The 72,089-nt window shown below is 35.3% G+C and overlaps 4 protein-coding genes and 1 pseudogene across 4 annotated transcripts; 3 read left to right on the top strand and 2 right to left on the bottom strand.

Moving 5' to 3' along the window:
- The first annotated feature begins 15,481 nt into the window (after positions 1 to 15,481).
- LOC112025172 (WAT1-related protein At2g39510-like) lies at positions 15,482 to 17,634 on the top strand (annotated as a pseudogene).
- Positions 17,635 to 17,736: 102 nt separating this feature from the next.
- LOC112025171 (CDT1-like protein b) lies at positions 17,737 to 23,580 on the bottom strand. The gene is given in 10 exon segments (XM_024057832.2): positions 17,737 to 18,068; positions 18,521 to 18,759; positions 19,206 to 19,335; positions 19,727 to 19,817; positions 19,982 to 20,072; positions 20,150 to 20,351; positions 20,485 to 21,378; positions 22,103 to 22,337; positions 22,873 to 22,992; positions 23,087 to 23,580. Coding segments are annotated over 7 exon segments (1,827 nt in total). The 5' UTR covers positions 23,314 to 23,580; the 3' UTR covers positions 17,737 to 18,068; positions 18,521 to 18,759; positions 19,206 to 19,335; positions 19,727 to 19,759.
- Positions 23,581 to 24,762: 1,182 nt separating this feature from the next.
- On the bottom strand, positions 24,763 to 32,346 carry LOC112012772 (CDT1-like protein b). Its single transcript, XM_065765213.1, has 14 exons — positions 31,862 to 32,346; positions 31,648 to 31,767; positions 30,878 to 31,112; positions 29,296 to 30,189; positions 28,757 to 28,958; positions 28,589 to 28,679; positions 27,759 to 28,433; positions 26,966 to 27,065; positions 26,774 to 26,873; positions 26,382 to 26,486; positions 25,937 to 25,999; positions 25,610 to 25,730; positions 25,140 to 25,295; positions 24,763 to 25,047 (listed from the first exon to the last, which is right to left on the bottom strand). Exons 1-7 carry the CDS (start codon positions 32,086 to 32,088, stop codon positions 28,376 to 28,378), a joined length of 1,827 nt encoding a protein of 608 aa, XP_065621285.1. The 5' UTR covers positions 32,089 to 32,346; the 3' UTR covers positions 24,763 to 25,047; positions 25,140 to 25,295; positions 25,610 to 25,730; positions 25,937 to 25,999; positions 26,382 to 26,486; positions 26,774 to 26,873; positions 26,966 to 27,065; positions 27,759 to 28,375.
- Positions 32,347 to 46,726: 14,380 nt separating this feature from the next.
- On the top strand, positions 46,727 to 50,985 carry LOC112025174 (eukaryotic translation initiation factor 2 subunit alpha homolog). Its single transcript, XM_024057838.2, has 7 exons — positions 46,727 to 47,332; positions 49,468 to 49,524; positions 49,605 to 49,691; positions 49,770 to 49,916; positions 50,040 to 50,144; positions 50,397 to 50,495; positions 50,623 to 50,985. Exons 1-7 carry the CDS (start codon positions 46,949 to 46,951, stop codon positions 50,770 to 50,772), a joined length of 1,029 nt encoding a protein of 342 aa, XP_023913606.1. The 5' UTR covers positions 46,727 to 46,948; the 3' UTR covers positions 50,773 to 50,985.
- Positions 50,986 to 63,396: 12,411 nt separating this feature from the next.
- LOC112025173 (autophagy-related protein 9) lies at positions 63,397 to 70,223 on the top strand. The gene is made up of 9 exons (XM_024057836.2): positions 63,397 to 63,418; positions 63,566 to 63,886; positions 64,242 to 64,464; positions 65,890 to 66,072; positions 66,193 to 66,399; positions 68,138 to 68,215; positions 68,299 to 68,369; positions 68,495 to 68,605; positions 69,142 to 70,223. Exons 2-9 carry the CDS (start codon positions 63,597 to 63,599, stop codon positions 69,950 to 69,952), a joined length of 1,974 nt encoding a protein of 657 aa, XP_023913604.2. The 5' UTR covers positions 63,397 to 63,418; positions 63,566 to 63,596; the 3' UTR covers positions 69,953 to 70,223.
- The last annotated feature ends 1,866 nt before the right edge of the window (positions 70,224 to 72,089 follow it).

Genomic DNA, 72,089 nt, shown 5'->3' with positions numbered 1-72,089 from the left:
CCAGGTACTAATACACCACAGAATTATGTAAACGGCCTGACCTAGGGCAACTACACACCACCCTGACTTCCCCAAAAAAATACTCAGTATTATACTTGCAAGAAAGGGGGATATATATATATATATATTATATTTAAATTAGTATGTTTTGTCAATCTTAAAAAAATATTGACCAACCAAACTTGATAATTTCAAGAATTTGGGTTTAATAAAAATAAGAGTACCGCTAGGGGCATAATAAAATGCCACAACAATTTCATAACATTCTAAAATTGATATGTCAATTCAGACATGAACTTCTGAAAAGAGATAAAGTCACCACTGATCATTTGTGTTAGTTGTAGCCTCTCCTCTCAAAAGCCATAAATTTTTTTGCTTCAAATACCCTAGAAACACCTTGAAATAATGATCAACCACCTACTAATCTCATAAACACAAACCCAAGTTGGTGGGATCCTCAAACCAACCCCTAGCCTTCAACGATCGATCAACCAACAATAACCCATTACCTTGCCCAAATTTCTATGGAGCAAGAGGGAGATTTTAAAAGACATTCGAAGAAAGGAGATGCTCACTATCCCAACTATCCTTTGACCCTGATTTGGAAAAATCAACTATGCATGTCAGATATATGCCCTAAACACTTTCCCACTTCATAATTTAATATTTGATCATATAGATTACTATTTATGGACCAACTTTGTCCATGCAATTTTCATATTATTTATTTAATTTATAATGCAAATAAGAATTAAAGTCCAATAATTTTCATATTCGTAACCAGGAGACAGTGCAATATAATTTATTGTATATTTTATTATGGCAAATCCTTTCAATGAAATAAAAAAATATTATACTTCATTATTAGTTTTCCCTCAATCGGTCCAAGCGAAGTTTTTTTTTTTTGATACAAAGCTTGCCATTACAAACAGACAAGCAGAGAAAAGGAAAACAACAGAGCTCACAGAGAAGAAACAACAGGAGCTAATTAGTACAATCAGCTTGAACAATATCCTACACTACCCTAGGGAGAACTCCTCTCCACGCCTGCGTGTCTTCACTTCGCCTGGCCAAATGAGCTAACTCATGAGCAACTCTGTTATAATCCCGATTCACATGATTGACCTTCCAACTGGTACAAGAGCTCAGCAAGGCACGGATGCCTTGAAACAGATGGCCAATGGTCCAAACGAAGTTAGCGAACCTGCATACAGTTTGGTGGTCATCTTATTGGGTTTGTTTCATACACTTTCTAAGAGTTAGGCTTGGAATGTCTTGCCATGTAACTATTTAACAAAAAATACACTTTAACAAAAAATACACTAATATTCTGTGAGAAAAAGAAGTCACAAAAATCCTGTACTTAAATTTTGTGGTAAAAAGTTTCGTAACCCCGCATGCGCGAGAGGGGGGAGGGAATAAATGTGAAAAATATTGTAGGGCAAGGATAAAGTCGCTGGGTACCGGTTCCACCAGTAAAAGCTACGGGATGATAATTACAGATTAAAACTTCAAATTTTCAACAAGTAACCCGTACCCAACGCCATCAGAAACTAATAAGTAGTAGTTGTGGAGTATTATTCAGTTATTCCGCAGCAACTAGCTGTCTTAGGAATTCAGATATTCCGCAGCAAAGTAGATTTAATGTTCAAAATCTCCATGGTGTTTATATATGGATAATCTTCCTTTACTTATCGATGTTTTTCCTGTTAGTTCACATTTAATAAATATTAAATGTGCTGAGTATTGCAAATACAGTCTGTTAAAAGTCTTTATATCCCCCCCTCCCTTTTTTACAACCACATATAATACTTTGCAAGTATATTTCCAGTATTTATTCTACCACTTCAAAGAGGCATGGTTGTCTTTGAGGATTTCAATAGCATTTCCAGAAATTCATTTCCGTTGACCGTGAGTCAAAGCTGAAATTGTTTTCCCCTTTTATTTTCACTTCAAATGAAATTTTCCGGAAAAGAGACAGATACATGAAGAGAGAGAGAGAGAGAGAGAGACCCAGACCGGCGACCAAGCCCCACGAACCGCCGGTGAGAGAGACCAAGCCAGCACAAGCAACCGCCGACCCACGAACTGACGAACCCAGACCCACGAGCAACCCAGAGCAACCCATCGCTTCGACCCACGAACCGACGAACCCAGACCCATCGCCTCCTCGATCTCGCTGATCCACGAACCAGACCCATCGCCTTCGACCGCCGACCCATTGCCTCCACGATCTCGCCTTTCCACAAACCTCGATCTCGTCGTCGACCCAGACCCGTCGCTCTCTCTTCCTCGATCTCTTAGTTTTTTTTTTTTTTTTTTTTTTTTTTTTTTTAAAATTTGATTGTTGTTGTTGTTGGGTGGTGTGGTGGTGATGTTTTGGTGGTTGTGGCTTTTGATTGCCAGAATTTGTTGTTGAATTGACTGTGATTTTGAAATTTTTTTTCATAAAATTTGTTTGGATGATGAGAAAATAACTGAGAAAATGTGAAAAATAGTAGGAAAATAGTATTTTTCATAATAGAACCAAACACATGAAAATATTTTCTACACACAATTTTCATAATACAACCAAATACTTGAAAATATTTCCTTCTCCGAAAATAGCATTTCCGGAAAATAAGCTATTTTTCGGAAATTATTTTACACGAACCAAACGGACCCTAAACTTGTAAATGACCAAAATACCCCCGAAACCCTCAACAATTACCAGAATACTCTTAGAACCTAAAAAATAATCAAAATACCTTTAGAACCCAAAAAAATGATCGAATGACCCTAAAACCTTTAAAAAAAAAAATCTAAAATTACCCTAAAACATAAAAAAGATTGAAATAACCAAAAAACCTAAAACAATGACTAAAAATACCCCTAACACTTGAAAATGACCAAAATACCTTTGAAACCCTTAAAAACTACCAGAAGACCCTTTAAACCTAAAAAATAACTTAATGACATTGAAACCTAAAAAATGACTGAAATGACCCCGTAACCTAAAAAATTACTTAATATGTTTAGAACCTAAAAAAATGACCGTACTTTTGTCACATTTGGTGGTACTCTAAAAATCACATTTGGTGGGAATTCATTCTTGGAGTTGCACCCCGCCCCATGTATATGTGATGTGTGTCATGTGTGTGGGTTAGGCCCGAGCTGTACATTGAAACAAAATGTTTTATCTCTTATTCTTTTGATTCCATTAGCGAAGCTCACGAATCAAAAGAGGGGGAATTTGTAGACATTGCATTTTGTACCCTTTATGACTTGGCCCCCGTTCCTTAATGATGCTGAAATTCTGAGACTCAAGGTTGGTTTAGGGCTCAATCAGATGTTAAATTGACTTGAGAAATGTTAAAATGAAAAATATAACTTTTAATGAGCAAATAATCTATTTTGGAAAAGTAAAGCCAAGGAAGCCCTCGACATGTGCACGTAGGAATCAGCCTGAGTGCGTAGCCATGATGCATGCGCACGCAGACCCGATCCTGCACGCGCATGTAAGGTTCTAGAAATATAAAAAAAACAAGTTTTCTGCATTAATGCTGAGGTTGGAACGAATTCCATATCGTCTAGGAGCCGTTCCAAACCCCCATTTTCACAATATAAATAGCCATACATGGTCCATTTTCAAAACACACAGAAATCCTAAGGTTTTTTCAATAGAAATAGTGAATCAAAGAGGAAATTTTCTCAAAACATCCTTAAGTCAATTTTCTTTTGATTAGGGTCTTTTCTGGCCTTAATCTTTGAGTTTTAAGATTACTAATCACATTTCTTATTTATTGTGGATAATTTGACTGAGGGAACAGTAAAAATTAAGTTTAGAAAGCTTTGTGTTGAGGTATTAGTCTAAACTTTCTTTTCCTTTTCTTTCTTTTATGCTTTAATCTTTCTATTTGCTTTAATTTTTTGTTATTATATGTTTAATATGTCTATGCAATTTAGGTTTATGTAGTTTTATGTTTTAAAAGCATGTTAGGACGTTAGATTTATCGTTTTTGAAGCCTTGCTCTATTTACTGTGTTGCTAGGGTTGGGAGGATTCCATGTCACATAATCCTGCCTGCACTAAATAGGCCTTGTTCATGCGTGCGCATGATCCTGCCTAGAAACCTAAACCCTAACCCTAGTTTATTTGATTCTGTCTCTTGTTTCCTTGCATAAAGATTCTGTTTAGATCCTTTTTTTTTAATTTTTTTAATATATATTTGTGATTTTGACTCTTTGTTTCACATGTTTGTTGTTTATTTGCCTTTCACATGTTTAAATTAGGATTTGTTTTTCATTTTCCGCTTTAATGCCATAACATGCATTCATATGTTCATCCATTGATGCCATAGGTGCTGAATTGCTGCAAGGTAAGTGAGATGAGCTATGCATTCACATAAACATGCATCTTTGAATATGATCTTGTTTAATGATAAGAAGGAACAGGGAGTTTCGGTAAGAGGAGGAACAAGACCCACACACTGTGTGTGAGGTGAGGTTGCCACAGTTTCCATCTTCAAAAGAGTCACTACTCGCAAAAGGACTTGTATGCCTCCTCCTTTTTCTCTCTCTCTTGCATTAATTTATGTAAATATATATATTTGTTTAGTGAATGTATTAGTGTTACTCGTTTGTGCTTCTGGGTTTGCTTCTATTTCAGTTTTTAGGAACTGGGTTTTGTTATTGCTTGTGGGTTTGCTAAAATCAAAGTCATTTTTAAATATGTTTTTGATTTATGATCATGTTTCTTGATCTGGGTCGTTCTTAATTTCTTATAATTTTAATGGGTTTTCGTTGTTTTTAAATTTTTTTTAATTGTGTTTTGTATTCAGTTTGAGCTCTGATCTGATGGGGTATATGGGTTTTTGTTGTTGTTTATCATTGGTTAGTTGCTTGATCATCTATGAACTTTGTTATTCATCTGTTACTTGTTTGATCCAGCCTTTATGTGTTATTGTCCTCACTTGAATTTATGTTGTAACTTGAATGGTTATTTGTAAAAGTTTGATGGGATGGCTTTTGTATTTGTGATATAGATGGTTGATTATGAAACTGAGTCAAAAAAAAATCAAGGGAGATCCAAACATATTGAGCTTTTTGCATTGGAGTAAATCCAATGATTTATAATTGTTTTGAGTTTTTATTATGATTAGAGTTCAAAGCCTTGGTGCGATAGAGAATTGGTTATTTTAATTTAGTCAGAAAGTAGATAAGAGTGTCAAATTCTCTATTTCTTCTTCTAGCTTAAATTCTTTATATTCCATCAATTGGTCATTGAGATGTAATCTATGAAGCACAGGTGCGTTTCGAGACTCGGGTGCGGGTGTGGGACTCAACAATTTTTGAAAAAGGTGAGTGTGGGTGCGGCGGGACTCAGCAATTAAAAAATATTAAAAAATTTTTATTTATATTTTCTATTTATTTTCACTATTAAAATATTCCTAAAAAAACACATTAGATTCACAAAACAAAGAAAGAAGAAGGCAAAAAACAAAAAAACAAAAGAAAAATACAAAACAAAAAAAAAAATGTCCTACCTTCTCACCTAATCATGCCAATCAGATCATGCACTGTAGCCATCTCAGCCAACACGTGTACATCAAGGTAAAATGACCAAACAGCCATGCATGACTTTGGCAACTAGGGGGTCTAATAGAATACAAAGCAAAGGGCATTTTGGGGTAATCAAAGTCTTTTTATATTGCAACTCTTGTCACGAGCCAATAGAGTAGCAGTTGTGTTGTGTTGTGTGAGTCAGCACACCCGACCGTAGAGAGCACGGAAAAGAGAGAGTGAGAGACAAGTGACGGAGAGAATAGAGTGTTTAGGCGAAGTGAATGTGTTAGAGAGTTTTAGGGTTTCTACTTTAGTCAAACGGTGCGTTTTGCACCTTTTTTTTTTTTTTTTTTTGAATTTCAGCCTGAATCGGCCGTTTCGACTTGAACCAACCATTTCAGCAGTTTCGGCCTGAGTCGGCGCCGAATCAGCCTGATTCAGCATGAATCAGGCTGAGTCCGAGCTGCGTGGACACGAGTTGGGGAAAAGAAAAAAAAACAAACCCATGGCAGACGCGGCCCGACGCGGCACTAAAGCACGGTCTATAGCGTCCCTCGCGCGTCACCGCGTCGTGCCGCGTTCGACGCGGGTGCAGCACCTCCAGCGCCGCATCCGTGCATCCTAGATGTAATCATGTTTGTAATGTTTGGTAGAACTCTTATTTATCAATCAGCAACAAACTTTGACACCGCTGCTAGAAGCAATCATGGTTGCTACCAGAATTGACTCTAAGCAACGTTTAGGCTTCTAGATGCTTGGTTATTTACATGCTATCTGAAAATGGCAGGACTTATTTATCTATATTGCTACCAATCTCAATAAAGAGAAGTATTTCTAAATTTTATCATAATTAGTGCTCTATTTTTCATCATAGTTGCGGTTGTTTACACTACTGTCTACTGATTTCTGGTAGAAATTTTGGTACTGTAGCTCTTTTCTACAAATTTCTCCTTTTTAATAGGTTTATCAGTTTGTGTTATGACTTATGAACTTAACACGGGTGCGTATGCAATGCACTTGTGAAGATACATACACACTCAGAGAGAGAGAGAGAGAGAGAGAGAGACCATTCTTTTAAGTCTCTTGGACTTGAATATGTTAAAGAGCAATGATCCTTCAAGGTGTGCCAGTGCCATTGCAAGTTTAGAGAATGGGTTCCAATTAATGAAATTTTTTTCATTGGAGAGAAAAGAAAAAGACTTTTTAAAATACTACTTTCCCAGACCCCACGAAAGTGAGAGTTTTGTGTATTAGATACGATAGTTTTATTAATGTATTGTGATCAAGGCCCCTCTCTGACTCTAACTCTATAGATTCCCAGACCTTCTTCTCTTTCTCTCCCTCATTCCATTCTCAACACACAAACCAACACAACACACAAAAGTCTTCACCTTATCTCTTCTCTCTCTCTCTCTCTCTCTCTCTCTCTGATCAGAGCTCGATCTCTTCTCTCTTATCTTCTCTCTTTCTCTGTTTTGATCAGAGAATCGTAAACCTCTCTCCATCGAGGTAAGCTTCATTGCATGCACAATTCCCTTTCCTTTTCGAAGCTCTTATCTCTCAAAATCGTTGATTTTTTGGGTTCTAGGGTTTTGTTTTCCGATTTTACTGTGAATTTGTGTTTAGGAAATGAAATTGGAGATAATAAAAAAAGGATTTTTTTAATTTTATTTAGGGTTATGTGAATTTTGATGTTTCGGTATTTTCTAGGAGTTTTGACTTTTTGTATGTGCATCTTTGTGTAGGTGGGGATTTTGTACCCATGCTGGCGAGACCCACGCAAGACCCACTTGCTGTCGCCCACACGAGACCCACTTGCCGCTGTCGCCGGTTGCTTGAGACCCACTTGCCACCACCGCTCACATCACAGGTATTTACTCTTATCTTTTCCTTCAAAACCTAATAAATATATAATGTTTGTGATCTAATCTGAGAATCTGAGATTCACAAAAACTATGCTTATGCCTTGTGGATTTATAATGTTTCATGTTTGTGTTTTTATTGATGAGTGATGAACTAAACTGATGTTGGTGATTGACTGATTGTGAATTGAATTTGTGTTGCCCGTGGTGTTTTTTTTTTTTTTTTTTTTTTGGCTTTGTGACTCTGTCACCCTGTGTTGTGACTCTCTATCTTGTATTATATAGAATAAGAGAGATAGAGAGAGAGAGATAGTAGAGTTTGTAGCAGTAAAGATTGTTTTTTCTTTGTTGACTGGTAGTTGGGCATAAATAGGGACAAGTGGAGTTGGGCAACGGACTAAGTGACAAAAAAAAAAAAAAAAAGGTAATGTTAAAGAAAAGTTTTTAGTGTCAGTAGTGGGATTCATTGGGTTAGTGGGTCAATGTTAGAAAGATGGAGACAACACAAAGACATAATAAGGAAGACCAAACACAAAGACATAAATAAAGGTAGACTAAAGACAAAAAGAAAAAAACAAATCGTATAATATAGAAAATTGTCATACAAATTTATGAAAATAATTGTGATTCTTATATGATTCTTATTTTATTTGTAGATCATGAAAAAATTAACTACAATGCTTGATTTTTTCAAAAGAAACAGTCCAACTTCAAATTCTTTTGAAGTCAACGTGGAATTGCCAACAACTAATGTTGCTATTCCAATTCTAGAAAATGTGGATGTTCCAATTCTAGAAAATATGAATTTTCCAATTCCGGAAAATGTTGATGTTCCAATCTCTCAAACACAATTTCAAAGAATTGACCTTGATTCTTTGGATTATGATCCCGGAACATGCAAACAAATATTGGAATATCATGTTAATCAACGTGATGAAATTCGACGGGATTATGAAATTTTTTTTTTTGCTTACCTCCGACCCCCCCAGCTTAAAATCCTGGGTCTGTCCCTGTTTTGCAGCTCAGACTCTCTCAAACCCTAGAACTCTCTCTAACCCTAAACTCTCTCAAACTCTCGAACTCTCTCAAGCTAATAGCAACGGTAGCATTGACATCATTGTATTTGTCTCTCTCTGTGTTTTGTTTCAAAAAAAAAAAAAATTAAACAAAACAAACGCGCCCGTCAATCTCTTGCAATCTCTCTGGTTTTGGAGATGGAGAATTCGGAAGTAAGGAGTTCACAACGCGTCCGATTCACAGTTATTATCAGGCCTCTGACTACGTCCGAGCTTCTAGTTGGCTGTATAGATTGCATTTCAGTGGTTCATGGTGAACCTCTGCCTCAGGTACTTGATTTTTAAAAAATTAGTTTTAATCAAATTTGATGTTATCTGTATGATTGAGTCGCTAGAATTTTGAAATTTGGTGTTCAAAATTAGGTGCAAGTTGATTCGCAGTACTTCGCCTTCGATTATGTTTATGGTGGTAGTACTAGCTCGCCTTCTTCTGCATTATATGATGATTGTGTTTCTCCTCTGGCGGATGCACTATTCGATGGTCATAATGCCACTGTTCTTGCATATGGCCAGGTATAACTTTTTATTTTATCTGATAGAGTTAGAACACTCGAAAATATGTTTTGATACATTGCTGAAAATATGTTTTGATACATTGTTGAGTTTACTTTTAAAAAAAAAAAAAAAAAACAAACAAACAAACAAACGTGCTCGTCGGTCTCTTGCAATCTCTCTAGTTTTGGAGATGGAGAATTCAGAAGCGAGGAGTTCACAACGCGTCCAAGTCACGGTTATTATCAAGCCTCTGACTACATCCGAGCTTCTAGTTGGCTATACAGATTGCATTTCAGTGGTTCATGGTGAACCTCTGCCTTAGGTACTTGATTTTTAAAAATTAGTTTTAATTGAATTTGATGTAATGTGTATGATTGAGGTGCTAGAATTTTGAAATTTGGTGTTCAAAATTGGTTGCAAGTTGATTCACAGTACTTCGCCTTCGATTATGTTTATGGTGGTAGTACTAGCTCGCCTTCTTCTACATTATATGATGATTGTGTTTCTCCTCTAGTGGATGCACTATTCGATGGTCATAATGCCACTATTCTTGCATATGGCCGGGTATAACTTTTTATTTTATCTTATATAGTTAGAACACTCGAAAATATGTTTTGATACATTGCTGAAAATATGTTTTGATACATTGCTGAGTTTACTCTATTTGTGTTTTTTAAGACGGGGTCGGGGAAGTCATACACCATGGGGCTAACTATTCAAGGGAGGGAAGTAATGTAGGAGTCATACCTAAAATAATTGAAGACATATTCCAGAGAGTCGAAGTGATGAAAGATTCAGCAGAATTTGTTATTAAAGTCTCATTTATTGAGGTAAAAGAAATACTTCTAGTTAGCTTGTTTCGTTTTGTTTCCTTCGCCTCACTACTTGAGTTTATTTGCTTGATGTTATATGATGTGATGACAGGTACTCTTGGATGAAGTTAATGATTTGCTAGTTCCAAATTTGCCTAAAGGGGCAGCTCTATTAAAGCCTGCAAGGGTTCCCATACAAATTAGAAAAACGATGAATGGAATAACAGTTGCTGGAGTCACCGAGACAGAAGTTAGGACAAAAGAAGAAATGGCAAAACATCTATCTTGCAGTTCCCACTCGTGCCACTGGGAGTACTGATATGAATAGCCAATCAAGGTGAAAATTTCATAATGATACATATTTTTGAAAAGTGTTGCCAATGAAAATCTCTAGCTTTGTAGTTTTGAATGATCATTTCATAATTTGAACTGTTGCTAGTGTTAAGTTTAGGGTGAAGTCTTGGGTTCAGGGTATGTCTACTTAGAAGAATGGCAGGAAGTGCATTAAGTTTATGATATGTTGCCCTTCAGTCTAAGCAATTCTCTATAAATTAACTTTAATTGCTTTGTGTGAAACATCAAGGCAGTAAAATATAGAAATTAAGTACAAAACATGACATGTTTGTAGTCCATAATTTTTGTAGAATAATATATGGAAATTTTACAAATAATTTATACCAAATGTGGTATTGCCATTTTACATTTTTTGACAGAATATGTACACAATTAAAGCGTTACGTGCTTATCCACGTAAATACTCTATCTTTGTTGCATTTTATTAAGATGCCAGCTGAATTGCTGTTTAGTTTTTCGTGGTATCACCAGTCTTCAATTCTAGTCTCTTTTAGGCAAAAGCTCTGTCTTCACCTTTTAACCTTTAGAATAACAACTAACTTATGCTGGCTTCTAGAGAGAGTGGTTTGACATTTTAGTTCCTGATCCTTTAATGGGGTTAGGTAATGCACAAACCAAAAAGAATCAAGATCTATTGAGTGTGTGTGAAGCCATACTTCATTATGTTGAAAGTTATATAATTTATAATGTTGAACTTCATGTTAACTTTTTGTACCGTTTTCCAATCACTCACATGCTATCTTTACAATTACTATGGAGCAAAAGAAAGTTGCACACTTTGTAGCCAAAGTAACTAATGAAGACGTTAGTGATGACAACTTATGTGCAAAACTGCTTCTAGTGGATCTCGTTGGTTCTGAATCTGCAAATCGAACGGATGCAGATGGCCAGCGTTTTGAAGAAGGTAATACGGTAGAGACTTGGTCTAGGGGTTTCAATCTGTTACAATATGGTTAATAAAATAGTGGCAAGATGAACATCTATAGCTTTGTAGTTTTAAATTCTAAAATAGTCATCTATTGTGAATGTGATATATGGAATGATAAGTATGTTACATCATTTAAATTGGAGTTTTTCCTATTTGTGTTTGTTTTAATAGTTTATTTGATGTAGGAAAACATATCAATAAGGGTTTATTGGCACTTGGCAATGTGATAAATGCCTTGGGAGATGAAAAGAGACGTCACGTTCCGTATCGTGACAGCAAGTTAACCCGCTTGTTTCAGGCAAGTGAATAAATATTTATTTTTCTTACTTAAATTGTAAGTCTTGATCTTCATTGTGTGGATGAACTGAAGAACTTTGCAGCCAACAACCTTCTCTAGTTGGTGATTGAAGTCGCATACTGGGATCTGCGCAATTGATTAGTCACGTAGTGGGAGCCGTGCATTACAATGAGAGATTGTCACTATAGAACAACTCCAATTAGGTATTGGGGTAAGGGTTCAACTATAGGTTGGTAGAAGGTACTGTGATTCCTTTACTTGTAACCGCTTGTTTTGATAATAGTGGATTCTCGGGAGTGGTGACCTTAAAATCACCCGGTGGGGTTTTTGCCGTATTTTTTTTCCCCATTCGAAAATAAATCACTGTGTCAATTTAATTTTTGTTGCACTTAGTTTAATTGGTGATTTGTTTGTGCTACCACGCGCTTTGCATGTTAATTTAATTAATTAATTAACTTGGCTAATTAATCAATTAATTCATCACAAGGGGGTCAATACATTTTTTGGCCTATCACTTTTTAAGTAAAATTCCAACAGTCACAAGTATGTAGGCTCTGTGATATTGTTGTGTTATAAGTTAAGAATATAATAAATAGTTATTGATAAATGGTTGCAACAAATGCAACATAACGTTGATAATAGTATTATATAAGTATCATTTATACCACCGCGCACTTTTGGCATGATGGTTACTCTACAAGTACAAAGGTTTTGTGAACTGTGGGGGGAAAGGGTCGGGTTCAAAAAGATAAGTATCATTCCTCATTTTATTTATTTTTAAGTTTTGTGGTGGGAGTTAGATTTCCTTATATCTAATGTTAGAAGTTAATACATCTTTCATAATTCCAAAGCTCAAACATGCCCCATCGGTTAATCGCATGGAAGAGTTAGGATTTGGAAAGCAAGTTAATAAATTTAAAAAAATAATAATAATAATAATAAAAAGGAGGGACTATGTTCCAAAGCTCAAACATGATGACACTCCTCGGTTAATCACATGGATAAGGTAGGAATATGAAAACAATTTAAAAAATAATGTTATAAAGCTCAAACATACTAACACCTCCCTCGATTAATCACATAAATGAGATGAGACTTTGAAAACAAAAATAAAAAATAAACATTATGTCTCCACACCCCACAGATAGGCATTGTTTTTAATAAAGAAATTAAAACGATAAATCCTAATTGATTAAAATCTTTCTTACACCCCAATGGATACGGGATGAATTTAATTGATTAAAAGATTTGTATATTATTAAATTCTTGAATGCTATTAGAATAAGAATTAATGGCAAAGAATCGGATTTTAATGCACATATTATATGTCTTGCATTTATTCTTTTAAATTAGGGTACGTTTGGTACACTGAATGTAGATTACATTAGGAATAGTAATCTTTATTATTGGGAATAAAAGACATTGTAATGGAATAATTATTACTATTCATAAGTTTGGTTGTTATATATGGAAAACTTGTAAAAGAAGATGTATAAGGAAACTTTACATTTCTGGAAATATATTAATTTTAAAACCTATTATATACACTAAGGAATAGCTATTACATCAATTTTAAAGAGGAATAGCTATTCTTCAATTTAAAGAATAGTTATTCCAATGTAATAATTAATCCATGTAATAAAGATACAACCAAATAACCGAATTGATATTATATATGAATAGCTATTCTATTACATGAGCTATTACAGCGTACCAAACATACTCTTAGTGTGTACATGGGCTTTATTCTTTTAAATTAGTGTGTACATGGGCTTTATTCTTTTAAATTAGTGCGTCCACCAATTCCCAATGAGGAATCCGTTGAGTTTGATAAAATCTCCTATAATAAATGGATTGAGGCAAATAACAAAAATGAAGATGAATTTAATTGATTAAAAGATTTGTCATAAATTATATTATTAAATTCTTGAATGCTATTAGAATAAGAATTAATGCCCAAAGAATCGGATTTTAATGCACATATTATATGTCTTGCATTTATTCTTTTAAATCAGTGTGTACAAGGCCTTTATTCTTTTAAATTAGTGTGTCCACCAATGCCCAATGAGGAATTTGTTGAGTTTGATAAAATCTCCTATAATAAATGGATTGAGGCAAATAACAAAAATGAAAATTTTCATGGTGGGATACATGATTAATTCATTGATAGTTAGCTATATGAACTACCCTAGTGCTAAATCCATAATTGATAGCTTGGAAGTAAAGTTTGGAAAAAAGTCTAGTGCTTAATTAGGAAAAATTCATTACATCTAAATTATTAAAATGAGAAGATGTTTGTCAACATGTGATTAATATCAATGAATTATCCCTTCAAGGACGACCGATAGATTATAAAACAAAAATTTCTACACTAGATGACCTCTTATCTAAGGTTATAACTTAAGTGGATGCAAAATTGAGAGTTAATAGTTTTTCAGCTAACACTGTTGAACAAAAGGAGCTCGTTCCTAAAATTGTTGGACCATAATGGAAAGGAGGTGTGAGTTAAAATTGCTCAGACTATGAAAGACGACAATAAGGGCTAGACTTTCGATGGTTAGTACATAATAATCTCGGCAGTTCTTCCATAATGAGATCCGTGAACATTGAGCATTGGCCTTAATAAATCTATTGTATCATTACCATTAACTTGACCTCTTATTAGAGGCGTTGACATTATAGTGATTTTGGTTATGAACTATAGATAAATCCATGCGCTAGAATGGAGTTACAAAAGTAATGACACATTAATGAATTTAATTAATGACGTTAATTATTAACGAATGTAACATATATGTTACATTATTGTTTTTACGATAGAAAAGATTTTATGACTAGTCATGTCCTTTCTGAATGTTATAAATATTGTCAGTGCCCTACTTGTAAGGGGTGGAGAAGAGGAAAAAAGCTCATGTTAATCCTAATTAGCTGGGGAGAGCAACAGAGAGCCTTGAAAGCATCTCACATGAAGGACCCTAATGTTTCTCAAATTGACTAGAGGCTCGAGAATGGAGTGACGAAAGAAAAGACTGAAAGAGAGCAGAAGACTAGCTTAGCAGGAACCAATCATTGAACTAATTTTAATCCTTGAGCTAATTGGAATGGTGGACTTCGATTTGGCTTTGTTTTGTCCATTCAATTGGCATCCTAATTGCTTGTGATAGAGACGAAGCCAGAATTTAGAGTTAAGGGGGACGGCTTTGCTGATGGTTGTATGCAGTGACTTTGACCTCTAACTCTACTATTACTTAGCCATTGATTTTTATTTTTATTTTTTGTGTGTCTTTGAAATGTTTGCTACTCGGTAAAAACAAAATTATTTTGTTTAAAATTTTTTAAAGGGTCAAGATGTTTGTTTTTGGTGAAATTTTTTTTCAGATTTACTATTGGTAATTTTTGTTGTTGAACTAATTTTTTGGGCTTGTATATTTTGTTATAGATTTTAAATCTATAAATTTTTTAATGGTCTTTAAAATGAGGAAAATTCTAGAGTTACAAACTTTTTTACAAATTGCTGATGTGATGAGTAATTATTAATAAGTAAAAAAACAACTTAAATGGTGGGCCCAAATGCAAATCAAAAAGAATTTGCTACCTTAACTGTTAGTAAAAATATTTTAGAAAAATATTGACTATAATAACACTTAAAAGAATCATTGATATTGTTAAGGATGTAAAAATGCACTTTTACAAAACAAAATTGCTAAAATTAGTACCCATATATATATATATATATAATAATATTTTTTAGAAAAAAATTGGGGGTTGGGGGGGGGAACCATTGGCCCCAAGTCCAGCCATGGCTCCGTCCATGGCTTGTGAGGTCCTTGAATAATAAATTTTAATAAGAAATTTCTCACATCTTATTATTGATTTTTGTTACAAATGCACGTGATATAATTTTTAATTGATAGATGTATTATATTTTGGTTCTCTTGAATTACTTTTTAAATAAAATTCCAATACATACAAGTAACAAGTACAACTGGTGCATACGTCTCAACTGTATTTTAAAGTATAACACCCAACTCTTTCTATTCCATTCGCATTTGGACCTTGCATCAAGTCAATAATTTAGTTTGGAATTTTTCAAGAACATGATGCTATCAACTTGTAAGCATAATCAGTAAAAGACAAGTCCTCATCCATGAGTATAGATGCATTTGTGCTTCAAGCCTTCAACTATAAACAAGCAAAGGGTGACAAAAAAAATAAGGGTGGCACATATATTCAAGAGCTATGGCGCCGATGGTAGGTGAGATGGGCATGATCTGTAGGAGATTTAAGCCACACATTCTCATGGTTCTGATTCATGTAGGTTATATGATTATGTACCTCATTATAGATGCTGCCTTCAGCCATGGGATGAATCCTCATATCTTTGTAACTTATCGACATGTTCTAGGTGGTTTAGTGATGTTTCCTTTTGCCTATTTTCTTGAAAGGTACAGTTCTAATCTACATCCAATACACATCCATATACACTCACACACCGGTTGCATGAATAATTATCTTCAAGTATGTACATATTCTGCATCTAAACAATTAAAACACTTTTGCAAATAGTCATAACAACGAAATAATAACATTTAATTGGAAATTATTCAATATTTGATTTTTCGTTTTCTTTCATGCAGAAAAGTAAGGCCAAAAATGACATTAGCATTGTTTTTTGAGATGTTTCTGCTTTCTCTGGTAGGGTACGTAGGTTGCCAAGTACCACTCTTCAGTATTACAGGAATGATACTTAGAGATTTGTGTTTACTCAAATAAAAAGCACTTACAGTTTTCTTTTCCCTGATGTTAAACAGGGTTAGCTTAACCCTTAACATGTACTTTGCAAGTTTGGAATACACTTCTCCAACCTTTGGCACATCCATGATCAATGCTGTTGCATCATTGACTTTTGTAATTGCAGTTGCATTCAGGTGGGGCTTTACACTTCGTGAACATGTCTCTCTTCGTTTGATGAGAAAACGTAGACTACATGAACACCATTTAATCAGTATTTTATGCAGGTTGGAGGCCTTTGATGTTAGGAATGCTCGTGGAATAGCCAAAGTCGTGGGAACCTTAAAATCGTTGGCTGGGGTCATGACCATGACTTTGTATAAAGGACCTGAAGTTCAAAGTTAGAAGGGTGCTCCCATCCACTTAAACAGAAGCAATTCTGTTCATGAGAACTGGATTAAAGGACCAATTCTAGCTGGTGCAAGTTGCATATCATGGTCTTTATGGTACATTAGGCAGGTACATAACTCTACGTACAAAAAAACCTTCCCTCCTGACTGTTGCAAGTTGTGCTATATATGTCCCACTGCTCAACAGTACAGTCATGAGAAAATAATCATAATAAGAGATTACATGATCTAATTTACAAGCAAATATTAAGATCACCAAAATCTGCTATGCATGAACTGATATATAACAGAAAAGTGAGGTAGCCAAAAAAAAAGGAAGTATTTTTCCCCAGGAAATAAAAGATGATAGTGTATCCATGTGAACCATGCAGGCATTTACTCTGAAGAAGTATCCTGCGCAACTGTCATTAACTGCATGGATAAACTTAATCGGTGGAGCACAATCAGCTGCCTTCACAGTACTCATACAACACAAACCGGCTTCAAGGTCCATTGCATTCAACAACATTGAATTCTGGTCCATCGTATATGCAGTAATTAAAGAATGTGAAAGAATTTCAAATTATTACTTTGTTTCAAATGATGTTTTAAACGTTTTATATGTCAAATGGCAGGGAGTTGTATGCTCAGGTATAACAATCTTCATTCAACTATGGTGCACTGAACAAAGAGGACCAGTTTTTGTGACCATTTTTAATCCCCTTGGAGCAGTGTTGACAGCGCTGCAATCATACTTTCTTCTTGGTGAAAGACTGCACATGGGAAGGTATAATCATCACAGTGTTATATCCACTTTCAGGAGCCACACACACACACAAGGGTTTAGATGGCTCTAAGTTGATATTTGACCCATTCAGAATACTGGGAGCAGTCGTTGTTATCATTGGTCTATACTTGGTGTTATGGGGCAAAGAAGGTGATCAAAATCACATCAAGTTCCAAGAGAAATCTGATCTGACAAATGAAGAGCTGCAGGGATGCCAGTTACAACAAAGAAATTCAAAAAGGGATGTCCCTTGAAGAGTGGACAGCAGCATTGGGTGTTTTCACTTTTACTTCTTTACCTGCTTTGCTTGATAGTTGTACTTTTCATTCATTTTAGTTCTGTTGTTTTCATGTTTAACTCAGCACACTTCCTGTGTGCTTTGGATCTTTGTTTTTGTTTTTGTTTTTGTTTTTGTTTGTTTGTTTGTTTTTTTTTTTTTTTTTTAATGAATCATGATGATGATGATGATGATGATGATGATATATAGAGAAAATATAAACAGTGAATAGTTCCAATCCATCTCAAACTTCTAGGGAGAAAACCCAAGAGGGAAGAGAGGAGATGGTCATGGACCTATCCCAGTTACAACTAGCAGCCCAATGGGCACAATTATGGGCAAAAAAATTTACATCTCTCGGAATAAAATAAAATTTCCACTAAGACGGAATTAAGGGCAGCCTTTACCTCTAGAAGAAGGGGAGCAATAAACCACATAGGAGGTCTTGCGGAGTAGAGGTCTTGAAGAGCACCAATGACACCTTTTGAGTCTCCTTCAAAGATAATAAAATGGAGTCTGAGAAATTGCCAATTTGATGGATCAGATGGAGGGAGAAAGTTTGTAGTTGATTATTTTCATTCAATGAAGTTTTAAGGCAAAAATACAAAACTGACTATCTAATTTTTACAGTTTTTCATTTTAGTCTTCTAACTTTCAATTTTGTCAATTCAATCCTTTAACTTTAAATTTTTGTCAAGTTAGGGCACTGTTACAACTCAGTTAGTGGCTGCTATTAGAACCCCTAAAACGACGCCATTTTGAAGAGTTTTTTTTTTTTTTGTTTTTTTTTATATAAATTGGGGATTAAAAGAAAATAAGAAAAATCTATAAATAAAAAAAATAAAAAATAAAAACATTAAGGTCGTTCCCCTTCCCCAGAATCAAAACAAAGAACTCCAAACCCTTAATGTTTGGTGTAGGAAGCAATGAATGAATGAAAAAGAAAACACAAACACAAACACACACACCTGTGTTGGTGTTCCTAAGACATTAGCAAAATCGGCACGCAAGGCAACCACAGCACTGTACTGGACCAAATTGACAGTGGAGAACTTTGTGACAGAAAGGTGGGCCAACAGAGAAACGACAGATAAAGTGAGGAGGGAAACGGTAACCCATTTCGTCTTCTTTGATTTTATTATCATCTTCTTCTTCTGCCTCTTCTTCTTTTTCTTCTTCTGAGCTCCCTCATCTATCAATCCCAGACCTAGAAACAAACAAACAAACAAATAGCTATGATATCATATGATACATAGTTCTTCTATCTAACATCAATGAGCTAGCTAGGGACCATTCCTAGTAGGAAGAAAGTTTGGATTTGGGTTTGGAGTTCTTTGTTTTGTTTTGATTCAGGTGAAGTCGTCGTTCCCCTTAATTTTTTTTTTTTTTTCAAATTTTTCTTATTTTCTTTTAATTCTGAATTTTTAAAAAAAAATCTACAAAACAGCGTCATTTCAGGGGTTCTAACAGCAATCGCTAACTGAATTATAACGGAGTCCTGAATTGACAAAAATTGAAAGTTAGAGGACTAAATTAACAAAACTGAAAGTTAGAAGACTAAAATGAAAAACAGTAAAAATTAGAGGGTTAGTTTTGCATTTTTGCCAAATTTTGATGTTATGAAAAAGTACCAGATGAATTAAAAAAATCAACCTTTTCAGAGACATAAATTGATGGTGCTACAATAGCCATTCCAAAGCTGGTGCTCAAATTGTGCGGGGACTTCCGTGGGAGAGCAATGTATAGTGCCCCTTTCATACAAAATGCTAGTCTCCTAACATACCTAGACACATCACAATTCACATAGCCATACACAACATTTGTCAGCTTATAAGCATTTACTCAGGTTTTAGGGAATCATCTAGCTTACACTGGTCCCAATCAATAAAAACACAAAATACTAAGACATTGACGCAAGGGAAAACTTCCCAAGGACTTTTAGAATGCTTGATGCTGCTTACGTAGAACTTTTATATATTAACTTTAAGACAATAAGTTGATCGTACAAAAAGCAAGCTTTCTAATAATCTTGCAATGTAATTAACATATTTCACAAAGACTTCACCTTAAGCTCCTTAGAATACTTCCAAAATCTACTCTACGATCATCAGCTAACAACAAAGAATTAACATTTACAAAGACAATTTTAAACCATAACTCCACATGCTTCTTACAGTAATTTCCAAAAATCTATTTCATGCTTCTCCTCACTTTGCTTCTTCAAGCCGTGCAAGTAATGACTCAGGACTTGACGTTTTATTTATACTGCAAAAAAAGAACAGATAATGACATCAAACAATTTGAATAAGTTTTGTCGCTTGAAGAATAATTTATGATCTTCTAAAGACAAATATTTGAATATCCATTTGTTCTCTATAACAATTAAATTGGATCCATCCACAACCATATCACATATTAACAAGGCTCACCAGAAGAGCAAATCCCCTCCAGATGCCAACTTTTCTGAAATCCATTCCGGAACTAATTCTATTAAGAGGTTTAGCTGCTCTTCAACTTCTCCTGCAAACACAAATGAAGAGGATCACCAAAAGCTCCCAGAAAAAAGGGAATTATATCCGTGTGGTACAAATGCTTACTTCTGTCGACAATATCACAATGGCTTGCAATTATCTTGTGTATAAGCTCCTCTTTTGTGATAACAGACCGATTAATAGACTGAAATAAGAAGTGAATCATGTTGAAGAGCTTAGGCAGGCTAGCAATCATTTGTCGCCTCCATATTGCCCGTGAGATCGCCGGATTTCTCTCTTCTTCTGCCTTCCTCTCTTTCTCTATTATCTGCAGCAAGAAAACATAGTTATAAATTCTAATAATGCAATCAGAAAAATGATAGCTTATATATTGTTTTAGATAGAACATAGAACCTTGCTTGGTAAGGATGAAAGCATAAGGAATTCACAATGGGGCTTACCGATTGCAAAATATTCTCAGGAAGAATATCAAAAACATCATTATCAACTGAAACACCTCCAGTGTCATCCATTTCATCACCAACGTTTCCATTCTTTATGAGAGTGTCAAATTTTAACAATCTTGAACAGGGTGGACGCCTTATTAACTTGTTTGGTGAGCTAGTGGAATCATCCTCTGGTCTCATATAACATCTCTTTGGTGGATACAATCTGGGCATGACATTCATCAGCCCAGCTGGAGTGAGAAAATGTTTTGCAGGAGTTGAATGGATATTAGCAATTTCTGCAGGAGAACCATTCTCATTATTCATGGCATCTATCTCTTCGCTTGGCGTTGCTGGTGGGCAAGATTGTGGCAAATGAGCAGGGGAAGCATGAACTGCTAGACATTTTTCATTGCTGGTTGATTCAAACGACAGTTTTGATGGGGATGGAGCACCAGCAGCAGAACTACTTTTCTCTTTGGAGGAACTTTTGTTAAGTGGTGACTCTGGAACTAGAAGAACTGAAGATCGGAGATCAGTCTTTGATAAGTTTAGAGGATAGTCCTGTACTTCATGGCTAATGACTTTCTGTGAAAAGCGCTTGCGGAAAGATTGAGAGAGATGTGATGCTACCACTGATTGTTGTTTTCTATGTGCTTCGATTCATGTCCCGAGGGGAAGTGACATGTTGGGAGAATTGTTTATGTTTGAATTCAGATCTTGTTCTGTTCCTTCTGCAATTTCATCATCCTGAATGCAGGTTTCTAATACTGCTGATTGCAGAGCTGTTAGTGCAACAGTTGATGTCTTAATAGGAAATGATGAGGTGGGTGTTTTCATGTTCGAATGGACGTCTCGCTTTTTACGATTGAATGGTTCAGGCAACAGTTCCTCTGGAATTTCATCCACCTGCATGCAGAAGAAAAATCTAAAGGTGCAGTCTAGAGCTTTGCTTAAAACAACCAGAAATCTTCATATCGAATATATATGAGTAAACTAACAATAATTTTTCATCTCAAATCCATATTGTTAGTTACAATTTTTTTCATCTCAAATCCATATTTTTAGTTACAATTTTAAGTGGTAGTGAATATCACACTGAGAGCGACCTTTATGGTTAACATTTGTAGTGAAAGAGAGGTCAAAAGCAGCTAGAGCATAAAGTTGATTTTCAATTGTATGAAAAAGGAACACTTCTATAATGGAAACCATAGAATATGACCCTAATCAAAATTATATTAGATTATGGTATTATCTTAACCCAGTCTCATTAGGTGGCCACAAGTGGCAGATGGAATCTAGTACTAAAGTTTACACATAAAGTGTAAAACAGCTATATATAGATAGGAATGGAGGGAACAGATGAAACAGAGGCATCTCACTGCAAGAATGTCCTAAGAAAAGAGAGAATATATGCCCAACAGTTTTTGTGCATTATATTCCAAAGCACACTCCCCTTTTCAATTGACTAGGAAGGCATTATAACCAGAGAATCAAAGTAACTTATATATACATATAAAAAATGTAAATGATTGGCAACTAATGTTGTTCTAGATGTGATCATGAATACAGAACTAACAACAATTTAAGGATATATCCCATGTAATATACAGAAAGTACAGAACACGAGTACCTCAGGACAGGATTTTGAAAAATCCACAAGCCACGATTGTAACACCTTCCTCAAACGCATATTCCTGCTTTCAGATTTCAACTTCCCATCATTTTCCACTGCATCAACGTTGATGGAAACATGGAGATCCGGCTTCATACAGCTCGTCCGCTCATCGAACACAAGTACCCTCTTTATCTCAATTGCATCACGCAAAATAAACTTCAATTGAGCCAAGTGCCTGTGTGTAAACCTCCTAAAAACATATTTTTTTTAAAAACATACAAAACAATCATAAGATTCATTAATCTCATACAGCTAAGCGTAGTCAATGTATCAGGTGAGTTGTTTAAGAAATATCAAATATGCAGTGTGGTAGCAATTTTTGAAAACTGATCTAAAAAAACTGAAAAATCTGTGTTTTGAGAATACATTTTCTCTCTTAAAACTTTTTTGGCAATGGGTTTCTATTTTGTTTTCAAGTGCTTGAATTACATTTTAAGAACACGCTTTTCCCAAATCCAAACAGACGTTTAAGGTTCTATTTTCTAAGCAACCAAAAAGAGGGAAAACAAATTTGAAAACATCTTATCCATCAATATTAATAACAAGGCTCCAAATTCACCTCCAAAACCAACAAATTTCATAACTTCATACCAATCATCATCGCTATAAGACACAGAATGCAATCATTTCCCATCCAAAATTTTACTTTCTTAGAAACCAAACAAAACCCAAAAAAAAAAAATAATAATAATAATAATAATAATTAAATTAAATTAAAATTTTACCTATCAGTTAAACACTCAATTTTGGGGCAAATATTGGTAAAAGAGGATGAGGAACCCTTCAACCGCAACAACCGAATAGAACTATCTAAGCTATCAAAAAACTGAGCAAGAAACTCATACCTGCACATAGAACAAATAAATACCCAGAAACATTAATTAAAAGCTAAAACAAATAAACCAATGAAATCACCGTATAAACCAAAAAAGTGCATACTTTTCGGGGATTTCTGGGGTGGTGGGTCCCCAGGATTGGATCTGCCTTCTGGCGGAGGAGTTGGGGCGGAGGGTTTCGGCGACTTTTCTGACTTCGTTGACGCCGCGGTTGCGGGGGAGCTGTGTGGGCTGTTTTTCTAGAGTTTTGGAGCTCAGCTGGCCGGGTGAGTTGAAGTGTTTTGAATGGGGTTTCTTGGATTTGGATTTTGATGAAGATGAAGGCTCCATTGGTAACACAGCCAGAGAGAGGAAATGTAGTGTGGATTGAAGGAGGGAGGAGAGACACAGAGAGGGTTTTTCTTTGGAGGGAAAGCTGTGCTGGAGCAAGGCGTGCTTGGTTGCCGCCTAAATCACCCGTTGCTTCCCGCAATTTCTTTCGGGTCTGTTTGGGAAGTAGGTCTAGTGAGTCAGGCAGGTGAGCTTGAGTAGTCTTGTCCGCTGCCAGGGAAATGAATGTCGGGTCTTTTTCCTTAGAAGGTTGGTGACCATGTCCATGATTACGACGATAACAAAAAATATAACAAATTAAAGCACTTTGAAAGAAAGGACAAAGGTCCCGTCAAAGAAGAAAAAAAAGGGACAAAGGAATAGAAAAATATTTAACCATAAAAAATAGAAAAATAATAAGTAAAACTTAAACACAGTACTTTGATATTATTTCTTAGATTTTCACTTAAAATTTTGCTGTGTGGCTTTTTTCTCATTAATAGAAGTATATTATTTAAGTTAAGTAGTTTTTTTTTTTTTTTTTTTTTGGTGCAGTATGATTTTTGAAGTAGAGAGTAGAGACTTCACATTATCATCTCAAGTTTATCACAATTCTATTCTCTTGTGTGACACCAAATTCATATATTAAAACATTATTCAATTTACGATTTATTTGTTTCTTTTATAAAGATCAGAATTGTTCATGAAACATTGTTTTTATAATTTTGCTTTTGTTGGCCAAGTAACATGTAAATGCAAGTACTATTTGCAAATGGCACAAATGATAGGAAGTTCTTGGGGTTTCTATAATCTGTCTACAACTTTTTTTCTGTAGAACACGTGGCCTGGCATGCGTTCCATCCCAATAGGCAATAATTTTAAGGCCCTACTTAAAAGGTTGTGATAATGCAATCTAAAGGTTGAATAGGTCATAAAATATGGACATTGTTCTCATGATTCAGTAGGTAGAAATCGAAACTAGTCCTCAATTGTGCATTGATTTTTGATTGAACATTAAGTTTAAGAGGTAGAGAGTTAAAATCCATTACAAATCTCGAAGTTACACTGATACAAAACGTCCACCTCACCCAATAGATGGGATTTAAATATTCCTTGCTTTCATTGGTTTCAGTATATTTTGAAAACTTATTTTAGAAACCTGCTACCTAAACAAAATAGAAGGAAAAATTAAGCCAAGCAATCCTGATACAAAGGACAAAGAACACAATTTTTAAATGCAGTTGGTCTGCAAACCACACGACAGTGAACGAATAATCAGTCTAAAGAACATTTAACTTTTAATCAACGACTTAGGTGTGAAATACCTTTACAATGAGCTAAGCCAACATTTAGTTTTTTTGGTTGAAGTATGCAAACATTTAGTTACATCAGAGGAATCTTATCTTAACAAATTAAATGGCTATTGGATTATTCTCCAGGGCGCATATAATATGTACACACGCACATACATTTATATATATGCACAAGCCAACATCTTCATCCATCAAATATACCAGGCTCTGTTCATTTTGATGGTGATTGCTGCAAGACTGAATCAAGCACTGCACACCATTGGATGATTATGGTATAAAGTACAATTGCATATTATATCATTATTAAAAATAAATGTATAACTTATTATTATGTACAAAGGATGAGAATACAAGTGAATTTCACCAAAGGTTACATGCTGGCAACAATAGAAGGAGATTCTATATCCACTTCAGGTTCTACATCAGACCCCTCTGCAGTGGTCTTTAACACCAAATCAAATCGTTAGACATTAAAAAATTTGTGGATAATGTCAAATAATAGCTAAGGTTATATCCTGCCATGTAATTACTCACCTCTAAATCCTTTACTTTTTGTTGTGAAAGATAACGATCCAATGCACCCTTTCCATACAGAATCTTTGCTCCAGATCCACGTCCCTCGGATCCAACAGCCTCTTCATCAACTACAACTGCATCTATTATATCATCACCTGTTCTAATATCGGGAATCTGGAAAAGATTCAAAAGCAATAAGTTGCATTGTCTTAAAATGATAATTCCTAATGTTTATGGAGCAAAAAATTAGGAGAAAAAAAATTCACTGCCATACAAAGAACAAAAACACATGGACTGGGACCTTTTGGCCACTTGCTGCACTCTATTAACTTCACACCAAAATCAAAAATTGCACATGCATCGCAGATATACATCCTCCCTCTCACAGTGTGGGGGCCTCAAAGCTTTGTGGTATGCATACACTGTGAGTGAGAGGATGCATATATCCAATACATGAAATATCTTCAGAGAAGGAAAAAATTGCATACCTCAAATATACTCCATCAATATATTCTCCAATATTGCCCGCAAGCCCCGAGCCCCGGTGTTATTAGATATTGCTTTTTTAGCAATTAATCTCAAGGCATTTTCCGTTAAATGCAGCTTGACCTGAGATGAGTAAAATTCATGTCAATGTGGCTTTTAGATGATCACATTTGCAGATCATGAAAAGCCTGCAACATCTATGAAAACAGAATGAGCAATGGATTCTGCAAGTCTAACATGAACAAGCAAGAATTCAACAAGTTGAATGGATGGCTGGAGTTCAAGACAATATTATATGAAGAATGATGGGCCTCAGAAAAAAAACTTACACCATTCATCTGGAACATCTTTTTGTATTGTTTCCCAAGGGCATTTTTTGGCTCTGTAAGAACCTACAAAAAGATTATTGCCTTTAAGAGTCACAGAGGAAATTGGCTTCTGTTGAATAAAAGGCTAGAAAAAGATTACAATGATGGCATTTTCATAAATACATTTAGAAGGACCAATCACATGAGACAAATAATTTCCCACCAGATACACCCAATAAAAACCAATGGAAAAGTATCTAAAAATTTTGGCCAGATGTGTTGAATCTTATTCATGAGTTTTTTACTGGAGTCTGCCCAGTTATCTCTCTTCAATATCTCTTCTTGGTCCATACATATTTGATCCTCTTTTTCATACAGTAGAAAGCATAACAGCATAAAAATTAGTACAGTTACATAAATGCCAGTCAGACAGAAAATAGTTTACAAACAAATCACAACATATCACCTGCACAAGTTGGTTTTCAGTTAGAGCTGACAAACTGGCAAGGATTGGAAATTGTCCAACAAATTCAGGTATTAAACCATATGAAATGAGGTCACTACTTTCAACCTGCCAAAACAACAGTTGCTTTAGAACATGAATATCTAAAACCGCTGCAAAATATTAGTTAAGTAAACTATGGTTTCTTCTTTTATTGGTTATTACACATGCACCTTGTGGGTCTTGAATACATGACCTCACCCTCCGCCTTACTCTTACAAGGGAATGAGGTGCCATTTGAGCTATAGCTCATTAGCTAAACTACGGCTTTTTGTTAAGAAATCTTTTAATGAAAAAAAAGAAAGAAAAAAGGCTATAAGCTGTTACATGTTAATTGAAGACTGGTGTGCACTTACAGTCTCCAATAAAGATGATGCAACGGAAGCATCTGTAACACCACCAGCCCTTGTGTTGGCACGTACTGGAGCACCAAATCCAATAGAAGAATCTTGGCGCCTGTAACGAATGCCAGACACTTCCAAGTTATTTATTCATCACCATTATTATTATTAATTCTAACAAAATAGGAAGCTCCAAATAACAAATACCACAAGATTCGTCTCTATATTGGGCTAATCTTTCTGAGATTGTTTTCTCCTAGTCAATGAAGGCACCTCCACAGATGAAGAGAATATCCTTCGTGTCAATCTGTTAAGAATAAATAACAGCAAGTATAGTTATAAACTATCTTAATCTGATCTGTGAAAAGAATACAACAGTGCATACATTGAAGATGTAAATATTATACAACAGTGCAGGGAACCTTTCTAAAGAAGAGCCCTTTAGACTTGCCTTTAGCTAGTGAAACCTACGGGCAACTGACCCCACCTGCCAGAACCAGTTGCTAGGTGGTCCGTGGTCCAGGGGCGTTCAACCCTGATGGGCTAACCAGAGCTTTAAAAGAATTGAGGCATACCTAAGACAAAAGTAGCTATACGAAACTATACAAAATTAGAAGATCATTGATATTGACTTTACAATTCTCTGTATATGCTCAATAAACTGAGCATTGGAATTAATATTAATTCTCTTCTTAACTAAGATTAAAGATGACACAATCATTAATCATGTACTTTCTCTAGCACCATACACATGTGAAAGCATGCCTGAAAACACAACAGTAGCAGAGTTTAGAGGAAATTAAGAGTAACCTTAGCCAAATCCACATACTTCATTACACAATTTCTATTTTCATGACAGTGGCCTCATATACAACAAAGCAATGTAGGAATAGCTCCTTATGGAAACCACATTATGCTAGATCCTTCCTAGTAGATACATGTAGAAAAGAAATGAAGGACATATATTACAACTTATATATATTAAAGGTACAGAACCAACCACTTTTGGATGGACTCATAATATATCCTCTTATAGTGATTGTAAATAGCCACAGCAAGCTCCTGTATTCAAGCAATACAGTTAGTAAAACTGTGAAAACAGAAAATTGCTCCACATTAACACAATACTACCACTGAATATGCAATGTATAGTGCCCCTTTCATACATAATGCTAGTCTCCTAACATACCTAGACACATCACAATTCACATAGCCATACACAACATTTGTCAGCTTATAAGCATTTACTTGGGTTTTAGGGAATCATCTAGCTTACACTGGTCCCAATCAATAAAAACGCAAAATACTAAGACATTGACGCAAGGGAAAACTTCCCAAGGACTTTTAGAATGCTTGTTGATGCTGCTTACATAGGAACTTTTATATATTAACTTTAAGACAATACGTTGATCATACAAAAAGCAAGCTTTCTAATAATCTTGCCATGTAATTGACATATTTCACAAAGACTTCATCTTAAGCTCCTGAGTCTACTTCCAAAATCTACTCTACAATCATCAGCTAACAACAAAGAATTAACATTTACATAGACAATTTTAAACCATTCCTCCACATTCTTTTTACAGTAATTTCCAAAAATCTATTTCACGCTTCTCCTCACTTTGCTTCTTCAAGCCGTGCGCGTAATGACTCAGGTCTTGACATTTTATTTATACTGCAAAAAAGAACAGATAATGACATCAAACAATTTGAATAAGTTTTGTCGCTTGAAGAATAATTTATGATCTTCTAAAGACAAATATCCATTTGTTCTCTATAACAATTAAAATGGATCCATCCACAACCATATCACGTATTAACAAGGCTCACCAGAAGAGCAAATCCCCTCCAGATGCCAACTTTTCAGAAATCCATTCTGGAACTAATTCTATTAAGAGGTTTAGCTGCTCTTCAACTTCTCCTGCAAACATAAATGAAGAGGATCACCAAAAGCTCCTAGAGAAAAGGGAATTATATCCTTGTGGTACAAATGCTTACTTCTGTCAACAATATCACAATGGCTTGCAATTATCTTGTGTATAAGCTCCTCTTTTGTGATAACAGACCGCTTAATAGACTGAAATAAGAAGTGAATCATGTTGAAGAGCTTAGGCAGGCTAGCAATCATTTGTCGCCTCCATTTTGCCCATGAGATCGCCGGATTTCTCTCTTCTACTGCCTTCCTCTCTTTCTCTATTATCTGCAGCAAGAAAACATAGTTATAAATTCTAATGATGCAATCAGAACAAACTTTTATGTCTCTGTCCAGGTTCAATATGTACACATCCAAACAAATATTTAGGTATGTTCATGTTGTAAACTAATAAGGCTAGGATAAATGCAAACATAATGACTATACGCTGATATCCTATCCTTGATTTAATTTCCGTTTGAAGCAAAATGAAATTTATATGTTGGTTATTGCAGTCCAATAACACTAGAAGAAAAAAAAATGATAGCTTGTATATTGTTTTATATAGAACATAGAACCATGCTTGGTAAGGATGAAAGCATAAGGAATTCACAATGGGGCTTACCGATTGCAAAATATTCTCAGGAAGAATATCAAAAACATCATTATCAACTGAAACACATCCAGTGTCATCCATTTCATCACCAATGTTTCCATTTTTTATGGGAGTGTCAAATTTTAACGATTTTGAACAGGGGGGACGCCTTATTAACTTGTTTGGTGAGCTAGTGGAATCATCCTCTGGGCTCATATAACATCTCTTTGGTGGATACAATGTGGGCGTGACATTCATAAGCCCAGCTGGAGTGAGAACATGTTTTGCAGGAGTCAAATGGATATTAGCAATTTCTGCAGGAGAACCATTCTCATTATTCATGGCATCTATCTCTTTGCTTGGGGTTGCTGGTGGGCAAGATTGTGGAAAATGAGCAGGGGAAGCATGAACTGCTAGACATTTTTCATTGCTGGTTGATTCAAACAACAGTTTTGATGGGGATGGAGTACCAGCAGCAGAACTACTTTTCTCTTTGGAGGAACTTTTGTTAAGTGGTGACTCTGGAACTGGAAGAACTGAAGATTGGAGATCAGTCTTTGATAAGTTTAGAGGATAGTTCTGTACTTCATGGCTAATGACTTTCTGTGAAAAGCGCTTGTGGAAAGATCGAGAGAGATGTGATGCTACCACTGGTTGCTGTTTTCTATGTGCTTCGATTGATGTCCCGAGGGGAAATGACATGTTGGGAGAATTGTTTATGTTTGAATTCAGATCTTGTTCTGTTCCTTCTTCAATTTCATCATCCTGAATGCAGGTTTCTGATACTCCTGATTGCAGAGCTGTTAGTGCAACAGTTGATGTCTTAATAGGAAATGATGAGGTGGGTGCTTTCATGTTCGAATGGACATCTAGCTCTTTACGATTGAATGGTTCAGGCAACAGTTCCTCTGGAATTTCATCCACCTGCGTGCAGAAGAAAAATTTTAAGGTGCAGTCTAGAGCATTGCTTAAAACTACCGGAAATCTTCATATTGAATATATGTAAACTGACAATAATTTTTCATCTCAAATCCATATTGTTAGTTACAATTTTAAGTGGTAGTGAATATCATGCTTACAGCTACCTTTATGGTTAACATTTGTAGTGAAAGAGACGTCAAAAGCAGCTAGAGCATAAAGTTGATTTTCAATTGTATGAAAAAGGAACACTTCTATAATGGAAACCATAGAATATGACCCTAATCAAAATTATATTAGATTATGGTATTATCTTAACCCAGTCTCATTAGGTGGCCACAAGTGGAAGATGGAATCTTCTACTAAAGTTTATACATAAAGTGTAAAACAACTATATATAGATAGGAATGGAGGGAACAGGTGAAACAGAGGCATCTATCTCACTGCAAGAATGTCCTAAGAAAAGAGAGAATATAAGCCCAACAGTTTTGTGCATTATGTTCCAAAGCACACTCCCCTTTTCAATTGGCCAGGAAGGCATTATAACCAGAGAATCAAAGTGACTTATATATACATATAAAAAATGTAAATGATTGGCAACTAATGTTGTTCTAGATGTGATCATGAATACAGAACTAACAACAATTTAAGGATATATCCCATGTAATATACAGAAAGTACAGAACACGAGTACCTCAGGACAGGATTTTGAAAAATCCACAAGCCACGATTGTAACACCTTCCTCAAACGCATATTCCTGCTTTCAGATTTCAACTTCCCATCATTTTCCACTGCATCAACGTTGATGGAAACATGGAGATCCGGCTTCATACAGCTCGTCCGCTCATCGAACACAAGTACCCTCTTTATCTCAATTGCATCACGCAAAATAAACTTCAATTGAGCCAAGTGCCTGTGTGTAAACCTCCTAAAAACATATTTTTTTTAAAAACATACAAAACAATCATAAGATTCATTAATCTCATACAGCTAAGCGTAGTCAATGTATCAGGTGAGTTGTTTAAGAAATATCAAATATGCAGTGTGGTAGCAATTTTTGAAAACTGATCTAAAAAAACTGAAAAATCTGTGTTTTGAGAATACATTTTCTCTCTTAAAACTTTTTTGGCAATGGGTTTCTATTTTGTTTTCAAGTGCTTGAATTACATTTTAAGAACACGCTTTTCCCAAATCCAAACAGACGTTTAAGGTTCTATTTTCTAAGCAACCAAAAAGAGGGAAAACAAATTTGAAAACATCTTATCCATCAATATTAATAACAAGGCTCCAAATTCACCTCCAAAACCAACAAATTTCATAACTTCATACCAATCATCATCGCTATAAGACACAGAATGCAATCATTTCCCATCCAAAATTTTACTTTCTTAGAAACCAAACAAAACCCAAAAAAAAAAAATAATAATAATAATAATAATAATTAAATTAAATTAAAATTTTACCTATCAGTTAAACACTCAATTTTGGGGCAAATATTGGTAAAAGAGGATGAGGAACCCTTCAACCGCAACAACCGAATAGAACTATCTAAGCTATCAAAAAACTGAGCAAGAAACTCATACCTGCACATAGAACAAATAAATACCCAGAAACATTAATTAAAAGCTAAAACAAATAAACCAATGAAATCACCGTATAAACCAAAAAAGTGCATACTTTTCGGGGATTTCTGGGGTGGTGGGTCCCCAGGATTGGATCTGCCTTCTGGCGGAGGAGTTGGGGCGGAGGGTTTCGGCGACTTTTCTGACTTCGTTGACGCCGCGGTTGCGGGGGAGCTGTGTGGGCTGTTTTTCTAGAGTTTTGGAGCTCAGCTGGCCGGGTGAGTTGAAGTGTTTTGAATGGGGTTTCTTGGATTTGGATTTTGATGAAGATGAAGGCTCCATTGGTAACACAGCCAGAGAGAGGAAATGTAGTGTGGATTGAAGGAGGGAGGAGAGACACAGAGAGGGTTTTTCTTTGGAGGGAAAGCTGTGCTGGAGCAAGGCGTGCTTGGTTGCCGCCTAAATCACCCGTTGCTTCCCGCAATTTCTTTCGGGTCTGTTTGGGAAGTAGGTCTAGTGAGTCAGGCAGGTGAGCTTGAGTAGTCTTGTCCGCTGCCAGGGAAATGGAAGCCTCGTCGGGTCTTTTTCCTTAGAAGGTTGGTGACCATGTCCATGATTACGACGATAACAAAAAATATAACAAATTAAAGCACTTTGAAAGAAAGGACAAAGGTCCCGTCAAAGAAGAAAAAAAAGGGACAAAGGAATAGAAAAATATTTAACCATAAAAAATAGAAAAATAATAAGTAAAACTTAAACACAGTACTTTGATATTATTTCTTAGATTTTCACTTAAAATTTTGCTGTGTGGCTTTTTTCTCATTAATAGAAGTATATTATTTAAGTTAAGTAGCCATATAACAAAATGAAACCTAAGAATCCGTATCTAAAGTACTATACATAAATTTAGTCCAAAAATAATATTATAAAAGAGAGAAAAAGCAATAAAAAAAAAATTAAACAAATCAAAATTTTAGACTCTAGCCCAGGGCCAGCCCTCGGCCTAGTAGGCCAATGCCTAGGGCCCCCTACTAGAGAAAGACCCCAAATTTGGGGAGCAATTTTTAAAAAAAATGTTTTTGGGAGATATTTAAAAAAATTTAGTTTACATTTTTTTTTTTTCACTATTAAGAATGCCAACAAATTAAGTAATGCTAGAGATAGAGATAAGATAAATTTAAATAAATAGGTCTTACAAATAGACATGTTACCAATTACAAATAATTCAAATAGAAAAATGTTAAAAATATTATAAATTTTACTACATAACTTTTATTTTTTATTTTTGTATACAAAATAAAAATTCTACGCTAACATAATCTAATTATATATGTGTGTGAAACTCTTGCCTAAAGATTTGAACTCGGTCCTTACCCCCCACACCCCACAAGCACTTATACTTGTAGAGTGACCATTGTGACAAGAAGCGCGGTGGTCTACATAATTTTTATAATTTGATGTGACAATGAATATGATATGTGAACTTCAACAAACTATTGAATACATTTTGAATAATTTTTTATGATTGGTAATATATCTCTATAATTCTCATGTTGTAAATTTTATAATGTTTCTTGCATTTTTATTAGCCTCATGTCACTGATCACATCCGTTACAATATCAGTTTGAAGTCAAGTTTGTTATAACTTTATCATTTTCTCAAAATAAAAAATCATATTAAAAAGTAAAAAGAATGAATTTTAAAAAAAAAATTATTATATAAAATACTAGTTAAATATTATTTAAGTGATAAAATAAAGACCCCATTTGAAGATTTCGTCTTAGGCCTCTGAAACATTTGGGCTGGCACTGCTCCGCCCATTTATGAGCCCATGGCCTTTATAAATTAAAAAAAAAAAAAAAAAAAACCCATTCTCCTTTAATAAATTTCAAATTATCTACTTATATAAAGTTATTATAAACGCAATAATAATAATAATAATAATAATAATAATAATAATGTGGGTACTTGACTCCACTCCAAGGATTTGTTCGCTTTGGGGAGCCAGTCCCTCACGAATTTGTCCTCTTTTACCGAGTGCAGGCAAGCCGAGGAGGGTTTCATAGTCTCAGCCCCAAGGCTAGAATCCCACATCGGAAAGAAAACCCTCCCACTAGCGCTTTATATGCTTCTGGAGCTTGCACTAGTGTACCACTACTGTCCAGAAGCATATAAAGAGCTAGTGGGAGGGTTCTCTTTCCGATGTGGGATTCCAGGCCTTGGGGCTGAGACTATGAAACCCTCCTCGGCTTGCCTGCACTCGGTAAAAGAGGACAAATTCGTGAGGGACTGGCTCCCCAAAGCGAACAAATCCTTGAAGTGGAGTCAAATACCCACATCATGTGTAGTAGTGGTACACTAGTGCAAGCTCCAGAAGCATATAAAGCGCTAGTGGGAGGGTTCTCTTTCCGATGTGGGATTCCAGGCCTTGGGCTGAGACTATAAAACCCTCCTCGGCTTGCCTGCACTCGGTAAAAGAGGACAAATTCGTGAGGAACTGGCTCTCCAAAGCGAACAAATCCTTGGAGTGGAGTCAAGTACCCACAATAATAATAATAATAATAATAATAATAATAATAATAATAATAATAATAATAAGAAATTATGGCTCTCGTGTATATTTTCTCATCATGCCGCCTTGTTATATGTCAGTTCACCACACCGATGGCCCCCTACTAGGATTCCCATTCCTCGCCAGCACAACTAGAACCATTTTTCTCTCTCTTTCACTCGCTCTGTGCATGTGTAGAGATGGCAATGGGGTGGGGCAAGACCGAAGGATGCGGTCTTCGTCCCCACCCTGCATGGTTTTGTCTTTTCTCATCCTCGCCCTGCCCTACATGACAGGGAAAACTTTCTCATTCCATCCCCGCCCCTTGGGGCCCCCGTGAAGCTTCACCCCATCCCATAAAACTCTACTTTTTGTTAATTTTCCTTACAACTAGTACAATTTTTTTAATAAATATATTTCATTAATAAAAAATATACTTGAAATTACAACTAAATTTATCTCATCAAATCAAATCAATTTTTAACAAAAAAATTGAATAATATATCTAAGTATTTAACAAGACAATCATAAAAAATAAAAAAATAAAAAATAAATAAAAAATCTCATAGTATAACACGCGTGCTTAAAATTGTTGTGGAAACTCTTGGCCGAATAGACTATCAAATGTCCAAGATAGAATCTTAAATGTAGTAATGAAGTGCTGTACACATTTCCCATGTAATTTTGTTTCACTTTTTTATTGGTAATAAAAGATATTTGTTTTGTTGATTTTATGTTATTTAATAACAATATATTATATAATAATTGTTTACATTAGGTTACATATTTATATTTGGTATAATGATTAAATATTAACATTTCGTTGTTCACTTTTTTTTTCATGTTTTAAATTTGTTTATTTAATTTCAATTTTAAAATACAAGTAATTTATGAAGAAATCATCCATTATTAACATAAATTTTAAGAGAAAAAATATTCAAAACTGGGAAGGTATTAATCAATTCTTTGTCCCAAGTGGTGGAAACTCTAGATGTTTAACCCCATAAAAAAGCTCAAAGATATAAAACTGAGTAAATAAAAATTGTTTCCTTTTAACATGATATTGGATTACAAATTTTTTAACCACGTACATAGAAAAAATTGATTATTAGAAATTTCAATTCATAAGATTTAATGCATTTTAAGTTAAGGTAGGCACAGCTAACTTGGCCTCCTAAAAATATTTCCTAACTTTGTCATTGGTAAAAATATTGTGGACGTAGCACTTCTCTAAAATTAAAGCACAAAGATCTAATAGAAACTCTAAGAATAATTATGAAAAGAAGAATCAAGAATTAAAGAGAGCAACAGATATCCAATTTCATAAATGGAGGGCAAGTAAGAAATGAGAGAGAGAGAGAGAGAGATTTGTGCTCACTTGAGCTTAAATCTCCAAAAACACTGTAGCTAAGAGAGATGAGAGACTGGGAGATCATAAAGAGCTTGATAAAGGGGAATGAGAGAGCAGGGAGATAAGACTGAGAGATCAAAGGGAGGAGACTTCTTCATATGCAAGACCCAGAGACAGAGGTGATTTGTGTGTGGAATGAGTAAGGGATAAGTGAAGAAAGAGTAAAAAGTTGTGTGTGTGGAGCAATGAGTAAACTGAGTTATCTCAATATGAGAGAGAGAGAGAGAGAGAGAGAGAGAGAGAGAGAGAGAGAGATTTGTGCTCACTTGAGCTTAAATCTCCAAAAACACTGTAGCTAAGAGAGATGAGAGACTGGGAGATCATAGAGAGCTTGATAAAGGGGAATGAGAGAGCAGGGAGATAAGACTGAGAGATCAAAGGGAGGAGACTTCTTCATATGCAAGACCCAGAGACAGAGGTGATTTGTGTGTGGAATGAGTAAGGGATAAGTGAAGAAAGAGTAAAAAGTTGTGTGTGTGGAGCAATGAGTAAACTGAGTTATCTCAAGTCCCTCAAAAAGAGTCATTTGGGCCTCTTAACTATGATCGGGCTTGATGGAGACAGAGTGGGTCCCACTAGTTTGGTTATTTTTACAAGATTGTCACTATAACACAATTCTCATACCTTGAAAACTCACAAATATTTTTCTCAATTTCCACAACTATAACCTAGTTTTTTTTAGTAATAAGTTATGAAAATTGAGAACGAAAACTAAACCAAACAAGCAAACTTGAGGTAGGGCTCACAAAATTTGGGAATTGAATAATAAAAACAAGCAAACCAAACATAGCATAAACAATTCAATGTTAAATCCTAACTTTAAATTCAACTATATTAGCCAAGAGTATTATGACTTAACTCGTGAGCTAGTTAGCACTCCTTGGTGATTCTAAGGAAGGCGTCTAGAGCTTAAATCTCTAGTCCCTATTATAACTATTGAATTATCAAAAAGACAAAAAATTAAACTCTAAAAAAATTATGGAGCACCAAACACATGGACATTATCAGCCTCTATTTTATTTTATTTATTTTTATTTGTATAATTGAAATTAGTAAATTAATTATATAAAAAAAAATGAAGTATATGTTTTCTAATCTCAAAGTTCAAATATTTTCTTGTCAAAAAATAGAATCGTTCATAATATTTATCTAATTTTTTTTAAAAGTAATTTAAAAAAAAAATGTGAAAAAGGAATGAGGGCCATAACCCAAGCTTTGGCCAGCACCATAGGTAGCATTGAAGTCCTTGAGGTACTGGTGGTTAGTGGACAAGGTGGCAGCAATTCAAACTCGTATTTAACTAATGTACTTACTAAGACAAAAATAAATAAATAAATTGATGGACTGAATTTATCGAACTCAAATTTTAACAATTAAAATCCTAACTTTCCAAAAGAAGAAAAAATCACTAACTTTAATGTTGACATTGATTTGACAAATTTGATATAGCCTATGTTCCTTTAAAGAGCATAAGCATTGGTGATGCTAAAATTTTTAACTTTTAGCAAACTAAAAAAGCTATTTTATTTATTTTAACACCTCACTTTACAATATACTCAGCATCAATGGTTCTATTTTTTACCACTTCGATTAAAATAATATAAAAAATCTCATTAAAATATATATTTTTTTTTAAAAAAATAAAAAAAAAAAAAAAAAAAACATAGACAAAATCAAATACCAAACCACCACCACAACCACCAAATCCACAGCTAAAATTAAAATAAAAAACTACCACTACCACCATAGCCATATCAAGAGGAAAGGGAAGAGAACAAAGAGCTTGAGAGAGAAAGCCATAAGAGGAAGGGTTGAGGCAGAAAGATGGAGAGAGATTGGGTCAACGGTGGTTGGGTAGGAGGGGTAAAGGGTGTTAGTGGTGGCTAGAGATGGCATGGTTTTGTCCTAACCTATCCCTGCCCCATCTCGCATGACAGAGAAAATTTTCTTGCCCTATCCCCACCCCTTAGGGCCCCACGAAACCCTGCCCCACCCCGTAAAACTCTACTTCTTGTTAATTTTCCCACAACTATTACAATTGTTTTTAATAAAACATGTTCCATGTTCAAATATTGATAAAAGTGGATGAGGAATCCTTTAACCGCAACAACTAAATAGAACTATCCAAGCTATCAAAAAATTGAGCAAGAATTTCATACTTGCACATTGAACAAATACCCAAAAACATTAATTAAAAGCTAAAACAAATAAACCTATCAAATCACTGTATAAACCAAAAAAGTTCATACTTTTTGGGTAGCTTAGTGGGCTTTCTTGGACTTATGAGGCTTAGGGATTTCTGGGGAGGTGGGCCAGGATTGGATCTGATGTCGCGGAAGCCTGAAGAAAGCACACACGATACTCTCTTTATGGAACAGAAACTAAACTGTTAGTTTCTGGGTAGTAAACCTCGAATCCACAAGAGGTTCCTTGAATCCACAAGGTGATAGGTCTGGAATCCATCAAAGAATACAATAAACACAAGTCTGATTTTTTATTGATAATAAACTATTAACTGAATTGCCTTTGGAGGCTACAATGTGTTTACATAGTAAAAACAAAACCTAGGACAACTACAAACCCTAAGGCGGCTACGAAAGCATATAAAACCCTAATTTGACTAAACAACATTAAAAACACCTAAAAACAAGGAAATAAATGCCCTAAACCTAAATTAACGAAAATTATATAAAAAATACCAAATATAAAAGATTACATAAATTAATTAGAATATTTTGTCCTACATCAGGATCTACCTTCTAGCGGAGGAGTTGTGGGGAAGGTTTCAGCGACTTTTCTGACTTTGTTGACGGAGAGGGCGACGCCGCAATTGCACAAGCGGTTGAGGGGGAGCTGCGTGGGTTGTTTTTCTAGAGTTTTGGAACTCAGTTGGTCGGGTGAGTAGAAGTGTTTTGAATGGGGGAGGTGGGGTTTCTTGGATTTTGATGGGGTTGATGAAGATGAAAGCTCCATTGGTATCACAATGAGAGATAAAGAGAGAGAAAGGTTTTGGAGAGAGGAAATTGTAGTGTGGATTGAAGGAGAGAGAAAGTGGGGGGGGGGGTATATATGTATTGTAGGGTTTTTCTTTGGAGGGAAAGTTGTGCTAGAGCAAGGCGTGCATAGTTGCCACGTGGGATTCCCGCATAAATGACCAGTTGCTTCCCGTAATTTCTTTCGGGTTTGTTTGGGAAGTAGGTCTAGTAAGTCAGGCATGTGAGCTTGAGTAGTCTTGTCCATTGCCAGGGAAATGAATGGATGACAATAAGACAATAAGAAAAAAAATATAACGAAATTAAGGCACTTTTAAAGAAAGGATGACGAAGGAATAAAAAAATAATAATATAAAGGAGAAAAAAAGCAACAAAAAAGAAATTAAACAAACCAAAAATCCAATATTGGCCTATTTATGAGCCTGTGGCCTTTACAAAACCCACCATTCTCCTCTAATAAATTTCAAATTATCTACATATATAAAGTTATTATAAATGCAAAAAATAAAAAATAAAATAAAAAATTATGGTCATTGTATATTTTCCCATCACACCGCCTTGTTATATGTTAGTTCACCGCATCGATGGCTGCCCTGTTGGGAGTCCGTGAAACCACTCCTCGCCAGCACAATTAGTACCATCTCCCTCTGTGCGTGTGTATACGCGTGTGCGCGCTCTTAAAACTATTGTGGAAACTTTTGGCCAAATAGACTAGGAATGGTAAAAATTACTTGACCTAACCTGCTAAGTAAATGGGATGGGTTTGGATTTTAAAACCTAACCCGAAACGGGTTCGGGTATTATGCATACCCGCCCCAAAACTAACCCGCTTATATGTTATAATTACTAAATACCCTAAGTATATATATACCTTAACTATTTTATTCCTCTACTCCAAACCCTAACTTAATTTCACTCTCAATCTCTCTCAAACTCAACCCGCCGCCCCTTTCACACTTAAGCTCTCATTCTCACTTAGCCACTCTCATCCACCCTCACAATCACAGCCACTGCCTCCCTCAAGCCATCGCTCTCATGGTCTCACCCACCCTCATGGTCACCGCCCCCCTCAAGCACTCAATCTCACCCACCCTTACAGCCTCACTCTCACTCGATCGCTCCTCCTCCTTGTGTTTCCACGTCCTCCATGCTGTTGACGCCAAGCCAACATTCCTCCTTCTTTAATCTGTCATCGACTCACCATAACTCACTTTCACTGAACTCGGGTTCATTCTCCATTTTATTTTATTTTTTTTGGTTAATTTCCTAATTGCTACATGAATATTTTTGTTATCGGGTTGGGTTGTATTGTTTTTGGTTTGATAATTGATAAGTTCTGTAATTTTTTTTTTTTTTTTTTTTGTGATTTGTGATGTGAAGTGTGGAAAATGAAAGCATGGGTCTTATGATTTGTTACTAGCTTACCACGCAATAATGAAAATGGCTTGGCTGTGATTTGTGATTTTAAGATTTCTAATGTGAAGCCTAAAAATTGATTTTTTTTGTTATTATTATTAATAAATTGGGTTAAGGTTTAAGGCCTTTAGATTGGGCCCCCAAGGGGGATGGCTAGGCAGGGCCCGTAGGGGCGGGTTTGGAGTTAAAAAAACCTGTTTATTAAACGGGACAGGTTCGGGTTTTAGGGGCGGGCCATGGGACAGGTTCGGGCATAAAAAAAAATCCGCCCCAAGCCCGACCCATTGCCATTCCTGCAATAGACTGTTAAATGTCCATTGCCATTCCTACAATAGATTGTTAAATGTCCAAGATAGAATATTCAATATAGTAATAAAGTGTTGTATAGCTGTACAACAGATTTCCAATGCAATTTTGTTTTAATTTTTTTATTGTTAATAAAAGATATTTGTTTTGTTGATTTTATGTTATTTAATAACAGTATACTATATAATATCCTATCAAAAAAAAAAAGTATACTATATAATAATTGTTTACATTAGGTTACCTATTTATATTTGGTATAATGATTAAATATTAACATTTCGTTGTTCACTTTTTTTTCTTGTTTTAAATTTGGTTATTTAATTTGAATTTTAAAATGTTAGTAATTTATGAAGAAATCATCTAATATTAACATATATTTTAAGAGAACAAATATTCAAAATTTGGAAGATATTAATCAATTCTAGATGTTTAACCCCTTAAAAAAACTCAAAGATATAAAACTAAGTAAATAAAAATTGTTTCCTTATAACGTGATACTGGATTGGAAATTGTTTAACTATGTACATAGAAAAAATAGATTATTAGAAATTTCAATTCATAAGAATTAATGGAGTTTGAGTTAAGGTAGGCACAATTAACTTCCCCCACCCCCCCCCCCCCGTCCCCCCCCCCCCCCCCCCCCGAAAAATTTCCTAATTTTGCCATTGGTAAAAATGTTGTGGACATAGCACTTCTCTAAAGTTAAAGCACAAAGATCTAATAGAAACTCCAAGAATAAATTATGAAAAGAAGAATCAAGAATTAAAGAGAGCAACAAATATCCAACTTCATAAATGGAGGGCAAGTAAGAAATGAGAGAGAGAGAGAGAGAGAGAGAGAGAGAGAGAGAGAGAGATTTGTGCTCAATTGAGCTTAAATCTCCTAAAACACTGTAGTTGAGAGAGATGAGAGACTGAGAGATCGTAGAGAGCTCGATAAAGGGGAATGAGAGAGCAAAGAGATAAGACTGAGAGATCAAAGGGAGGAGCACTTCTTCATATGCAAGACCCAAAGACAGAGGTGATTTGTGTGTGGAATGAGCAAGGGGAAAGTGAAGAAAGAGTAAAAAGTTGTGTGTGTGGATCAATGAATAAACTAAGTTTTCTCAATTCCCTCAAAAAGAGTCATTTGGGCCTCTTAACTATGATCGGGCTTGATGGAGACAGAGTGGGTCCCACTAGTTTGGTTATTTTTACAAAATTGCCATTGTAACACTATTCTCATACCTCAAAAACTCACAAATATTGTTCTCAAGTTTCACAACTATAACCTAGTTTTGTTTTTTTTTTAGTAATGAGTTATGGAAATTGAGAATGAAAACTAAACCAAACAAGCAAACTTGAGGTGGGGCCAACGAAATTTGGGAATTGAGTAATAAAAACAAGCAAACCAAAAATAGCATATTCAACATAAAATCCTAACTTTAAATTCAACTATATTAGCCAAGAGTATTGTGACTTAACTAGTGAGTTGGTTACCACTCCTTGGTGAATCTAAGGAAGCATCTAGAACTTAAATCTCTATTCCCTATTATAACTATCAAATTATCAAAAAGACAAAACCCCAAAAAAATTATGGAGCACCAAACATATGGACATTATTAGCCTCCATTTTATTTTATTTATTTTTATTTCTATAATTGAAATTAGTAAATTAATTATAAAAAAATGAAGTATATGTTTTCTAATCTCAAGTTTAAATATTTTCTTGTCAAAAAATAGAATCGTTCATAATATTTATCTAATTTTTTAAAAGTAATTTTAAAAAAAATGTGAAGAAGGAATAAGGGCCATAACCCCCCGCTTTGGCCAGCATCATAGGCAGCATTGAAGTCCCTGAGGTACTGATGGTTAGTGGACAAGGTGGCAGCAATTCAAACTAGTATTTAATTGATGTACTGAATTACTTAGACAAAAATAAATAAATAAATAAATTGATGGACTAAATTTATTGAACTCAAATTTTAACAATTAAAATCCTAACTTTCCAAAAGAAGAAAAAAATCACTAACTTTAATGTTGACATTGATATGACACTTACCTATGTTTTTGAGACAAGTCTGTTACAACCTATCTTCCTTCTAAGAGCATAAACATTGGTAGAGCTAAAATTTTTAACTTTTAGCAACTAAAAAAGTTACTTTATCTACTTTAACTCGCTAATTTTTTTTTAAAAAAAAAAAAAAAAAAAAAAATCAAATACCAAACTACCACCACATCCACCAAACCTACAGCCAAAATTAAAAACTACCACTACCACCATAGCCATATCAAGAGGAAATGGAAGAGAAAGAAGAGTTTGAGAGAGAGAGAGCCACAAGAGGGAGGGTTGAGGCGAAGAGATGGAGAGAGCTTGGGTTGGTGGCGGCTAGGCAGGAGGGGTAGAGGGTGTCAGTGGTAGTTAGGGATGGCAATGGGGCGGGGTAGGTCCAAAGGATAGGGTCTTCGCCCCCGCCCCTCATGGTTTTGTCTTACCCCATCCCCATCCCACTCTGCATGATGGGAAAAATTTCTTGTGTCATCCCTGCCCCTTGGGCCTCTTGAAGCCCCCTCACTCCATAAAACTCTACTATTTGTTAATTTTCCACAACTATTACAATTGTTTTTGATAAAACCTGTTCATTAATAAAAATATACTTGAAATTACAAATAAATTTATCCCATCAAATCAAATTAATTTTTAGCAAAAATTGAATAATATTATTAAAGTGTTTAACAAGACAATATCACAACAAAAACATAAATCTCATAATACAAAATCAATAATTCAATAGTATATAATTTTTTTTTATATTAAAGACAAAAGAAATGTTAAATTGGTACCTTATTTCCAACCTTGTTAGAGAGAGAGAGAGAGAAAAAAAAAAGAGGTAAAAAGCCTTGTTGGGTAGAATAAAATAAGCTGGTGATATGTTTGTTTAAATAGTAAGGTTTTAAGGTATGAAAAATTTACAATTTAGTATTTATCAATGCAGGCTGGGGTGGGATGGGTTGAGTCTAAAGAGTCTAAACCCATCCATGCCCTGCCTTGTGGTGCAAGACTAAAATCTCACCCCATCCTTGGCCCACCACATTTGGGGGGCAGGGAAAACCAGCGTGGGGCGAAGCGAGGAGAGGCGGGGGAAAATTGCCATCCGTAATGGCAGCTGGAGGAAGAAAGAAAAAAAGAAAGAAATAGGAGAATAAAGCTAAACATAATGGGAGAAGCAAATAAATTTTTTTTCCTAGCTTTGAGCTATTGTGCACTGCCATTTTTGGCAATTCATTGTAGCTCAAGTGTTAAAAATATTAGCAATAACATCACCATTGCAGTCTCATTTTTGTATAATGGTTGCTAAAATTAGCAATTTGGCCTTTTAACACCATCAATGCTAATGCTCTAATGCTAATAAGTTTAGGAGCACAACAATTTTTATGGTTGATGACATGACTTGGTATGATTAGTAATGATAAAAGCAGTGTCAAAATTGACTTGGGTAAAAGTGATATTGTTCCAATTACAATAGATCATATCAATAATTGTAAAAAAGATAAACCCTAACGTTCATGTTTTAGCATGGCCTACCTTCTTTAAGGCATCTTATCTTAAATATTATTTAAACTTTGAATTCCCACTCACATCTACTGGGCCTTAAAAATCCCATACCAATTAATGGCAGAGAGATCCTATGGGCCACTCAAGCCCAAATAACTACTTTGAGCAAGTTGAATAGCTCAGAACTGTTATTAAATTAAGGGATAATTACAATTTACCCACCTGTGGTTTGACCCGATTTTTATGTGCCTACCCGTGGTTTCAATTTTGACACTTTACCCACCTGAGGTTCAGTCCGTTATTGCTCCGTAACCCACCTCCCTGTCTGCCGTTACTCTAACACGTAAACTCATAAAAAAAGAACCTAAAACAGATCAAACACTGAAGAACGAAGAACACATCAAATTACTGAAGAATGACAGTACTCAAATATTTTCTTTTCCAACATTTTTCGTACACACAAATTCAACTAAATACAAAAAATTTCATCCCAAACATCTCCCAATCTAGTAAATCAAAACCCAACCAAATCAATAATAAAACATCTAAATCAACTATATACAAAAGCAATCAATAAGCGTGCAATGTACAGAAAACAATTCATTTTTTTTTTTCATCTGGGTTCTCACGCTCATTTTTTCTTTGCATTAAGCTTTTCTACTGGGTTCGGTTCTTTCATTTTCTACTTTTCTACTGGGTTCTTTCATTTTCTACTGGGTTCGGTTCTTTCGTTCTTTCATTTTCTGCTGGGTTCTCTCCGATGGGTTTCATTTTCTACAACATTCTCTTTCTCATCTCATGGGTTTCATCTGATTTCCTTCGTTCTCGCATCCGTCTCGGCAGTTTGGAACAGATCCAAGAAGAGGGCCGGCGGTGGTTTAGAAAGAATGGAGCTCAATCTCGGCCTCCGTCTCGGCCAAAATGGAGCTCGATCTCGGCCTTCGCCCCGATTTCAGCCTCCGTCTCGGCCAAAATGGAGCTCAATCTCGGCCTTTGCCCCGGTCTCGGCCTCCGTCTCGGCCAAAATGAAGCTCGATCTCGGCCTCTGCCCGGTCCGTTAATGATTGCGAAATCCTTCTTCCTCTTTTTTTTTTTTTTAATTAACGATGGCAGTAATGGGTTTGTGGTTTGATTGTGTTTTCTGGGTTTGATCTGGACATGATTAGTTATACATTTTTCATTTTTGCCTCAATGTTGTTGTTGTGTTTTGCCTCAAGGAATGCTGTGAACCTTTGCATAAAAGAATAATACAAAGAATGCTAGAAAAGTTGCCAAGTTTTGAATTCTTGGAATCTTCTTGCAAATTTATGCTCCAAACTTATGTTTGAAAACCAATTTTCCTTGCTATTGTTAGTGGCTCTTGAAAACAATTCAAAGATGAAATCATTGCATTATTTACTAAACATCAGAATACAAAATTTAATAAGAATACAAAATCTGTTGGGTCAAGCACCAAATTTTTGGAGTAGCTCACTCAGTACTGGTTTACATACTTTCTCCTACTGCTTTGACAGCAAAACCCAATAATACAAAATCTGCCAATATACATTAATTAAACAACAAGAAGTGTCTGTCCAAATGAAAACCCAGATGATTTTCGGTCTAATAAATAAGGTGGTGGGTAGCATTATGGCATCTAAGCTCTCAAGTGGGTGAGCAAACGTGGATGTGAGTGTTTTGCTGGAGAGGAGTGTTTGATCTATTTTGTGTTTTGATTTTGAAAGAAAACTTGTTAGAGTAACGGCAGACAGGGAGGTGAGTTACGGAGCAATAACGGACTGAACCTCAGGTGGGTAAAGTGTCAAAATTGAAACCACGGGTAGGCACATAGAAATCGGGTCAAACCACAGGTGGGTAAAGTGTAATTATCCCTTAAATTAATGTAGTTTCTATTGGGCCTTAAAAATCCCATACCAGTTAATGGCCCACAGAGAGAGAGAGAGATCATATGGGCCACTTAAGCCCAAATAACTACTTTAAGCAAGTTGAATAGCTCAGAACTGTTATTAAATTAATGTAGTTTCAATAAGTCAAATTCTAAATGCTCATCAATCACAAATAATCAAAACCCAAATTATGGGAAAAAGAACAAAAAATAATTAATACCCACCCAAATCACAAAAATGCAATAATTTCAATCTATCTATCTAGTTTTATTTATTTATTTTTAATTTTCACTAAGCATAGAATAGAATAGAAAAGAAAAGAAAAAGTAGTTGTAAATAAAATTTAGCTTCATATCATAGTTTTAAAAACTGGATTTGATCGATTGGTTCAAATAGAAATTGAACCCTAAACCAATACAATAAAAATGGCCAAATTGGGCTCTTTTTTTAGTTATTTCTTTTCATTTATAAATTTGTAAAGAGTTTTTTCAATAGTTTAGAGACAAAAAATAAGAATGAAAAAAAAACATTTTTCAATAATTTAGGGATGAAAAACAAACTTCTAATAAAATTGATGGACATAAAAATAAAATTTCAAGAGTTTAAAGTTGAAAGATGAAATTTTCAATAGTTTAGAAATAAAAAATGACCGTCTTAGACTCCGTTTGGTATACCCACTTAAACATATGTTTTCAAATTTTAAATAATATTACACGTATTTTCATACACTTTTTCACCCATACTTATTTTCATCCATATTTTCAAACATATATTTTTGATTTTTTAAATGCATATACAGAAGCATCTCTTAAATTTTAGGAATGAAAAATCTATCACAGTGACGGTGGGTTTCTTATTAAAGCCCAAATTCCGAGTCCCAAGCCCAAGCTTTGGCCTTGTACAATCACAATTATTCTCTTCTCATTGATACAGCTCTCTCTCGCTCCCTCACTCTCTCACGCTGCAACGCGTCTCAAATCTTGTGTGAGAGGAGAGTCCAAACCCCAAAAAGATCTTATCTTCTATCACTCAAAAACCCTAATCCTCCTCGAAGGGGAAAAAAATCTCAAAAACACAGACACAGACACAGACACAGACACAGGCATGGCTTCGCAAACTCCAAACCTGGAGTGCCGAATGTACGAGGCGAAGTACCCGGAGGTTGACATGGCGGTGATGATTCAGGTGAAGAACATCGCCGACATGGGCGCCTACGTCTCACTCCTCGAGTACAACAACATCGAGGGCATGATCTTGTTCTCCGAGCTCTCGCGGCGTCGGATTCGGAGCGTCAGCAGTCTCATCAAGGTTGGTCGGATCGAGCCCGTGATGGTGCTCCGTGTCGACAAAGAGAAGGGCTACATCGACCTTAGCAAGAGGAGAGTCTCCGAAGAAGATATCCAGGCTTGCGAGGAGAGGTACAATAAGAGCAAGCTTGTTCACTCCATTATGCGTCACGTCGCTGAGACTATGTCTATCGATTTGGAGGTACAAACTGCTTTTACTCAAATCTAGATTCAGGAACTTTGTGTTTTTAGGGTTTTAGGAGAAAGAGGTTTAACCCTGCATATGTTTGATTTTAGGGTTCTTTATTACCATGCTTGAGTGTTTGGGAGCTGAGAAAACAGGAGAAAAGTGACTTCGAGTGGGAATATTTGATTTAGTTTGATGGGCTTCGTTTTTTATTTATTTATTTTTTTTATTTTTTTTGGATTGCTTTTGTCTCTAAGATTGAGGAATTTATTTTTTAGGGGTTTAGGAGAAAGATAAGTGTATGTATGATTTTAGGGTTTTTTTTTTTGGGTGAATATGATTGAGTTTTTTTCTTTCTTGTTTGAGTGTTTGGGAGCTGAGAAAAAACTGGAGAAAAGTTGGGAATATTTGATTTAGTTTGATAGGTTTCGTTTTTTATTTTCCTTTCTTTTGATCTTGTTCTTGTTGTTTGTTTGTTTTGTGTAGAATTTTGATTCTTTGGGTTTTAGAGTACGAGTTGTTTGGCTTATGTGATTATGTTGGGTGGGTGGTTTGCGTTTGTCTCAAAATTGATGAATTTTAGGGTTTTAGAAGAATGATGCTTATTAGCTTTATGATGTTAGGGTTTCTTTGTTCTGGGGGGTTTTTCTATTTTATTTGCTAATTCTTTATTGATTAGTTTTACTGGTTTGATTGTTTGGGCACTAACAAAACTGGGGAGAAGTGATGAATAGAATTTGAGTATGAGATTCAAAAATGAGAAAGTTTGCTTCAACTAAGCAAAAATGGTTGTTTCTGGTTTAAATGTGTATAGTAGCAATAATTGGGGATTACCGGCCTTTGGGGTTTGTTTAATTAAGGCCAAGAAGCAAAATTGTGACTGTGATCATGTCACATGTTGCTGTAATTATGAAACTGGCATTAATTTTGAGATGATGTTCTGGTTAAATTACCATTGTTGCTGCTGGATCAAGCAGTTTCAATTTTTAAAAATTACTTGCTTGGTAGATTGCAAATTGTAAGCAAGTAATTTTAGGCAGTTCTCTGTTGACACTTAGTAGGGATTAGAACCATTCTAGTGCTTATTTTAGGCAGTTCTCTGTTAGCATATTAGGAAAGCCATTGTAGTTCCTGTTTTAGGCAGTTCTCTGTTGGCTACTTGCAATTTCTTCCTATGATGCATTGCCATATAGCACAAGCATATGCATTTATGAATGGGTGTGTGCACACACGAGAGAGAGATAGGGAGAGAGACAGAGAGATACAAACTCTCCAGTTTGGGTTTAAGCTGTTAATTTGATTAAGGATTCCCTCTGTGTTGACGTTTAGATCCTGTATTAGGCAGTTCTCTGTTGGCAACTTGCAATTTCTTCTAATTAGGGCTGTAAATGGCTGAACCAAGACAATTATGAAAATTTCAGCATTGTTCATTTAATTTTATTGTGAACACCAGTTGAGTTTGAGTTCATCACTAAACAAGATTACATGCTCAATTTTGGTTCGTTTCCTTGTCAAACAAACTAGATATCGTTCACAAGCTACTATATTAAAGGAAATCCACGACTAAAATGTTTTACCTCTTCACAAATCTATGAATTTTTACTACAAATGGTAATCAATAAAGTACAAATAATAATTTTATGTCATTTGAATCTATTTACAAATTTATACAATCCAATCTCATGTCTATATAAGTATATATAATTTTTTTTTATAAATCATAAAAAAATAAATATTATTTTTCTCGTTTAATAGTAGAGCCTAAACTTGCTGGTTGCATGTGTGTTTATATGCATATTGCACTAAAATTGCTGGTTGAACTCATTAGATTCAACCTGCCATTAAGTGCGTGTAAGACTGGGTTTATTTGGGGTATAAAAAATAGCATTTTTTTTTAGAAAAGCATGAGATCTTGATCTGTTCATTTTACTTTTTTTTTCAACCACACCTTGTACTTTTTTCTTATAGTTATAGTTGTTGGCAACTTTCTTTCAGGCTTTCAGCTGTACAAAAGCCTTAGTTATGTTTTGTTTGGTATTCAAGTCCTTTTAATATTGCATGCTTGTCCAAACTACTGACTGATGGTGATTTTAACATTTTGTTCTCATTCTTTACATTGGTTATTACTAAATGGAAGTTACTTATTGCAGGATCTGTATATCCATGTTGGCTGGCCTTTATATCGGAAATATGGTCATGCTTTTGAGGTGAGAATGTTTATTACTTTGGGAGACAGTTTTTTATCTTCTAAATTTGCAGTAGGGGACCTAAACTGTATTATGTGCAGGCATTCAAAATTATTGTGACTGATCCTGATACTGTTCTGAATACTCTTACCCGTGAAGTCAAAGAAATTGGTCCTGATGGACAGGAGGTAAATTTTTTCTGTGAAATGTTTTATTGCACATTCTTCTTGTTGATGACTAAAGCTGTGTTTAAAATTGTTTTAAAGGTAACTAAGGTGGTTCCTGCATTATCTGAGGAAGTGAAAGATTCTCTAATAAAAAACATTAGGAGAAGAATGACCCCCCAACCTTTGAAGATTCGGGCTGACATTGAAATGAAATGCTTTCAATTTGATGGTGTTCTTCACATCAAGGTCTTATTCTTTGTTCTTTCTATGATAGGCCTTCATTTTTAAACATCTGTGTGTGATTTTTTTTAAGCCATTGAGTTGGAAATTGCTGTCCTGTTTATACTTTTTTAATCTTTGGTGTTGCAGGATGCCATGCGAAAAGCTGAAGCTGCTGGCAATGATGACTGTCCTGTTAAAATAAAATTGGTTGCTCCTCCACTTTATGTTCTAACCACTCAGACTCTAGACAAGGTTTGTGCAAACCCTTTGTTGAGTGTTCATGTGATTATTTATATTTAGCCCCCTAACTATACACGATTAGGGGAATTCATTTTTATCTAAACTAGTCAGCTAATCAAATACAATTTACTAAGATTAGGGAAGCTTAGCAAACTTATCTTTTAACATTTTTGGAGGCAATTGTAGAGTCTATTAGTCTGTAGCTGTTTTTTCATTTTTTAATTTTTTTAAAAATGAAATTGACTTCTTTCTTGGATTGGGCAGGAGCAAGGAATAGCGGTTCTCAACAGAGCAATTATAGCTTGCACTGAAGCAATAGAACAGCACAAGGGAAAACTTGGTGTGAAGGAGGCACCCAGAGCGGTGAGTGTCACTCTTACTTTTAACACTTGATGAACGGGATGACAATGTTTTTGTCGAAATAGATTTCTACTTAGCATAACAACTTGCTATTTTTCTTTTTGTTTCTGATATTGTGCATCAATTTTAGGTGAGCGAACGGGATGACAAACTACTTGCTGAGCACATGGCCAAGCTACGCGAAGCTAATGAAGAGTTGAGTGGTGATGAGGATAGTGAAGAGGAGGAAGACACAGGAATGGGAGAAGTTGATGTGGAGAATGCCGGCATAACAGAGTGAAATAGCATAGAGAGGGATTTTTTTTTTCTTAAAATATTTTTGTTCTTGTGTTTTTTGACTGGCTCTTTTACACAACCAATTTCAGACTCTGTACCGTTGAGGTATTTTGCCAACGCACCAATGATTAAGCAGTTTTTTTTAGTAGGAAACATTGTACCTATTTATTCAACAGAAATACCGTATGTTCTTACGGGAAAAAACCTGCTTCTGTTCTGTGTGCTTTCGCCTGGGGCCTGTGTACGAGTACTCTACTCTAGTAGTACTCTATACTCTGTACGTAGTCTGTTCCCATCTCGAGTCTTGTGCTCAAAATAACTACACTTTTCCCCGTTTTAAGTTATTAGGAAAGTATATTATTTAAACCCTAGTAATGTTGCCCTTAGAACTTAATTTTTTGGTTCTTTATTTTTTCTTAGTTTATGAAAGCACTTAATTATTCGGTTTTCATAATGAACACTTGATCATTATGTTAAGTTGATGAAAAATTCTTTCTCCGAATAGCAAAAGGGGAATTAAAATTATACTTTAAAATCTTTCTCCAAAACAAAAACACCTCTGATCATTGGGATACTAAGGACCCATTTGGTACTGTAGTTTTTGTAACATTGTTTAAGTGTTGTGAAAATACGTGTAAGTAAAAAGGTGTTGTAAAAATATGTGTTGTGTTGTTTAAACAATGAAAACTGTTGTTTAAATAACACAATTAAACACCCCCTAAACATCATCATAGTATCACGAATGTCAAAAATGTTTAAATAAAATTACAACCCAATTCATTAAACAAAATAATCACAAAAATTTTCCAAAATCTTAGTCTTTTAATTCTACTTCCAAACTAAATGAATTGCCTGCTATACCATCTGTAAAATTATTTTCATCCACCTATATTTATCTAATTAGCTTTGGTCGATGTGCAGTTTTTTTTTTTTTTAATAGAAAAGTGTCTTAGTTATCATAAATTTTCAGCTCAAATTGTTAATCTATAATTTTTTAAGATTCTCATAAGCTAACAAACTCAAATCTGTTTGCGGAAAAAATAAGATACAAAGAGAGAAATTATTCTAATTTTTGTAGTTAGCATTGGTTCATATTAAATCCACTGATGCATTCAAATAATCTCCAGCTTCCAAAATTAGTTCATGGAGTACTATTTATTATAAAGTTTTAACTACAACATGTGCATAACTTACCCGATTAGTAACATTGTACTGTAATTTTATAAAATAGTTAAATAGGGCCAAATAATACCATTGTGATCCAAAATTTTGGTATACATATACTAGTTATGCCAAACATCAAATCCAAGAATTTCAATCCAGCATTAGGTTCAAGGAGTGGTACTTAAATTTTCTATAATTTGAAAATTCATTTAACTTGAGAAGCATGATAAATTCCAATGGCAATAATCATTCATCCATTTTCATAGTGAAACAATAAACGCATGTTTGCTTTTAGGTAGCACACAAGTATATGCAACTTCAACTAAATTCATTCTCTAGAGTTAATATACATTTAACTTCTAGCTATTATCTTCAAGTTGTTTTTGTTGGTCCCTGATGTGGATGGCAATGTCGTTAGACTGGGAATCACATACGTAGATTTGAGTCGGCAGAGAAAGAGAAACTATGTAAGTATTAGTATGGAAGCCACCTACTTCTATAATCGTTCAAGGTGCCCTTCCAATAGAACCTTCTTGGATTGGGAGAACTCATAGGATAATTTTCTCTAGGAACTGTATTTGGACTCCCCAATAATGGCCATGGCCACATTTGATACAATTCAACTTGTACCTAATTGTATTGAAGCTAAAATCTCAATAAGGAGGAGTGTAAGAGGCAAACGTCCAACGGACGAGTTGAATAATATCGAGGGTGGCCATAGCCATTATTAGGGAGTCCATGTACGTTTCCTAGAGAAAATTATCCTGAAGCCCTCCCAATCCAAGAAGGTTCTGTAAGAGCTTATATTACTTAGGAATAGTAATCTTTTTGGTGGGCCTTTTTTTGCAACTCTAGGCTGGACTGTCTCCTGCCACGTTATGGCCCAATGGTTTTGGGGTAGGAGAGTCGGGACTAGCTTGACTACAACACACTCCAAGCCAGCTTGTGCACAAGTTAGAACCCCTTTGCTTGGACCTTGGACACGTGCCCACGACAGAAGATGCTGTTACAAAAAAGTTATGGCAAACAGGTGTAATATGACAAAAATAAGAAAAATATGTTTATTGCCAACCAAAAAACAAGAAAACTAAATCATTTTCTTAGTAAAGGAGGAAATAATACAGTGATATAAATGCGGCATAAATGAGTTAATAACAACAATAAAAAGAAAAGGAAATAATATTAATGCTTGATCCATAAAAGGAAGAAAGATTAGTCTGCTATGCTTGATTGCTCAGGAAGAGAACCATTCTTCAATGCGGGCAATCTCACAGGGAAGTCCTACCACAAAAATTGCTCACTTTGAGAGAATGGGCCTAAATGGCTTATCCTCGAATTCCTTAATCCTTACAAGAAAACAGGCTATTAGAGGGAGAGAAGGGAATAGCCTATTGGTCCATGTCCACTATCACACTCTTGCTCACTCTCTGTTTTTCCCTTTTGATTCATTTTTCCTTTCTAAGTTTCTTGTTTTCTCTCTTATCTTTCACTCCTTTTCTTACTTGTTTTTCTCTTGTTTTATCTCTCTCATGTTTTCCTTCCCCCTTCTTCTGTTCTCCTCCATTGTCCCCACTATGCACGGCTAAGGCCCTTTTTATATTGCCTGCCGTGATGATTTTTTACTATTTTACCCCTTAACTGCTTTTGTCCTAGTATAGGCATCCTTCCCAAACAACCCACTAGTATGTCGGCTGCCTAGCCATCACCACCTACCTGTGCTGGCCGTGTCACATTCCATTCCATGACAAAAGAGTTTTATTTTGTTTTCTTGCTCTTTGTGGCATTCTCATCCGGATAAGGGTGGCATTCTCTCTTACTAACCCCTATGGCATGCACCTAGTGATTGATCTCATCTTTCCATCTTTTGGGTGGTATGTCATCTCAACAGAACATTTCCTCCAAAAGAGCTTAAATGGGAACCCTAGAATAGGCTTTCCCATTCTCCCCACTGCCAGACCATACTTTCTCTTACCTTTAACCCATGGTCCACCACTCTTGTACTGGTTGGGTACAAGTAGGTGGTGCCTAAGCCTTATGCGTGCTCCACTTCCATGTATGTTCATGGCTTGTCTGTTGTTCATGTGTTTGCCATGACCTGGGGGCTTGTCTAGCCTTTGCTGCACGTTTTGCTACTCATTCTTGACCTCTTGTGGAGTGGATGAGTCACTGAGTTTTCATTCTTTATATCTTGCCTCCTCCCTGGGTTAGGTCTTGCTTGGGCATGGGCCTTTCCTTCCTCAATCCAAGCCTTACCCTCTTTGTAGGTCAACCGACACCTTTGCCATGTCGTCCCGTTGTTTCTGCCATGTTATCATTTGACTTGTGTTTGCTGAGCCTCTTTTGGGCCTGCTATACACTTTCCTTCTGCTCAGTTCCAGTAGCCCAGTACTATTGTTGGGCTTGTACTCACGCTGTTTTGGACTTCTTAGCCCATTATATTCCTTTGGACATCCTTGACTTGTTTCATTTCTTCGGGCATCCCCTGCCTATTTCAATCCTTCGTTCCCATAGGCTTTTGCTAAGCCTTTTGGGCTTCCTTAGCCCAAATTACCATATCTTTTACTTTCTAGGTTTATAAGCTTTTCCACCAACCTCATTTACTTAGTTCCTTCCTTAGGGCTCCTTCGGCCCATTTTTACTTGCTTTCAATTTCTCATAATGTCTATGGGTTTACTACTTCTTTCTTCAGGCTCTTTTAGGCCTGCTTGCTTTCTTTAAGGCCCTTTTACTATTTTATAGGCCTATGGACCATTATTCCTGCCATTCGAACTTAATGATTTTCTTCTCACTTTGCTAATTCTTCTCTCTTATTCTTTTCCATATTGTTGGGCTTCTTCCTATTATTGGGCCTCACAAAAGTAGGCATCAATAGTCTTTATTACCATGAATAAAATGTGTTGTAATGAAATAACTAAACTTATTTATAAGTTTGGTTGTGACTTGTGAGTTGTAACATTAGAATCAAACTTAAGATATATTTTAGGAAATATCTTACTCATACAATTATATTTTCTAAAAAACAATATTTTTTAAACTTGAGAGAGATATTGGTTATTTTTTGGATATTTTTTATTTTCATAGTTGTTATATACATATGAAAAGTTTGTTTATTTGGAAATATATTAATTTTAGAAACTATTACATCTACTAAGGAATAACTATTACAACCCTTTTAGAGAAAAATAGTTATTCCTCATTTTAAAGAATAACTATTCTGAGGGATGGCAAAATTTGACATGACTAACGCATTTATAAATAGATCATGGGTTGAGGTTAAATAGGTTCGGGTCATATTTGAGTCGATACGGCTAACCCGTTTAATAAATGGGTTGTGTTTGTGTTCAACATGTAAAACCGTTTGACCCCATTTAGGTTATAAAGGTATTAAATTTTGTTATTATTGTTTAACTTTTTTGTTGAAATTATATGTTTATTACTATATTTATGATTGTAATTGTATTTTAATTTTAGATATCTAGAAATTGATAATAGGTTATTCAGGTTAGGTATGACCTATTAATCAAACAGGTTATTAAACAGGTCATTTGTATTAAATTTTACATGACTTGTTAATTAAATGGGTTAAACATGCCGGGTTGAGTTAGGGTTGAGGACTCTTGACACGTTTACTAAATAGGTCGGGTTTGGGTCAACCCATATAGCCAGGTACTCATGACTCGACATAACATGAACCCAACTCGCGAACATGAATTGCCACCCCTTAATTCATAAGGAATGACTATTCTCTATAATAAAAACATAACCAAACTACCGAATAGCTAAACCTTGAAGTAATTATTATATTACAGTGTCTATTATAGTTTACCAAATGTACCCTTATAGTTTACAATTACTTAGGTTTGGTGTGATTAATACTCACCAAAATTTCTCTCTCTACATAGTCAAATCTCTACCTTCATGATTTCCAGTCTAAAGATATTGCCATCCACATCAAGGACCAAAATTTTCTTAGTTATTCCTTTCTGTAATTATCTTGTGTGTGGAATACTAGAATTACACACACCTAAACCAAATGAATAAAAGTATTTGAAGAATGCTGGACACATGTCTTCCAATAAATAAATAAAGATACATGTCAAATATTGAATTAGACTTCAACCTTGCTTGATCAAATATGAGGAGCTCTTTCCTCCTAAATTTTTATTAATCACCACTAGGTGTAGCAAACTTGGGGAATTGGACCCAAAACTAGAAATTAAGAAGACAACTCTTGGGAGAGGAGGAAGAAAGAGGAGGAGGTTGGGGGTAGTGGTCGCTTAATGAAAAGGAGGAGATTAGAAAAAGTGTCATGCTTTTTTTTTAAGAAAGTTTCAATCTATGATGTTCGCTCTTGATAATAACTCTTTATCATCAAACCAAGACATCAATTGGTTTTTGGTATAGGCGGGGATTGAACCCTGGATCTCTTATTTAACCATTAGAGACTTTACTAGTTAGGTTAACTGGAACCCACACAAAGTGTTATGTTTAAAAGAGTAAGAGTTAGGTTTTTCAGTCCATCCAAAAAATAGCCTACTCAATTAGTAATTTCACTTATTTATTTGACTCGCCAAGAGCCTTATAGCTTAATTGATTGACACATCTTAATGTTTCCAATGAAAAAATCTAAGATTCAAGCCTCCATCCCCTCCTTTATTGTATCGAATTTATCAAAAATATATATATATATATATATATTTAACTCAGAATGCTAATTACACCTACTTAAATTCCTTGGATCCAAGTTTTACTTAAGTAAATGGTCAACATGCTTCTTAAAATAATATCTAATTTCTAAGTTATGTCAAAGTGCACTTAGGTTACCTGAGGTTTTGTACAAATTTAAATTTTAAACTTTTTTATTTGTTGATAAGTTACATACACACCTAGACAATCTTTAAACCACTACATCACCTTTTAGCCAATTATTATGGCAGAACAAAAGAAAAAAGGTAGAGTATAACACAAAATAATATTGGTAAAAGTAGTAAAAAAAAGATATGTCAATTCAGGAAATAACAGAAAGTAAAATTTTAGATAAAATAAAATAGAAGAAAAAAAGTAATTTAAGTGATAGATTGTTATGAATTGGCAAAAAAGTAATTTAAGTTGTGAATTCAAATTTGACTCAATAACAACTTACCACATGTGATTTGTTGTGAAAATGTTGTGGACATAGCACTTCTCAAAAAAATATGACCATCTCTAACTAATCAGTTGAGGTTTTAAGGCGGACTCCATAAATTTTGGGACTATAATTTTATTGTTGTTGTATTATAGGAGAAGAAAGTAACAAACTATATATGTGAAAATTGTGATTAACTTATTACAAGGGTGTTACAATATTTTAATCCGATGATCAAGTTTATGAGTAGAGTAGGTTTGACTGGGATTTGTAACAAGATGAAAAAAAAAAAAACTAAGGGTCCGTTTGGTTCCCGTAAAATATTTTCCGGAAAATACCTATTTTCCGGAAATGCTATTTTCCGAAAAAGGAAAATATTTTTAAGTGTTTGGTTGTATTATGAAAATTGTTATGGAAAATAATTTCATGTGTTTGGTTCCGTTAGGAAAATGCTATTTTCCGGCAACAACAACACAACAACAACAACAAAAAATTAATTCCGGCCACCATAACAACACAACAACAACAACAACAAAAAAAAAATTTGATTCCGGCAACACAACAACAACAACAACAGCAACAACAACAACACAACAACAACAACAACAACAACAAAAAAAAAAATTGATTCCGGCAACACAACAACAACAACAACAGCAACAAATTGATTCCGGCGAGTTTAAAAAACAAAACTGAGATGGGTCTGGGTCTGGGTCTCGGCGATGGGTCGACGACGACATCTGGGTCGAAGGTCTGGGTTGTCGAAGGTCTGGGTCGAAGGTCTGGGTCGTCGGTCGAAGGTCGAAGGCGATGGATCGAACGTCTGGGTCGAACGCCTGGGTCTGGGTCGAACGGTTTGGGCTTTGGGTTTCTCTCTCTCTCTCTCTCTCTCTCTTCGTGCTCTGTTTCTCTTTTCCGGAAAATTGTATTTGAAGTGAAAATGGAAGCTGAAATGATTTTCACCCTTGACCATTGGTCAACGGAAATTAATTTCCGGAAAATGGCATTTCCGTGCGCAACCAAACATCCGAAAATACTGAAAAGCATTTCCGGAAATGCTTTTCACCCGATTCAAACGCAGCCTAAGATGACAAGAAGTTAAAAAATATATGGACCCAAATGAAGTTATAACAACTTGAGGTCCAGAAAAATGTATTTTTACCAAAGAAACAAAACCATTCTAGTGCGGTTGGCAGAAAATATCACTACGGCCCAACTGACCCAAATTCCGGATAACCATGGACTCTTTTTTGTTTTTGAGAATGAGGTAAATATGGACATGAGGAGCTGACAGGGCCCATTTTTAATCTCAATAATAATAATAATTATTATTATTATTTGCGTAAAAACTTTAAACTTTTTATGAACACATCCGATAGTATTGTATTGAGATACAATATTTTTACAAAATATTGATGTGATCAACTTTTTATTGGTTTTCATCTAGACCCACTATTAATATCGCTTTTTTATTTATCAATAATCACTCATCACATTAGCAGTTTGTAAAATAGTTTGTATCTATAACATTATTCGTATTTTAATAAACAATGAGGCTAAATTGCTAATTAGCTGGACATTTTTCTTTTTCTTTTTGGGAACTTATTTAATTTGACCTTGAATTAATTAATTTACAAATTTAAAAAGATTACAAAAAAAGAAAATTACTGTCACAACTTATAATAAATCACCACAATTAGTTGGTATATATATATATATATTTACAACCATATACAACTGTAAGGATACAAACATCAAACAGCCCAAGCCCACTTAGAATAGTGAGGATGATGCAGCTCAATTCGGCCCAAATCAATAGATATTTGTAAGAAAATGGGTTAAACAAAAAGGAGGGGGCTTAGCCCGAGGACAAAAATAGGGGAGAATAGCTACGAATCAAAGTTTATGTGTATATAAGGCTTATCATAAGCTTGGCCAGGGAGGCAATTCTTCCACAGAATGATACACTGTTCATGTTCTTCTCTTAATGTTCTTGTTCTAATTCCTCTCTCTCTGATACTTCTTTTGTGGATCCCCCTCATCTAGAATTTCCCTTCCCTTATAAACTTCTTAGCATTTCACATCTTGGCCTCTAATCTCCACCTACCCAAATTCTCATCATGACACCTGCCTTCTTAAACTTCCGATGAAAGTGGTAGAAGGAATTGTTTAGCTGTGAGCTCCACTATTCAGGTCATTTCCTCATTAATGTTGCTAATAAAGTTGTTGCCAGCCATTTAATGCAGAGGCAGTAAGTTACTTCTCACTGGAAACTTCCCTTACCCTCCATGATTCTCTCTCCACACCCTGTCCTTTCCAATTGACTCTCCCAAAAGTTCTTTGACTCTTCTCCTCCTCGAGTGGATTCCCTCTTCGAGCTTATGATGCCTTAATAATAATAATGATAACAGCTCAATGATTCCTTCCTTGGTCCTCGGGCCCCTACAACAAGTTTTAAAAATAAAATTCCATCATTTCAAGACATTATATTTTTACCCATCTTGTTTGTTAAATAAAATAAATTGATGAAAATAAATCTTAATACATATTGTAAGGACCAACTTTGAATTCCTAGCCCAAAAGGTAGATGGACTTAGGCCCAAAAAGCCCAAAATAATGAATTTGTAGAGAATGGGTTGGAAAACTCGGTTTTAATGAATCAAACAACAAGTAAAATAGATCTTGATGACAAATGAATGAAGATAACAAATTTACACTAAGCAAAAATGTCCTCGGCAATGTCCGAGGAGATTGGTTCCTATATATTTCTTTCAAAGTTCAATTCCTGATTACTACAATGTTTCTCTTCTTAATTTTCCGATCCCACTTTCTCCAAGGGTCTTTTACATTATATATCTCCCTTTTAATGATATTAGCCCTCCATTTATTGATTATCTAGGCCACTACTTGAGTGCTTGTCCCATCGAACACCCTCTTTGGCCCTCTGTGAGTTGGGATAGCCAAGGCAGCACTGTTCAGGGGTCTTCTTCACATAAATGCGGTCAGAAAGTTAGCTGCAGAACACTCAATGCGGTGGCAGTAGCTTTTCTTTAGATATTTCTGAGCTTCCATTCCTCTTGTACGTTTATAATACACGTCCCTATCAGTAGAACATACTGGAAGGTCACTTTGAATGATAAGATATATATTTGATCTGTACTTTACTCATCCGAGGAGATAACCCTCCTCGGACCACCTTTCCAGTCTTTCCGTTTGCATTTTACTCATGGCATTCTGAACTGAATACCTCCACAACCGTTTATTCACTCTCGGACCAACCAACATCCTCAGCCAAGGCCCAAGGCCTAATATACAATTTTGGGCCCTCATCTCCACACAAATATTTTTAAAAATATTTCATTATGGAAAAAAGATTAAAAATTTGTCCAAACACAAGTAAAAAATTTAATTTTTTCTTGGGAAAAGCTTTCATTTTAGTGTTTGTTTGGAAAAAATTTATTTAGCTTTTTACTAAAAATAAAGTAAATAAAACTTAAAAAAAAAATGTTATGTTCACAATATTTTCACATCAAATACTAAATGACATGTTGTTACTAGCAAATATTGGTAGGTAAAAAGGTAATTTTAATTGTAAGTTTAAATTATAATTAATAAAACTTGTCATTTAATATTTGTTGTGAAAATGTTATAGATAAAATAGTTCTCAAACTTTTAAAAAAATAATAATTACGGTATGCTGTTAACCCTACATCTCGAACATTTTTAAACTTAAAAGGTAAAAACTAAATAAAATAAATAGAAGACGTGAAACTCACAAATAATAGGAAAATAATGTAGGATGAAAGAGTGAGAAAGGCCATATAAACAGATGGCCAAATTAGACACTTATATGGAATGTAAATCAGATATTTTTTTTTATAGTTTTATTTCCTTAATAAAAGCTATTTTGTTTTTGGTTTTGGAGAAACCTTAATAAAAGCTAAAAAGAGATAAAGAAAAGAAAGGATTGAGGTAGTTTAAACTTTAAAGAGTTCTTTTCTTTTTTGATAAGAACTTTAAAGAGTTCTTATTTTGTTGTGTTTTATTTTTATTTGAAAGAGTGTTTTGGGAGTATGTACCGTGCAATATGTATTACTAGTATTTACCCCAACTTCACGTTTCCTTTCTCAACGCAAACACCGAAAGGGAGACCCAAACGAAAGCACATAAAAAAGGACAACACACAAACGCACACCGAGACTCCAAGTGTCTCATCATTAAAAAAAAAAAAAAAAAAAATCAACAAAATTCCTCTTTTTTCCCCATAGACAAATCACCGAGACTCCAAGTGTCTCATCATTAAAAAAAAAAAAAAAAAAATCAACAAAATTCCTCTTTTTTCCCCATAGACAAACAAACCTCTCCTCTTCTCTCTCTCTTCGGTTTCTCCTCTGCTTCAATCCATACCTTGTTGCTTCGTCTTTCTCAAATCAACCTCTGAAATTCATTGATTTTCGTTGTTTTTACACCAAATTCTTTTCTGGGTACCGTTTAAATTCACATAATCTCCTTTATTTGTTGCTCTCTTGGTCTGCTTACTCTTATTCTTTCGTGGGTCTCAGGTAATTTTTTGTTTTCTGCAGCAAATTTAGTTATACTTGTTGTACGGTTCTTTTAACCTATCATGTTGTGCAATCTAATATTATAACTGTTAACTTTATCTCTGAAAATTCGTGGTTTTTTTTTTTTAAATAATTTTAATTTTTATGGGTTTGAACTTTGAAGTGCTTTTTGTAATTTTGTATTTATATGTGTATTTCTGTTTGGCTCCTAGTTACAAAACCCAGCTCCTTTCTAGCTAATTGCGCTTAAAAAGTGTCAAGGAAACAATCATAGAGTAAGATTGGTCTAATTTTTGGATTATGTTGGTATGTTGTTGTAGAAAAGTTGTAATTTTTGTACTTTCCTGTGATTACCCAATTGGGAATTGGTATATATGTTTATTTATATGTTAAAAGATTATCTGGGTTCTGTTTTATTTCTATATTTGGCTTGGGTTCTGACTCTATAACTGATTTTATTTTTTGTAGAGGTTCTGATTGAATTGGCTTTTCTGCGAAACTCAACTTTGAGTCATTGCATTGTTTAGTTTATATCGAAATATTATTATTATTTTTTTTTAATATGCTTCTTAGTTCATATAAATTTCTTCCACACAAAAGTTTGGTGAAATGTAGTGTGTTTCAATTCATCACGTTAATGTGCCTGTTCAAATATTAGCTTGTTCTTAGTATTTGGACTTCATTCTGTTTCATAAGGATGCCATATTTTCACTTTGACTTGTTACGTCCTGTGCAGTCATAGTATCAAAAGGATGTTTTTCAGTTAGTGGGGGGGTTGGTTTAGGGACAGTTAGGTAATGATGTAAGGTTATGTGTTTCATATACTGATATTTTAAATTAAGAAGTTAAGACTAGCATTCTTCAAGCATAATAAAATCATATATGTATCTATCTGGGTTGCGGATTGAAGTGCTTGTAATGGTAATATAATGTACTACCTGCAAACCTGTGTTCCAACTTCCAATGAAGAAATCCCTTCTGCATTGATAAATTGTTCCAGTGAGCCTAAGTGCTACTAATGATATAGAGCTTAATGGGAACTCATGTAAAAGCATCTTCTTCTTCTTCTTCTTCTTTTTTTTTTTTTTTTTTTTTTTTTTTTTTTTTTTTTTTTTTTTTTTTTTTTTATTTATTTATTATTTTATTATTTTTAATAATTTTATAATTTGACTGGCTGCATGTTTTGGGAAGATTGCAATTCTATTTTGGAATTCATCGATCTCCAGATCCTTACCCTTTTTGCGCATGACATTATAGCAGTTTCTTGCCTCTCTTTATCTCTTCATGGAGATATTGTATTTGCTCCTTTGTGGGAAACCAAATCTGACTCAGAAAGATGCTGTGTATTGTCTCATAGAATAGATTAGAAGGCATCACTCTTTAGTATTACTTAACTTTATTTTAGTATATTTCCTGTTCTCTTGATGAACAAACTTACCCTTAATTTACATCTTTGTATTGCTACGTTTGCAGGATTGGTAGAGGAAATCCAATTTGTTAGTGGCACTAAATAAGGTTTTGTTGAATTTTGTATGCTTATTTTTGTCCAAGATTAGTACCAATTTGGGATACGATCTTTGATAAAGAACTACACTTAATGAAAAGGTATCCACTGAATTACATTTTCCTATAAAAAAAAAAAGGTCTATTATACTAAAGATCTACTACAAATGTTCATCAGCTTTGCATTTTTTTAGAATATGAACCTTTTGATACGATGCAGCCAGATATATATGATTTTCTGCTCTTCTTTATTTATTTATTTTTCTANTGGGGATTCGTCACTTTTATTACAACAAGTAAGACTCAGAATAATTTTATCTATATAAACATTGAATGGCTTAAAAGCATTCTTTGTCTTTTGCCTAAAGTGTCTTTATTTTTGGTTTTTTTTTGGTTAACTTCATCATTACATTACAATAAGCAAGGTAATTCTCTTCTTGCAGTCTCCATGTTACGGACGATGAAATTAAAACAATGCCATGGGCAACAATTCTTGAAAAGGTTGTTCGACTGCAAAGTTCACAGCAGCTTTGTGTGGTTAAGGATCTCTCTGCTCATGATATTGTGATGCGATTGATGCGCAAGGAGAACTACTTGATTGGAATGCTCAACAAGGGGGTGCTTGCATTCCCAGTCTCCCAGTGGGTTCCTGGTGTTGGGCCAATGGTCAAAATTGGCTCAGATGGAAGACAACATCGTTTGATACTGACAAAGACCCTTGAGTGGGCCTTAAATTGGTGCATCCTGCAGAGCATGTTTGATCGGTATGTAACATATGTTGCATATAAAGCATGAATAACTGGCTTTGATAAAAGTCTTGAACATATATTCACATGAGATGTGTATATTCAATTTCATACTTACATATTCAGCATGATCTACCTTGTTAACTTCTGAAATGACTGCAAGGAAAACAGTTTTCCCTCTCTTTTTTGGAAACATATTACAGTATATATTTTTTAATTATTCAACCAGTCTGATGCATCAGGCATTAATTGTAAAAGTTGCTAAATTTATCTGGTGGCTTCATTTGAAAAGGTGCATGACAGAATGCTGATGATCCTCTATGCATTCCATGATCTATGATGACTCCATAATTTGAATGTTCTCTTTCTGCAGAAACTTCTGTGTGAAAAGGGACTTTATATCTAATCCTATGACATTAAAGAGAAGGCTGAAGGTTGTTGGGCTTGCAATGCTTCTTCTTTCTCCATTTATTGCCATATTCATGTTAGTGTTTCTCTTCCTGCGGCATGCTGAACAGTTCTATCATCATCCAAGCATTGCATTATCTCGAAGGTGGTCTACTTTGTCAAAGTGGCTTTTTAGGCAATACAATGAGGTAATTATTATTTTATTGCTCTTTTATCAAGATCATCCAAAATTTTACCCGTGCTTAAAATGTGGGTATGATTCAGTATGCTTGTTATCTTTGTCTGTCTATTACATCTTTTATTGACAGCAACTTTTTTATGTGAATGACATTAGAATCTTATCCTTTAACCAAAGAAAAGAATGCTACAATGATGGGAATGAATAGTGATTCAAAGAGATTGTGACTTGTACTGGCTGTATCATGCTGCAAAGCTTTCAAAGAGAATTCTTAAGCAAAATTTTCTGTATAGGAAGTTCGGATGCCTATCACGTGGGTTCCATTAGTCTGACCAGGTGTCACAGGGTCAGGGATGACAGTTAAATTAAAAAACAGAGGTCACAATGGGAATTATGAGGATCATTTATAGGATATATGCAGGCTCACTTGACTGACTTGTAATGTTGAAACATCAAGCTCTTATGCCAAAATTATACATCACTTGACTGACTTCTCAATTCTCAAGGAATTCGAGAATTAACACAAGAATAGAAAAATAAAAATACACATAAGAATCAACACTTAGGCTTGCTTTGAATTATTATCAAGCGAGAGAAACAAAAATTGTGAATTTTTTGCTTTGGGTTGCTTGGAATCAGTATTAAGCTATTGAAGCAAAAATTTCCAACAAATATATTTGTTACTCAAGCAAAATTCTCTGTATCAGGGTACAATCACATGCTTATATTGACTACTAGGACTAAACTTTAATCCTATTTACTTGGGTCAAATTCAAACCATTGATTTACGAAAATAACCTTGATTTTAAGAAATTAATTAAAACATAAAATATAATAATAATAACATAATTAACAAATAAAATCCAATGGACCAATAGAAAAAAAAACAGTTGACTACTAAATTTAAGAAAAAAAAAGTCTTTATGCTCCTTGCATCATTCTCTCTTGGTTGGAGAAACTTTACCTTGCTTTTGAAGTGTACATGGATAAGAATTTAAAACTCTTGCACTTGTACCAATGCTAGAAGAACCTTTGTTAATACTATGAACAGAGAAGTTGTGTGTTCCTCCATATCATAAAATTTGTCTAGAATGATAAGTCAATGGGTTGATCAGTAGCAGATGCATCAACACACTTAAACTTTCCACAATATGTGTGCTCTCTAATTCTTTTCTTTGTTGTTGAAATTTCTCTTTATCACGTGGTGGGAATCTTCCTTCTTAATGATAAGTGGTATACTTGGCTCTCCCGCAGTTGATATTAAGTTCACTGCACATGGTTGAGATATTCTGATGTTTAGGTTTTGCAATACGTTCTTCTTGTTGCCCTGGTTGTCATTGCTAACATATGATTATCGTATTTAATGCGTATCACTATTTGTTTTTGCACTATTTAAGCGATTACTATCTCTGTTTCTTTTTTGTACATGTAACAGGTGGACCATTTGTTCAAACACCGAATCAATAGCAGCAGTGTAGAGCATGCGTCTAATTATCTCAAGCAATTTCCTTCTCCTATTATTTCTATCATTGCAAAGTTCATCTCCTTTGTATCTGGCGGCTTTGCTGCAATTTTGATAATCATTGCATTTCTGGAGGAGTCGCTGCTAGAGGGCCATGTACTAAATTCTTACATCTTTTACTTTGATGGTGTAATAGACCTTATGTTAAAATTTTGATAATCATAGCTGTTATTAATTATTTATTTGTTCATTTTTGTCTCTCTTTTAAACATGCAGATATTTGGTCGCAACTTGATTTGGTATGCTGCTGTTTTTGGAGCTATTACAGCTATAAGCCGGTCTGCTGTTACAGATGAGCTTCTAGTCCATGATCCTGAGGGAGAAATGTCTATGGTGGTCCAACATACACATTATATGCCAAGGAGATGGCGTGGCAAAGAAAATACCGAGAAGGTCCGCATGGAATTCGAAACCCTATTCAAGGTAGTCATGCTTATCTCTTCCTTATACTTCTTCACAACACCCACCCCCCCCCCCCCCCCCCAAAACAAAAACCCCCAGCGGCGGTATTTATTAGATGAAGAAGAAGGCAATACATTTAAGCAATATGTACAGAAATCCTCAAAAGAATTACATTCTAAAGGATAATAGATATAATGTTAAGAAGTTGTCCAGCATAATTATCACAAAAAAGGATAGTGTCATCCTCAAACAATATGTGTGATATCATCATTTCACCTTTGGTTCCATCACCAACCTAAATTCCTGCTAGGAGCTTGCCCTCAACAGTCAACAGCTCTTCTAAAAAAACTTAAAGAAATCAACCACCCCCACCCACCCCCACCCCCCCCCCCCCCCCCCCCCCCAACAAAACCCCCCAAAAAAAAAAAAGAACATAGGTGATGATAGATCCCGTGGCCTCGGCCCTTAAAACTTTTGAAATAATTAAAACAGATGGAGTGACTTTCACTGATATGGGAAGTCTAACTTAGATGTGCAAGAAAACCCATTCCTTCCATCTCTCCAAAAGAGGGGGATTTTCACTCTTCACAGGAGGTGGTAAAGATACCTCGTTAAAGGCAGAGGAATATCAGCGAAAACATTCTTCTGGCTCACGAACTGGTCCGTAACTTTCACAGAGAGACAAGAGCTCCTAAGTTTTGCACCAAATTAGATATTTGCAAGGCGTACGACTCCATTCCTTGGGATGCTAGGGCGAATCAGCTACCACGTCCTGGCAAAAAATCTGACCAAATCTGAATCTATCAACCTACCAAATAAATGTGGCAATACCAGTTTACCTGATCATATTTCTTCTCTGTCAAGCTTGCAAATGACACCAGAAATATGACTATAATCTGCCATCTAGACTCTCATTAATGATAAATACCAAATCTAGAATCGATCAAGAGTCCTCCACAATCAAGCTAATTGGTCAAAAGCCCTTTATATTCTGATCCCTAAACATTTCTTTGTTCCAAAACTTCAAATCCTCTTTGAGGGGCTTTCAACTTCTTGGCCAACACAAAGCTTGGCTGTCCTTGAACTTCATAGTTATTCCATCATTTTTGAACATTTTCCATGAAACCCTCCTTGGGCCACATATTTTTGAACCTAAATTTGCTCTTACCCCTTTTCAGTCCTCCACAATCAAAGGAGAATCAGGGAATGATTAGAAACAGGTGTAGGAAGAAGTTGTACATCATCTGAAAATTGTTCTTCCCATCCAACTGAAGCTAAGAATCTGTTTACATGAAAGGCTGATCTTGGTTATTTGACCAAGTATATGAGTCACCTTCAAGTGGAAAATCTGAAAATTCTACCATAAAATCTGAAAATCTGACCAAGTCCCTTGTTTGGCACCACTGCACTCTCCATCTATCTTTACCTTTTTTGCATTTCTTCTCACCCTTATATGAGAGGGAGGGAGTATACTCCCAGAGTACCCAATAACAACCAAGCATCATAACTAACAGAACAGACTAAGTTCTGCAACTCCTTATTTCCTTTTACAGAACCAGGGGCCCTCTGGTTGGAGCCATCATTGCCTTTCTCAGAAATTATGGTTCCTGGATGGATTGAAAAAAGAAAAAGAAAAAGAAGAATAAGATTTTATGAGCTTCAAGTTGGCAAACCAAAGATAATATTCATTGTTTATTAGAAAAAAAAGATTTTTAACTATTTCTGTACTCATGAAACTCCCTCCCTCTCTCTGATGCAGTACACTATAATTATGCTACTTGAGGAGATGGCCTCAATTTTCCTCACTCCATATCTACTAATGTTTGTGGTCCCAAAGGTTGTCTCAGTTCCTTACATCATTTTACTTCTGCACCATAAATGTTAGTTTTTGAACTGACTTGTTCTGCATATATGTTGCAGCGTGTGGATGACATATTGCAGTTCATTGCAGATTTTACAGTGAATGTTGAAGGTGTTGGTCATGTCTGCAGGTTGTTCCTCTGTTTTGATTTGGCATTTTGGCACTAACGATCTTGAGGCTTTATTTATCTTTTATTTTTTTGGTTCTCAACATTGACAAGATATGCTTTTCTTTCTCTTCCTGATCTTTTGACAGTTTCAGCGTCTTTGACTTTCAAAAGCATGGCAATAGCAATTATGGTTCACCATACAATGCACCTCGCACTGAGAGGAGTTCCCAAGGGAAGATGGAGAAATCATTTTTGAGGTATGATTGTATCTATGTTTCTCTGTTGGATTGATAAAAATGCCAAGAATATTCTCTGTGCAGTCTGTCACTGTCTTTTGACTCTCTCTCTCTTTCTCTCTTCCCTTTTAAATATAAATTTGACAAATGAGATTAAACCTCAGCAACGCTGCAAGCCCCAGTACTGCTGTAACTATGATTCCTTCTTTCATCTCTATCTCCGTTTCCTTTTCTTCCTCGGTTTTGAACTAGAGAATCCAAAATTTCATGTCTATGGTTAATTGGGTTTTATGATTTATTTTTGGTAAGTAAAAAAAAGAAAAAAAGAAAAAAAGAAAAAAAAGAATCAGAAACCCAATTAATCATAGCATGAAGGAAGATGATGAGTGGGGGAATGGTTATGATCGTAAGCTAGACATTGGAATTTTGCAGCAGTCACTTCCATGTGTAATTTATGAAGTTGTGGTTATCATGGTGCATTGTTGAGTGACAATGTGGTTTTCAAGTTATTATTTCCTACTCCTGCTCATTTTTCACTCTCCCTATCTTCGTTGCAGCTTTCAGAGTAGCTACCCTTCGTGGGAACCAAATGCTCTGGGAAATCAGTTCCTGTCAAATCTTAGAACTTTCAGGGAGCAAAGGCTGCAAGGACAGGGAAATAGACAGGCATATTCTCCTTCAAGAATGTGGCGAGGGAGCCCCATTTTTAGAGGCCATGGAGACAGACCCAACTTTCCACATAATAGTCCCGGAACTGGCTATAGGTTGAGTCCACTGTGGCTAATTGATGCAGATCAAAAGAATCATCCATATCTTCTTGATTGGTATTATACCTCACAACCTAACCACATGACTGGTAACTCCAGAGATGGTCCACCAGAACCTTTTGAAGCTACTGAGCAACATCCTGGAGATTATTGGATGCCATCAAACTTGACTCCAAATGAACCGAGGTATGCAGAATACTGGGGTGACCAGTTTGAGGATCGAACTCAATCTCATCTGAGGGCTTCTACATCATCTCCTTTCTTCCGGGATAGTGTACTACGGCATCATGATTCTAGCAATTTGGTAAACCCTACAAGGAGCCATTGGTGGGATAGAAGTGGTCCACATGGAGCACAGCCCCAAACAAGTTTTCTGGAGCCTCCGGATTTCAATCAGCACACTCCAGCTAATTATTATGATAATTTGTCAGAAAGAAGCTCAAACGATCATGAGAACTTGCACTGGAGGGATGATAACAAATTATCCCGAACCACTTATATGGATGACTTAGAGGCAGGAGAATTCAATCTTCATTTTGATGATATATATAGTAGACCTCCGGAAACTCCAAGAATAAATCCAGACACAAGCATCGGGTGATCTGTTTGTTCCCTCCTAAGGTTCTCATAATTGGAATGCACATGGGTTTCCATATTTACACTGATGGTGATATCTCTTTTGGTTGTGTAAAGGAAACTATGTATTCTTTGTTGTATATAAATTCATTATGGGGTTAGTTTCTGAATAGGCCTCAAGGTTGATCTGGTAGGTTAACTAGTTCCCCAGAATCCTTCCAAAATTGTAAAAAACTATAAACAAATTATTCTAATAGACTACATTGGGTTATATTTTAACCCATATATGAATTTAATAGCGTGGTTCATGGGCATTTTGAGCACCTATTGATGTCTGTCCTTGTGCACGAGAAAAGGGGTGTTTTACCTGAGTGTAATTTGTGAGGGCAGTATTAACTAGTTTGAGGATAGCTTTGCTTTCAGAAATTGTTTTGTATTCTATAATTATAGACGTAGAGTGCCTAGGAGTCGAACTATGGTAGATCCTAAGAATAAATTTAAGAGTTAGGAGTCGAACTATGGTAGGAAAATCCTAAGAATGAATTTAAGAGTGAGAATACCAGAGGCAATTGGCTTATTATGGTATTTATAGAAAATGCTTAGTGAGTGTCTATATATATATATATATATAATCCTTCTGTTTTTCCTTCTTTGTTGAAACATATTGGCGTTCTATGGCAGTTTTCAAATGGTGAGTTCAATTTCACATTGTCAAGGTTGATTTGGTAGGCTGAATTACTCTCTTTGTTCCGTATTTGAAGTCTGAGTTTATTTGAATTTTGAACCAATGTATACTTTGCTCTTTTACTTTTATAACTTTCATAGATCTTTCTTGCGAGTTGTTACTTCTGTTACAGCAGTGAGCTATTCATTCACGACCCTTCTTTAGAAAAGAAAAGGAAAATCTTGATTGAAAAGATTATTAGCAAAGAAAGAAAGAGATGGGGAAGGCTTTGATTTTGTTACAATCAATCCCTATAGCTAAACTGTTGGAAATAAAGATGGCAATGTTTTGGTTTGATGGATTATAACTTTACAAGAGGTGGTGGAGATTGATGGTAGTTGATCCCATTTCTGATTTTCTAGATTTTTATGGTGATATGGTTTTGATTGTGAGCTTATAAACAGGGTTTTGACAAATACAGTAAAGATGAGTGTGTTATGAGTTTAGTTTAGATACTTGGTGATAATCGCCTATGGTGATGGTTGTGATGGAGAATGAGGCGAAGATTATGGTTAATACAAGGTGGAACCTTGGGTGAAACCTTGGTTTAGTTTTTTTATTTTTTTATTTTTTTTATGAGAAATACGTGAATTTTATTCAAAAGAAGATAATAACATAGCGTCATGAACTACAAGCAATTCAATGAAAGGTGGACATTCCTCCATCCTTGTTACAAAAAAATCAATATCTTTAACATAGGCTGCCAAAGTATGTACTGGTTTGTTGGCTTGTCTACTCACATGCGAGCACTCAAAAGAACGAAAATCTTGGAATCGAAAGTGTGTCCCAGTGACGATGTGGGCGATAGAAGTTTGGGCATCAGTGGGGTTGGCAAGAGCATGCGAGACCAGGCTTGAGTTAGTTTCAAAGATGATGTCTTTGACCCCTACGTCCCATGCAAAGATAGATGCTTCATCCAAAGCCTTGTCTTCGGCTTCCAACGGGCCCAGTGGGAGAGGAAGGCGTTTACTTGCAATTACTGTTCCCTCATGATCATGGATGACGACACTTACTCCAATCATGCCTAGGTGGGAGAAGACAACAGCATCCACGTTCACCTTATGCCATGGAAAAACAAGTGGGACCTAGCGTTTGTCTGTGGCATCCTTGAACTATGTGGGCCAAAGATGGGCTTCTTGATACTCCATGAGCAGGAACCGGGCTTTTGCCATTATTTCATGAGAAGTTTGGCAAGTGGCACCCATTCTTGTTTTGTTTCTGCTAAACCAGATACCCCATGCAGTCATAACAGTGAGTTCTAGTAGGTCAGTCCCCTTGTGTTACATGAAGATCAAGTGCCAAAGAAGATCCATGAAGTCCCTGTAGTAGACGCCGTGTCCATCGAAAGGTATATCAAGGACATGTCGGTGGCAGAGGTTGGCTTTTGTAGGGAGGATATTCTGGCAAGCACGCCAGGTAAAAATCTTGATTTTGTTTG

Source organism: Quercus suber, unplaced genomic scaffold (assembly GCF_002906115.3).
Source record: "Quercus suber isolate HL8 unplaced genomic scaffold, Cork oak 2.0 scaffold_615, whole genome shotgun sequence".
In the NCBI taxonomy this organism is placed as follows: domain Eukaryota; kingdom Viridiplantae; phylum Streptophyta; class Magnoliopsida; order Fagales; family Fagaceae; genus Quercus; species Quercus suber.
This window is presented reverse-complemented; position numbering and strand designations above follow the sequence as displayed.

Bases quoted from the DNA above. Each gene is read 5' to 3' on its own strand.
- LOC112012772 (XM_065765213.1), bottom strand. From the start codon at position 32,088: ATGGAGCCTTCATCTTCATCAAAATCCAAATCCAAGAAACCCCATTCA. The intron at 31,768-31,861 runs GTATGCACTTTT...TTCTATGTGCAG, and splicing joins ACCCCAGAAATCCCCGAAAA to GTATGAGTTTCTTGCTCAGT. The intron at 30,190-30,877 runs GTACTCGTGTTC...TTCTGCACGCAG, and splicing joins TTTCAAAATCCTGTCCTGAG to GTGGATGAAATTCCAGAGGA.
- LOC112025174 (XM_024057838.2), top strand. From the start codon at position 46,949: ATGGCTTCGCAAACTCCAAACCTGGAGTGCCGAATGTACGAGGCGAAG. The intron at 47,333-49,467 runs GTACAAACTGCT...TACTTATTGCAG, and splicing joins CTATGTCTATCGATTTGGAG to GATCTGTATATCCATGTTGG. The intron at 49,917-50,039 runs GTCTTATTCTTT...TTGGTGTTGCAG, and splicing joins ATGGTGTTCTTCACATCAAG to GATGCCATGCGAAAAGCTGA.
- LOC112025173 (XM_024057836.2), top strand. From the start codon at position 63,597: ATGCCATGGGCAACAATTCTTGAAAAGGTTGTTCGACTGCAAAGTTCA. The intron at 63,887-64,241 runs GTATGTAACATA...CTCTTTCTGCAG, and splicing joins CTGCAGAGCATGTTTGATCG to AAACTTCTGTGTGAAAAGGG. The intron at 66,073-66,192 runs GTACTAAATTCT...TTAAACATGCAG, and splicing joins AGTCGCTGCTAGAGGGCCAT to ATATTTGGTCGCAACTTGAT.